We start from the raw sequence: 65,365 nt of genomic DNA on the forward strand, positions 1-65,365 counted from the left end.
ATTTTCTGTCTTTTCCAACCAGAGTTCAATAGGCCCTTTTCTTTCTAGAATGCTCCATGCACTTGAAGGGTTCAAAAGGCATACTGAGAATCAGTGTCGATGTTGACAGTCTTACCTTCAGGGAGTTCTAAGGCCCAAATGAAAGCAATGAGTTCAGCTTTCTGGGCTGAAGTGCCCTGGGGCAATGACCTGGTCCAAAAACGGTGTCCAGGCTTCCCACTGCATACCCTGCACCTCTCTCTCCTTGTGGGATGATGAAGCCGCTCCTGTCCACGTCTACTTCCCAGTCTACTGATGCCCAAGGCTGGTCCCGGAGGTCAGGCCTGCTAGAGTCAACTGAGTCCCACACTTATACACGATCATGCTCGACAGGGCTCTCTCTGATACCGGGAGGAAGGTGGCGGGGTTTAGGGTGTTCCAAACTTCAGTGGTTATACGGGGATTTTCACAGAGCAAACTTTGGTCCTCGGGGAGTCTAGCATTCTTTAGCCAACGATGTCCTTTAGTATTCATTAAAGTCACCACAGCATGGGGGGCCTTTCTGTGCAGGTTTTGCCCAGGAGTCAGCTTATTTGCTTCTTGTACTAGGAGGGCACTTGCTGCCAAGGCCCTCAAACACGGGGGCCATCCTTTAGGAACCCCGTCTAGTTGTTGGGAGAGGTAGGCCACCAGCCTCGGCCAGGGCCCTACAGTTTGGGTGAAAACTCCAGCTGCCATCTTTTCTCTCTCTGACGCATACAATGGAAAAGGCTTTGTCAGATCGGGTAGCCCCAGGGCTGGGGCTGACATCAGTTTTTTTCCTTTAACTCATGAAAGGCTTGCTGTTGTTGGGATCCCCATTCAAAAGGTTCCCAGTCTCCCCCTTTGTGACCTCATATAAAGGCTTGGCTAATACTGCAAAGTTCGGGATCCACAGTCTACAAAACCCCACAGCTCCTAAGAATTCTCTCACCTGCCTTCTGCTCTTAGGCTCCGGTCGATTGCAAATGACCTGCTTTCTTTCTGCTCCCAGGCTGCGTTCCCCATGTCGGATAGTCAATCCCAAGGAACGTACCTGCTGTCGGCAGATGTGAGCTTTTTTCTCGGACACCTTATACCCACAGTCCTCCAGGTGCCGGAGTAGGGCATCCGTTCCCGTGGCGCACCCAACTGCCGTGGGCTGTCCCAGCAAAAGGTCATCAACGTACTGGAGCAACACGCAGCCTAGGTCTCCGGTGGGAAACTTCTGGAGGTCTGGGGCCAACGCCTCCCCGAAGCTGGTGGCGGAGTTCTTGAACCCTTGGGGAAGCCGGGTCCAAGTGTACTGAGTAGTGACACCTGACTCCAGATCTTCCCACTGAAAGGCAAACAGCTTCTGGCTCTCAGGGGCTAATCTGATAACGAAAGAATGCATCTTTCATGTCCAAGCAGGTGAACCAGCTGTCCTCAGCTGGCAGCAACCCCAACAATGTGTACGGGTTAGGTAGTGTTGGATGGAAAGTCACTGTAGCTTGATGAAGCAAGCGCAAATCCTGTACTGGCCTGTGGTCCTTGGTCTGTGGCTTGGGAACAGGCAGGAGGGGAGTGTTCCATGGAGACTGACAAGGAACTCTAATTCCAGAAGTTCTTAGGTGCCTTGAGATGGACCTGGATACCTTGAAGAGCATCTCTGGGGACTGGGTCCTGTTTTTGCCTAACCGGCTGGGCCCCAGGCTTCATTTCTATGAGTACGGGGGCTTGGTTGACTGCCAACCCTGGAGGGTTGTCTTCCGCCCCTACTCTTGGCCACCGCTTGGCCAGAGCTGGTCTTCTTTCTTGGCCCGGCTCAGTGAAGAAAAGTCTCCATTCCTCCTCTCGTGGGACTGTAAGGGTCATAATGACTCCCGTTCCGGGTAACTTTAGCAGCAAATAGCTGTGCTCCGTCAAAGAGATAGTGGCTCTCAGCTTGTTAAGCAAGTCCCTCCCCAACAAGGGCAAGGGACAGTCAGGCATGGACAAAAACGGATGAATCACCGTATGTCCTCCTACGGTGCAAGTCCCAGGCAAGCAGAGAGCTTGCTTTGCTGAAACCCCCGTGGCTCCCATGATGTCAATAGTCTTTTTGGAGAAGGGGGCGACTGGGGCGGTCACTAGTGAATGTTCAGCACCGGTATCTATGAGAAAATCAACGTCTCTACCCCCGACTGTCATTCTGACCATAGGCTCTTTGGGGACACTTGAGCCTGCTCTCCCTCAGTCCAAGAACCCTTCTGCCAGGTTGAGCAGGGCCCCTTCCTCCTTGTCCGGGGCCTCCTGCTCTGAGTCACCTTGTTTTCTTTTTAGCTGAGGGCATCTGTTCTTCCAATGGCCTATTTCTTTACAATAAGCACACTGGTCACGCTGCCAACTCTGACAGCCAAGCTGTTTCTTTCCCAAGGCCCCCCTTCCCTTGCCTTTTTGGGGGGACCCCTCTGATTGCTGCAGCTAACAAACAGGTCGGCATTTTGCCGGGCCTGACGTTCACTCTCTTTGCGGTTTCCCTTACAGCTTACTGCATCCCTGTTTACAAACACCTGCTTAGCTATTTCTAAGAATGGTGATGTATTCCTCCCTGTAAGCCCAGCCTGTTTCTGCAGTTTTCTTCTCATGTCTTCTGCGCTTTGAGTGACTCAAGCCATGTGAAGCATGCGCTGATTTTCAGGGCTATCGGGATGAAAGGGAGTATACACACTATAGGCTTCATACAGTCTCTGGTAGAATTGTGCTGGACTTTCTTCTTTTCCCCGAATGACCTCAGAGACCTTGTTAACGTTTGTGGCCTCCTGAGCTCCCCTCTTGAATGCCTCCAAGAGAGCTTCCCTGTCTCGGTTTAGCCTTTGCATATCCTCTCTTTCATTTGGGTCCCACTGGGGGCCAGTTCCTGGTAACTGGGTCCTTCCATACTCTTGGGGGTTTTGCTAATCAGCTGGTGCATGTTCCTCTAGCCACTTAGTTGCTGCTTGGAGCACTCTCTGCCTTTCATCTCTGTGAAAGAGGAACATGAGCAACTGGTGGCCATCAGCCCAGGTGGGGTTGTGGGTCTGGATAATAGTTTGGAGCAAATCAATTCGAACTTGTGGCTTTTCGGGATGGGACGGGTTATTATTTTTCCAGTCGAGAAGGTCGGCCGAGGTGAAGGGCTGGTAAAAGAAAACACGCCTCTCCACCACGTGACCATCCTCCTCTATCCCAGTATACCGCTGCTCTCTCGGGGGCATTTGGATCCCCGCTTTGGGTCGTCAACGAGCTGCCAAGGGAGGGGTTTCTCCCGTGTCATCACCTCCTCTCGTCTACTCTGGGTGGCCTAGGGATAGGCTCGTCTTGCGGAGGTGCAAGCCCTGTGGGCTCAAGAGTGGGGAGCCTCTTTCCCTGGTAAGGGGAGGGCACCACTGGGATCACTGGTGCCATCTCCTGCAGTGGATCTTCTGATGTTGGGTCGAACGGAACTTGAGGAGTTGATTTCCCTGGGCGGGTGGAGCGGGATCCTTCCTTAGCTATCTGTCCCTTTGCTACTAGTGTTGCTGCTGCCTGCCCTCTTAGCCACTGTGGGGGGTCTCACACCAGCTGTCACCAAGTGTCTATGTAGGGGAACTGGTCTAGGTATCCTTTCCCAGTTACCTTGTGCCACAGCTGAGAAACAAGGGACGTGTCCATCCAGGCTTCCTTCTGACGGCGAACCCACTTATAACGTTGGGCAATCTATTTCCTACAAAGTTCTAAGTTCCCCGGTGGTCTGGTGGTTAGGCGTTGGCGCGCTCACAGCCACGGCCCAGGTTCGATTCCCGGTCATGTGAACCAAGAAGTGGAGCAGGACGAGCCGCGGACATAAACCCCTCAGACACCGGATTCAAGAAGGACGACGTTCCTTTCAATCGGCCGGGAGAGTCGGCAGACTCGCGTCTTAAGAGCCAAGCTCCCCTGGAAGGAAGACAGACTTCCTGGGCCTTCTCTCAGGGCTTACAACTCTAAGAGGTTCCACGTGAAAGGGTCGTGATGGAATCAGAACACATGTGCTTAGAGCTGGGGGAGGTTCCTCTTTCCACCTCAGGCCGGCTCAGCAGTGGCACTGGCTGGTCTCGCCACTGACTTCATTCCACTTCAGAGACAGGAGACACAAAGAGAAATGCCTTCTCAGGGCCACAGGATGATAGGACTCCCAATATCGCAGGGGGTGTACACACCCCTGTGAAACTCTCCCTACTATCCAGAGAGAGGTGAGACACCCTGTGAAACTCTCCCTACTATCCAGAGGGAGAGAGGATGATATGACTCCCAATACCGCAGGGGGTGTACACAACCGCCTGAGATTGTTCCTCATATCCAGAGCGAAAGAGGACGTTATGACTCTCGATATCGCAGAGGGTGTACACTCCTCCTGTCATATTGTGAGGAATATTACTTATCACAATTAATAATCTCAATTAATAGATATTCATAATTATCAATATTAATAACTGATCATATAATTTTTAAAATCAATACCAGTAATAATGACAATTAATATTCAAGAGTTATACTGATGATAATTATGAAAATTAACTATTAATAACGCCTAATATTAATAACTGGGACTGACCTTATTCATTAGAAAACAGTAATATTAGCTCCTAATTAATATTACTATTAATTAATATTACTACTAATTAATATTACTATTGATAATCTGAAAACTTTTTATTAGCCATTATTTATTAATATTAATATTGGTAATTCCTATTAATGTGACTCCCAAATGAGTAACAAGTAATACTGACAGGACTCCTAATACTGCAGTGGGTGTACCCCCACCTGTGATATTGTTCCTAATGTCCAGGGAGGGAGAGAGCGTGGTATGACTTTCGATATCGCAGTAGGTGTACACCCACCCGCCCATATTGATCCGAATAGAATCTCCAGGGGGTGGAGTATGACGTTACTCCCAATAGAGCAGTGGGTGCACATCCACCCGGGGATATTGCTCCTCGTATTCACGGAACAAGAGAATGCTATGACTCCCAGTATCTCAGGAAGTGTACACCCCTTCGCTGATATTGTTCCTAATATCCGGAGGGGGAGAGGGTGATATCACTGCCAATATCGCAGGCTGTGTACACCCACCCTGTGATATTGTTCCTAATAGCCAGGAAGGGAGAGGACGCTATGACTCCCCAGACAGCAGGAGGTGTACACCCACCCTGGGATATGATTCCCAATATCCACGGAGAGGCTGATATGACTCCCAATATCACAGGGGGCGTACATCCATTCTGGGATATTGTTCTTAATATTCCAAGGCGGAGACGTTCATATAACTCCCAATATCACAGAAAGTGTACAAACCCATGTGATATTGTTCCTACTATCCAGGAGAAGAGAAGATGATATCACCCCCCCATATCGCAGGAGGTGTAATATCCAGGGGGGGAGAGGGGGGTGATATTACTCCCCACATCGCGCCCATCGAAGGGGAGTAAGAGCCTAGGGGAGTAAGATGATGCCAGGCGGGGAGTAAAAGAGCCAGCCCCCGTCGCCCCCTGGTTCTTAGGACCCCCGTTGGACTCACAGCCTGTTTACCATATTGTCAGTAATACTATCTCCCCCTCTGGAAATTATGAACTATTGCACAGACGGGTGTACACCCACGGTGTACAGAGGATGTTCACCCGTCTGTATTGGGAGTAATATCATCCTCTTCCTCCCTCAATATTAAGAACAGTATCACAGGAGTGTTTCTACTCCCTGCGATATTGTGTGTCATGTCCTCCTAATTAGAAACAATATCAGTGGGGGCGTGTCCACCTTCTGTGACATTTAAAGTAATATCCCCTTCCGTCCAGGATCATGGGAACAATATTCTTGGGGGTGTACACTTTCTGCGATATATGTAGTCATATCACCCCCTCCACCTTGGAATATTATTAAGGACCATCTCACACGGGGGTGTACCCTTCCTGCGATATTGGGAGTAATATCAACCTGTCGGCCTCTGAATATTAGGAAGAATATCATAGGGTGGGTGTACACCTCCTGCTCTATTATGGGGAGTAATATCTATTATGGGGAGTAATATCGTCTCCCTTTCAGGATATTAATAACAATATCACAGGTTGGGTGAACACAGCCTGCAATGCTGGAATTATTATCATCCTCTCCTCCTCGGGATACTAGGAACAATATCACAGAAGGGCTGTACACTCCCTGTGATATTGGGAGTAACATCATACGCTTCTTCCGTGAATATTAGGAGCAGTATCACTGGGTAGCTGTGTTAGCAGTCATGTCATACTCTACCCGCTGGATATTCGGATCAGTGTCACAGGGTGAGTGTACACCTACTGTGATATTAAAACTAATATGCTCTCCATCCCTGGAGATTAGGAACAATATCACAGGTAGGTGTACACCCCCTGCAGTATTAGGAGTCATAATATTGTGAATTATTAAACAGCAGTCTCATTAATAATTATCAATGGTAATATTAATAGCATAACATTATTAATCATTAATGATTATTTTAAAGATAGGATTATGCATTAAAATTACTATTGTCATTTTTAATATTATTTATTAATCTTAATATTAATCATTGTTTTATTACCAACATCACTTACGATTGATTTCAGTAACATTAATTACTGATATCATTATTTTATTAATAGTGATGTTGCTATTAATAGTAATCGTTAATATTTTTAATGCGTATTGTTTTACTGTCTGTAGTGTAATTATCAATATCGATGGTTACTATTATTATATTATTAATAAAACTGTTCCCGATATCCGTGGGGGAGAGGATATGACTCCCAATATCGCAGAAAGTACACCCCTCTATGATGTTACTCCTAATAGCCGGGGATTAGAGGATGACATTATTGAAAATATCGCAGTGGGTGTCCATCCCTACGGTCATCTTGTTCCTAATATCCTGGTTGGGAGCGGATGATATGACTCCCAATATTGCAGGGGGCGGAGACCTCCCCCGTGATACTGCCCCTAACATCCAAAGGTGGAGAGGACGATATTTCATCCAATTTCGCCGGGGGTGCACACCACCCCTGTGATAGTGATCCTAATATCCAGGGTGCGAGAAGATGGTATTAGTCTGAATATTGCAGGAGGTATACACTCCCTAGGGATATTGTTCCTAATATCCAGGGACGTAGAGGATGCTATCACTCCCAATATAGCAGGGGTGTACACCCCTTCTGTGACATTGTTCCTAATAGGCAGCGGGGGAGAGGAAGATAATACCCCGAATATGGCAGGGGGTGTACACCCCCTTGTGACATTGTTCCTTCTATCCTGGGAGGGAGAGGAAGATAGTGGCGGCAATGTCGCAGGGGCAGTACACACCCACTGTGATATTGTTCTGAATATCCCTAAGGGGAGAAAATGAGGTTACTTCCAATATCGCAGGGGGTGTACATCCTCCTGTGATTTTTTTTTTTTGAGACGGAGTCTCGCTCTGTCCCCCAGGCTGGAGCGCAGTGGCGCGATCTCTGCTCACTGCAAGCTCCGCCTCCCGGGTTCACGCCATTCTCCTGCCTCAGCCTCCCGAGTAGCTGGGACTACAGGCGCCTGCCAACACGCCCGGCTAATTTTTTGTATTTTTAGTAGAGACGGGGTTTCACCGTGTTAGCCAGGATGGTCTCGATCTCCTGACCTCGTGATCCGCCCGCCTCGGCCTCCCAAGGTGCTGGGATTACAGGCTTGAGCCACCACGCCTGGCCGGCGATATTCTTATATTCAGGGGGAGAGGATATTACCCCCAAGATCGCAGGGGCTGTAGACACCTCCCGCGATACGGGGAGTAAGCGCCAGAACCTCTCCTCCCCTGGCTCTCGGGACCCCCATCGCAGGGGGGCGAGGCGCCCCCCGTGACACGGGGATTAAGAGCCAGCCCCTCCCCCCCCCCCCCCCGGCTCTTAGGACCCGGAGGCGCCCTCGCCCCCCTGCGATGTGGCTTGTAGTATCCATGGGGGGAGACGGGGGTGATATTACTCCCCGCATCGCCAGGGGCGCCCTGTTAATCCTTTAGTCCTAGGATGTTTTCTCTACTGCCACACTTGGTTGACACCCTGGGACATTATTTTCCGTATTCTAGGAAGATGCCACTACTAAAGTCACAGGGGTGTATACACCCTGCTATATCCGTAACGTTGTAGGGGAATGTTAATCCTGTCACAGGACTCTGCACAGTGATATTCACAATATCCTAGCGGGACAATAATATGTGTACACCGTGGGGTGTTATTCTCAGTCTCCTAAGGGGAAGTTACTTTGATTGCCACACGGGGTATGTTCCCTTTGATATTATTCATCATATGCTAGAGGGATGTCACTCCTTATGTCACAGGGTTTCTACACCTTGTCAAATTCCTCGTATTATCCTTAGATGTCACTCCTCGTATCACAGAGGGTGTACACTCTGTGATATTGTCATATTCTAGGGAAATATTACTTTTAATGTCACACAGGGTGTACACCTTGTGAAATATTTCGTTATAGTTTTGTGGGATGTTACTCCTGATGTCACACGGGGTGTACACACAGTGATATGTGTAATATTCTCTAGAAATGTTACTCGTAAGTCACAGTTCCTGTACACCCTTTAATATTCTTCGTAATACTCTGGGAAAACGTAACTACTAATGTCACAGGGAGTATAGACCCTGTCATAAAATTCGAAATATCCTTACAGGAGTTCACTACTAATTTCACAATGTGTGTACACCGCCTGTGTCATTCTTCGTAATATCCTAGCAGGATGTTTCTTTCAATGTCACAAAGGGTGTACAAAATGTCGAAGGTGTTCACCTTGTGACATCTGTAATACCCTAGAAGGATGTTACTCCTAATATGTCACAGGGGTGTACACCCTTTGATATTTGTAATGTCATAGATATGACTTCAAGTATCACAGTGGATGTACACAGTGTATACCCTGTGATATGATTCATAATATCCTAGGGCGATACAACTCCTGATATCACAGTGCGCGTACCCCGTGTGTGTACACCCTTGATATGAGTCATCATATCCAGGGTAAAGATTACTGCTAAGATCACACAGCATGCACACCCTGTGATATTTTTCTTCATATTATAGGGAGATATTGCTTCTCATATCACAGTGGGTGTACCCCTTGTGTGTATACTGACAGTATTTTTTCTATCCTAGGGAGGTATTACTCCTAATGTCACAGTGGGTGTTCACCCTGTGTTATCATTCTTATTTGACCTTGCTGCCCTTTTTAACCCACACTACAAAAGGAATGGAACAGATAAAAAGACATTGAGATTAGACTGTGCTGCCGTGTGGCCACTGCAGGACACCTTTAATATCCCTGTTTCTCAGGCTGTAGATGAAGGGGTTCAGCATGGGGGTGACCACCGTGTACATCACTGAGGCCACTGCACCCTTTCTGCGGGAAGATGACGCATCTGAACCGAGGTACCCTACAACGCCTCTTCCATAAACTCAGCAAACAACTGACAGGTGAGACCCACAGGTGGGGAAGGCTTTATACTTCCCACCTGACGATGAAACCCTCAGAATGGAGGAAACAATTTTACAGTAAGAGAAAAGGGTCCCCGAGATGGGAAGGAAACCAAATATGGTGGCAGGGAAATACATGATTATGTTATTGGTGAACGTGTCACAAATGGCAAGATGGGGGAGTTGAGAAGGGTCACAGAAGAAATTAGGAATTTCCACATCCTTGAAGCAGGTCATTAGCAAGGCAATCAAGTTGTGCAGCTGGGAGTCTAAAAGACTGAGAGAAGAAAAAAAGACAACAAAACTAGGAAGCCACAGAAACACGGGTTCATGATGGCTGAATGATATAGAGGGTGACAGATGGCTACAAACCGGTCATAGGCCATCACACTCAGGAGCGTGTCTCTCTTCTGTGCCTCCAAAAATGTCAAAGAGAGACATCTGAGTCAGGCAGCCTGCATAGGAGATGACTCTGCTATGAGATTGGACGTCCACAATCATCTTGGGGACCATGGTGGAGGTGAAACCGATGTCAGGCAAGGACAGGTTGGAGAGGAAGAAGTACATGGGGGTGTGGAGGTGGGAGTCAGGGCTGACGGCCAGGATGAGGAGGAGGTTCCCCAGGACAGTGACCAGGCACATGGACAGGAACAGCCCAGCGAGGACCGGCTGCAGTTCTGGATCCCCTGAGAGTTCTAGGAGGAGGAATATAGAGACATCTGTTAGATTCTGTGGGTCTGCATAGTTTGGACACCTTTTGCCTAGAAAAGGGGGTTGAAAAATGGGAAACAAGTAAACCAACACCCAGCATTGTGTCTGCATTTTGGATAGAAGCAATTCACAAGTAATGTTTTCAGATTTCAGAGCAATCCACACACTCAGCAATATTTTGCAGTTCTGACAAACTCAATTGTCTTCTAATGCTTTCATCATTGATTTCTGTGTTATTCACTTCTTGCTGTACACACCTGCCTTAGAGACACTAGATTCAAGAATGTTCCAAGAACCAGATCATCTTATATAACAAATTCCTAACTAGAAAATACAGCCTATCTTTTCCGAAGAAAAATATATAATAAAACCATTCTCTTCACTTTAAGAAAAAGGTTATCCTAATTAAAGGAAATTCAGAACTCAAATATTTTATTTTATTCTACTAGATAGATACAAATTCCCTTGATTTAGAACATTCTTAAACACTGTATAACAGCTGAGACCATGTCACCTGGAAATGAAATGAAAGTTGATAGTTTATAAGCAGAAAATAGTTCCACATGCCGGTTAGGTCCTAGTGATTTCATCATTACGTTTTCTGACTTTTCTCCAAGAGAGTAATTGCTTCCTCAAATCTGTGGGTCTGGTTTTAAAATTCATGTAAGGTATAACTCCTGTCCTTAGCTTAGGTGGACTTAGAGTTTTCATCAGAAAGTTTGGCCGGACACGGTGACTCACTCCTGTAATCCCAGCACTTTGGGAGGCCGAGGAGGGTGGATCACGGGGTCAGGAGAGCAAGACCATCCTGGCCAACATGGTGAAACCCTGCCTCTACTAAAAATACAAAAACTTCGCCCGGTATGGTGGTGCGTGCCTGTAGTCCCAGCTACTCTGGAGGCTGAGGCAGGAGAATGACTTGAACCTGGGAGGCAGAGGCTACGATGAGCCGAGATCACACCACTGCACTCCAGCCTGGGCAACAGAAGCAAAACTCCGTCTCCAAAAACAAAAAACAAAAAGAATCAAGTAAGTCGAAGTCACACTGATGACAGCCAATATTTGTGAACCAAGGAAGTGTCAATTCAAGAATTAACAGATTTTTACTTTTGCTATCTCCTCTGTGCCAAGCAAGATATAGGCTCTGGGGAATTATTAATTCAGTTTATTAAATCTCCCAGTTCTTTTCAATACAGAGAATATTTATATGACAAAAGTTAAAAATATAAGTTACAAAAAATACTGTTGAGTGATGCTGTCTCATTTATGAAACCAACTAATTGCTCTAGGCATCTTTCAAAAATTTCAACTGACCCTGAAGTTTCAATTTACATACAGAATATCACCCATATTTTTGTTATTTTTCAGTTTTCTCTCAATGGAATCACCACAACTTTTATTTTTGTTTATTTATTTTTTTTTTTGAGATGGAATCTCGCTCTGTCGCCCAGGGTAGAGTGCAGTGGCGCAATCACAGTTCACTGCAGCCTTGACCTCTGAGGCTCAAGCGATCCTCCCACCTCAGCCTCCCAGGTAGCAGGGACTACAGGCATGCACCATGATACCTGGCTAACTTTTATAAAAATTTTTTGTAGAGATGGGGTCTTGCTATATTGCCCAGACTGGTCCTGAACTCCTGGGCTCAAGCAATCCTCCCGCCTTAGCCTCTCAGAATGCTGAAATTACAGGTGTGATCCACTGTGCCCTGCCTCACTGAAATTTTTAAATCATAAAATTATCTGCATTCTGTACGTTCCTTGAGGACACAGACACACTTTTTCATCAATGGGGACACATTCCTACTATAAGGCTGAGAAAAGAGAAGGGAGTTCAATGCTTACTGAATAAGTGTAGGCAAAAACATCACTACCTGTTTCAAAAGCCTCATTATTGTCTTCTCTAGGACAAATACAGAGTCACTTTGCAGTCATTTCCAGATTTCTCTCTAAACAACCCTGGAGCCTATAAATAGGGGTAACTGGTTGGACTCTCAGTTCAAAAAGAATGCCGTGCTTACCTTGTACATGCTGTAGCACTGCTGCAGCACCGAACTATAAACCTTGTCCTGCAAACACGAAAACCCAGCACAGATCACAATTCAAGGGAAAAACAATGTCTATTGTGAAGGGGTGGGTTTGCCCCTCGACACCTGTGGGTGTTTCTCGTTAGGTGGAATGAGAGACTTGGAAAAGAAAAAGACACAGAGACAAAGTATAGAGAAAGAAGGGGGCCCAGGGGACCAGCGTTCAGCATATGGAGGATCCCGCCCACCTCTGAGTTCCCTTAGTATTTATTGGTCATTCTTGGGTGTTTCTCAGAGAGGGGGATGTGTCAGGGTCATAGGATAATAGTGGGGAGAAGGTCAGCAGATAAACGTGAACAAAGGTCTCTGCATCATAGACAAGGTGAAGAATCAAGTGCTGTGCTTTAGATATGCATAAACATCTCCATGCCTTACAGAGCAGTATTGCTGCCCACATGTCCCACCTCCAGCCCTAAGGCGGTTTTCCCCTATCTCAGTAGATGGAACATACAATTGGGTTTTACACCCAGACATTCCATCGCCCAGGGTCGGGCGGGAGACAGAGGCCTTCCTTTTGTCTCAACTGCAAAGAGGTGTTCCTTCCTCTTATACTAATCCTCCTCAGCACAGACCCTTTACGGGTGTCGCGGGTGTCGGGCTATGCGATGGTCAGGTCTTTCCCTTCCCACGAGGCCCTATTTCAGACTATCACATGGGGAGAAACCTTGGACAATACCTGGCTTTCCTAGGCAGAGGTCCCTGCGGCCTTCTGCAGTGTTTGTGTCCCTGGGTACTTGAGATTAGGGAGTGGTGATGACTCTTAACGAGCATGCTGCCTTCAAGCACCTGTTTAACAATGCACATCATGCACAGCCCTTAATCCATTTAACCCTGAGTTGACACAGCACATGTTTCAGAGAGCATGGGGTTGGGGGTAAGGTTATAGATTAACAGCATCTCAAGGCAGAAGAATTTCTCTTAGTACAGAACAAAATGGAGTCTCCTATGTCTACTTCTTTCTACACAGACACAGTAACAATCTGATCTCTCTTTCTTCTTCCCACACTATTGGATAGATGGCAAAGGTACACTGACTCTTGGCCAAACAGTATAATGTTTATAAACTTGGTCCCACCATAGTCGTTCGTGTGCTGAAAGAAAGCGTTTACGTTTTTTCTTTTTTTTTTTTTTGAGATGGGAGTCTTGCTCTGTTGTCCAGGCTGGAGTGCAGTGGTGCAATCTTGGCTCACTGCAACCTTTGCTTCCCTGGTTCAAGCGATTCTCCTACCTCAGCCTCCTGAGTAGCCAGGATGACAGGTGTGCGCCCACCATCCCTGCCCAGTTTTTGTAGTTTTAGTAGAGACAGGGTTCCGCCTAATTGGCCAGGCTGGTCTTGAACCCCTGACCTCAAGTGATCTGCCCACGTCGGCCTCCCAAAGTACTAAGACTACAGGTGTGAGCCACTGTTCCCAGCCAGAAGTGTTTAAATTCTAATTTGTGAATCAGTAAGCCTTACTTTAGGAGGGCTTTCAATATAGATGAAGAATAGAAGGTATTAGTGAGATAAGGTGCATATACATTTTTAAAATATTGTGCTAATGTAAATGATAAACATAAACCTTTGCTATATACCCCAAGAAACTTCCGCAAAAGCCACCTAGTTTAAATCCGACCAAGTAAGGCATTCAACATACTCAGCAATACATTTAAAAAAATAAACAAACAATGACACATTACCAACAACTCCTCCTCTTGATATTCAATAACTGGTTTTCCATCTTTACTGTTTTTCAATTATAGGATTCCAAACAACCTACAAAGTTCGATAAACTGAAATTATACAATGAATTCATTAGACCATGTTTTTTATTTTGCCTTAGTTTAAAAACTTTGAACACGCTACAGCACCAGAAACAGTTTCTTAAAGCAGCCCCAAGAACGAATAAAGCATATAGGAAGAACTTGATTTTAAAATTGCAACCGATTTTGTTTTAATTTTACTTGGATGCCAACAGCCAGAGAACTTTGCTAAATTCTGAATAGTAAAGATCACCCATAACTTCACCATACAATTTCAGAAAGATACACTGTGTAGGTAAATACCATGACCATCCAGAAATTTTCTTCTGGTTCATTAAAGAACTGTCTGTTCTTTTGTATATGTAAAGATTTTGCAGGTTTTGATGGGCTTAAAGTCCTACGAAGGTTAAAAAAATATCTTTGGGACAATTCTCCAGCAGAAGTTTTAAGAATCCACTGAACTTTAAAAGGCACTTAGAGGTATTACCTTGTAAACTGTACAACAGCTTCACACAATCCGACATTTCTAATCTTCTCATTCTTTTCTTTTTGTTTTCTTTTTGGAGACGGAGTCTCACTCTGTCGCCCAGGCTGGAGTGCAGTGGTGCGATCTCGGCTCACTGCAAGCTCCGCCTCCCGGGTTCATGCCATTCTCCTGCCTCAGCCTCTGGAGTAGCTGGGACTACAGGCGCCCGCCACCACGCCCGGCTGATTTTTTTTGTATTTTTAGTAAAGACCGGGTTTCATTGTGTTAGCCAGGATGGCCTCGATCTCCTGACCTCGTGATCCGCCCGCCTCAGCCTCCCAAAGTGCTGGGATTACAGGCTTGAGCGACCGCGCCCAGCCTCTTCTTTTCTACCTCATTTGGATGATAAAATCTTATTTTCCTCCTGACACATGAAGAAACAGAAGCACAACATGAATAGAAACATTACATCTTATCTATTGAAAACGCTAAGTTCAGTGTCGACCTCTTGTGTCGCACAAGCTAATGACAAAAGAAAAGAAAAACCGGTTTCAGAAAAACAGGACTTGTAATCCTAGCACTTTGAGAGGCCGAGGCGGGAGGATCACCTGAGCTCAGGAGTTCAAGACCAGCCTGGGCAACACCGTGAGACCTCGTCTCTATTTAAAATAAGGATAACAGGAATTATCTCATCATTGTGCAAATACCGCCCACCAGTCAGAAAGGCAATTTCGATAGTCAGTAAGTCACATCTGAAGCAGCACCAGGTAATTTTTATGAAAACTCAAGTCTCCAGATTTCCTCCCCTAGTGCTAATTTGTAATACACCAATGCTTGTAAGAAATAAAGGTGTGGACCTCTGCAGACACATAGCTCCCTGAAAATTAAATCCAGCCAGTTCCCAAGCATTTGAACTGAGTGTTTTTTTTTTTTCTTTTTCTGGAGATGGGGTCTCTGTCGCCCAGACTGTAGTGCAGTAGCCCAATTACAGCTCACCTGCAGCCTCAATCACTTGGGCTCAAGCGATCCTCAGGCCTCAGCCTCCTGAGTAGCTGGAAATACAGGTGCGTGCCACCACGCCTGGCTCATTTTTCAATTTTAGTTTTTTTTTTTTTGGTAGAGTTAGGGGTCTTGCTGTGTTGCCGAGGCTGGTCTGGAACTCCTGGCCTCAAGTAATCTTCCCATCTCGGCCTCCTAAAGTGCTGGTATTACAGGCGTGAGTCAGGGCGCCCAGCCTGGACACACACACACACACACACACACACACACACACGCTCTTCCTCTTTTGGGTCAAAACTTTTACAGGGCCCTCCAGGCTTGCATCATTTGAAGTCTGCCACTCTGGTTCCACGCTTCTAGTTGGGGACTACCCACTTAACAAAGCCAAGTTCAATTTCAATTTCCCAGAACTGACGCAAAGCAAAGCGCAAAGAGCCTCAACCTAGGGTGGGGAGTGATACAGACCCAACGGGGCTTTATTGCACAGACAAGCATCGACCCGGGACCTGAAGCGGTCCCTGCCTGCTGTCAGGTCCCCGCAGCAGCCCCCGGCCCGGGTTCGCACCTGGCACAACGCAGGCTAGGTCAGTGCCGCTCGAGGCGGGCAGAACCACAGGGCCGCCGCCCCTGGGGGCACGGACCCCGCCCGCTCGCGCACCGCCCCCTCCGCATACCTCTCCTAAGCGCGGCTCGAAGCGCGGGTTGTAGATGAAGAAACTCAGCAGCGCCGGCGGGAACTGCTTTTCCTGGGCCGCCCAGGGCCGGCTCCCGGCCCCGGCCGCCGCTGCAGCCATCCCGGCCCGGTCTCCACCTCAGGAGCCTCCCACAGCCAGCCCCAGAGACAGCAGCCACCGGCTAGAACACCGCACTTCCGCCTCCGTCGCCACCACCCCGGAAGCGCTCGCCGCCGACCAGGAAGAAGAACCCGCCTGGCAGCGTCCTCTTCTAGCACTCCCGGGTGGCCTTGTTGTCTGTTTCCTGGCCGAGTTTGTGTTTTGCTGGCTCGCGGAGTTTTCTCCTGGCTGCAGGCGAAGGTTGCGTGTTTCAGGAAAACTGAGCGGGGCACTTTTTTTTTTTCATAGGGTCTCAGTTTGTCATCCAGGCTGGAGTGTAGTGGCGGGATCTCAGCTCACTGCAGCCTCAACCTCTGGGACTCAAGCGATCCCCCTGCCTCAGCCTCCCAAGTAGCTAGGATTACAGGCTCGCGCCACCAAGGCCAGTTTTATTTTTTGTAGAGGTGGCGTCTGTGTTGCCCAGGCTGCTCTTGAACTCCTGGTTTCACATGGTCTCCCATTTCGGCCTCCCAAAGTGCTCCAATTACAGGCGTGAGACACCACTGCCCAACCTGTTGTTGTTTTGGTGGTATTGTTTTAAATTTAATTTAGAGACAGGATCTCGCTTTGTCACCCTGGTTGGGAGTGCAGTGGTGCCATCATAGCTCACTGCAGCCTCAACTCCCAGGCTCAAGCGATCTTCCCACCTCAGCCTGAGGAGTAGCTGAGACCACAGGCATGCACCACCATGCCCAGATAATAGTTAGATAGGAGACAGGGTCTCACTTTGTTGCCCCAGCTGGTCTCGAACTCTTGGCATCAAGGGATCCTCCTGCCTCTGTTACTGGATGGAAGGTCTTGACCATGGATTGCCCAGGTTCTTGGCGTGTTGAACAAAGAATTGAACAAAATGCACAAAGCAACAAAAGAACAAAGCAACGAAAAGAAACAAAAGAAAAAACCCAGAGTAAGGAGACAGATTCATTGAAGCGAAAGTACAATTCACAGCAGGAGTGGGATAGAGCAAAGGGCTCAATAGCACCCATTAGGATTTTTATTAAGCTGGAAGAATTAGGTAACGCCCCTAGGTGCCCGTTAGAGGCCTCCGATTGGTTACACCCTCTGAAGGATTGGCCTGTGACCAATCAGAGGCTGAAGTGCAGACTTGCGCACCACCGCCAGCACCCCACGCCGTCAATCAGAGGCTGTCACCCTCCCCCACCCCCACTCCCCGCCACCTGATTGCGGAATGAACACGTGGCCTCTATGCTGCCTAATCTTGCCTAGAACTGGCTGCACCTGCTGTTCTTTTGTTTATGCCTTAACCCTTGGTTACCCTCATTCCCTATTCTGCCTCACCTGGCCTCCCAAAGTGCTGGGATTACAGATGTGAGCCACCCACACCTGGCCCGTTGTTTTGTTTTTAGTTTATTTTAAAAGTATTTTATTCTAAGACAGCACTTTGCTCTGTTGCCCAGGCTGGAGTGCAGTGGCCAGATCATACCTCACTGCAGCCTGGAACTCCTGGGCTCAAGTGATCCTCCCACCTCAGCCTCCCGAATAGCTGGGACCACAGGTGCATGCCACCATGGCTGGCTAATTTTTAAATTTTTCGTAGAGCTGGGGGTCTCACTGTGTTAACCCAGGCTGCTCTCGAACTCCTGGGCTCAAGTGATCCACTGGTGTTGGGCTCTCCAAGTGCTGGGATTATAGGCATAAGCCGCTGGGCCCAGCATGGCAGTTTTTTTGTAGAAGGAAATGTAAAGACACAAAGGAAGCCTCATTTAGAAAGAAACAACGCTGGGCACGGTGGCTCATGCCTGTAATCCCAGCACTTTGGGAGGCCAAGGTGGGTGAATCACTTGAGGCCCGGAGTTCGAGACTAGCCCCGTCTCTACTGAAATACAAAAAACTAGCCAGGCGTGGTGGCACATGCCTGTGGTTCCAGCTACTTGGGAGGCTTGAGGCAGGAGAATTACTTGAACCTAACAGGTGGAGGTTGCAGTGAGCCAAGACTGCACCACTGCACTCCAGCCTGGGCAACAGAGCAAGACCCTGTCTCAAAAAAAAAAAAATAAAGAAAGAAAAAAAAGAAACACATTTAGGGGCAGATGTGCATTCTGTTTGGCCCATTAACATCATCTACAGGGTCCCTGTTTGACATACGTCAAGTGACCATTGGATCACCTACACCTACACCTACAAAGTTTGCCCCTTCCCCCCATTCCTTCAGCGCAGGTCTGGAGGCAGATGGGGCACTGTGTGTGCCACAGGAGCAATATCAGGGGTGGCAGACTCCCCAGAGTGGCTGTTCCTGGACCTTGTCGCCTGGGATTCCCTTGCCTTTGAGTTGTGTGGGTGTGGCATAGTTGGGAAGGCTTGTTACGGTTATTCGGATTCAAGCCTTGGCAGCATATGGTTTGACCAAACTCAAGAAGACTTTGGTTTAGATTGCCTTATCTGTCACATATTAAGTTGGGAAGCAGAACAACTTCCCTTATCCAGCCTGGCAGAATAGACCACATTTAGGGAAGTGATGAGTTGGAATTTGGACTTGAGACAGATCTGGGTATATATCCGCTTTTGCCATTCACCGACTGCACCAATCTCCTTGCACTAAAGAAGAGATAGAGACTCTCTTGTCTCTATCTCTTATTTGGAAAATGGCTAATAGTAAATTCCTGCCAAGTGAGAATTTCACTTGAAGAATTAAATGGGACTATGAATGTGCATTGAGTGCCGGCACCTAATCATTATTTCATAAACAATTGGTACTGTTCCTTGCTATTGACTTTCCCAATTAGCTTGCTCTAGTGCATGAAATTATTCCATTAGAAATATATGTTTTGGCTGGGTGTGGTGGCTCATGCCTGTAATCCCAACACTTTGGGAGGCCAAGGCTGGCAGATCACTTGAGGTCAGGAGTTTGAGGCCCAACATGGTGAAACACTGTCTCCACTAAAAAATAAAAATAAAAAAATAGCCATGCATGGTGGCAGGTGCCTGTAGTCCCAGCTACTCAGGAGGCTGAGGCAGGATAATTGCTTGAACCTGGGAGGTGGAGGTTGCAGTGAGCTGAGATTGCGCCACTGCACTCCAGCAGGGTGGCAGAGTGAGACTCTGCCTCAAAAAATAAAAATAAAAATAAATAAAAATAAAGTACAAGGTGCTATATAAGTGAGTGAGATTAATATTTTATAGTATGAGTCACAGTTTCTCCCAGGATACCTCTGTGTCCTTGTACATGTTTGCCTCTCCCTTCCTCCCACATACAATTCATTGCAGGAGGCATCGAAAGAGGGAGATGACAAAAAACAAAATGAAACATCCAGAGATCAAAGAAAAGAACATGCTTTTATGGTTTCAAAGTTAAGGATGCAAGAACGCTTAGACATCAATGCATCCGCCTCTCCAAACACAGTCCTTGAGTGTGCACGGGTACGAGGCAGGAATGGTAGTGATGACAGACACCCACATAGGTTTGGAGGTCTCAGCGGAGAGGGTGTGGGTGTCTTTCTCCCTGGGGAAGCTGGGGGAGGTGGTGAGCTTTGCAGAGTTCCCCTCTGGGTCAAGCATGGTTCAGTAACAGTAGAGTAACCACGGAACAGGAGTATCTGGACGAGAAATCCTTATTGGTTCAGGAAGAAGCTGAATGATTTACTTGTGCACAGAAGGAATTCAGAGAAAGCCAGTGCTGAAAAGCCTCAAGGTCAGGACCAGGAGGAGGTAGTAGTGGCCCCTCAGGACCATGAGAGTAGAGAGAATTGAGGATGACTCTGTGTTCACTATTCAGACTGAGAATACTCCAGTCCCATCTGGGGCCTCGACTCTCTCCCCCAGCCTATGGTAAGAAGGGAGAAGAGGCTGCTTAATTACCTGACATAATTAATATTCGGATTCCCAGCACAATGGGAATTCAAATCAAGTTCAGTTATGGAAATAGAAGTTAGATGTTTTGCACAAAGAATTTGCGAACTCAAAATTGCAAGGGAATGAGCTGTGGGAAAGACACATTTTGGTGTTGGAAAGGGAGCTCAGTTCCAAGTAGAAAGTCACAGTTCTGGCCAGGCACAGTGGCTCAGGTCTGTAATCCCAGCACTTTAGGAGGCCAAGGCGGGCAGATCACTTGAGGTCAGGAGATTGAGACCAGCCTGGCCAACATGGTGAAACCCCGTCTCTACTAAAAATATAAGAGTTAGCTGGGCATGGTGGCACGCACCTGTAGTCCAAGCTACTCAGGAGGCTGAGGTGGGAGGATCACCTGAGCCTGGGGAGGTCGAGGCTGCAGTGAGCCGTGATCACTTCCCTGTAGGCCAGCCTGGGCAACAGAGCAAGACCCTGTCTCAAAAACATAATAATTTAAGGTGAATAGATTTACATTCATTGTAGAGCCCTTAGGAAAACAATGTCAAAATCTATCCCCGCCCCCCGCCAAAAAAAGTTGACTTTTTGAAACCCGTGAAAATGTATGCAAATGAAGAGTCTTTCCAGTGAATAAATTAACAGGCCAGGTGGAAACCATCCTGGTGATTCCAATTTCATCTGTCTTCTTAAGTGTTTGCAAAGTAACCTCATACCTTAACATGAGCAGAAGAGATAGAAGATAGGTTTTTGCTTGCAATTGGATTCCAGAGTGCTCATTTACATAAACTTAAACTGTAGTCATGACACAGAATTAACTATGTAGCTTGTAAACCTGTACAAATAGACAAGTATTTCCTATCTTCACTGTTTTGCTATCCTTTGCTTATGAGCCAGAAAGAACTACTTTGTAAATACTGCTACTAAGTCTTTACTAAGTACTACTACTTAGTAAATAACTACTTACAAAATACTAAAGCATTTACTGAGTATCAGTACTTAGCAAATGACTACCTACAGAATACTAAAACATTTACTGAATAGCCGTACTTAGCAAATGACTACTTACAAAATATGAAAGTATTTACTGTGTAGCAGTACTTAGCAAATGACTACTTACAAAATACTGATGTATTTACTGAGTTGCAGTACTTAGCAAATAACTATTACAAAATACTAATTAATTAGATTTTGTGCAATTGTGTAGTAGTGCTAAATATTAAAATACTTAGTATTTACAAATTACTAAAGTATTTACTAATTAGTAGTACTTACAAAATAGTATTTACAAAATCTTATAAATACTTCATAATGTACAGATGCTGAAGCAAAATACTAATGTTTGAAGTATTTTAATAATTCTTATTAGTCTCAACAACTAAACATTCACAAAGCTGGTTTTTAAATTTTTATTTTTTTATGCTTATCTCTGTATTGTTCCAATTTTAGTATACGTGCTGCCAAAGCAAACACACAAAGGTGGTTTTAAGATCATGCTCTGGCCGGGCGTGGTGGCGCACGCCTGTAAACCCAGTACTTTGGGAGGTGGAGATGGGTGGATCGCCTGAGGTCAGGGGTTCAAGACCAGTCTGGCCAACATGGTGAAACCCCGTCTCTACTAAAAATACAAAAACTACCCAGGTGTGGTGGCAGGCGCCTGTAATCCCCAATATTTGGAAGGCTGAGGCAGGAGAATTGCCAACCCCGGAGGCAGAGGTTGCAGTGAGCCGAGATCGTGCCACCACGCTCCAGCCTGGTGACAGAGTGAGATTCCATCTCAATAAATAAATAAATAAATAAATAAATCATGTTCTACCAAAATAAGAACTACTCTCCCAAACTATAAGCCAAAATTACAATTAAGTAAAAATAGTCAAAATGAAAGCCCACACTTCCAGTCCTGTTTTATAAGCAATCAGGCAAAATAATACGATGCCTGGTTTTTCAACTCTGTGACCTACGTTGCAATCTAGACCTTCATTTCTTTCTTTCTTTCTTTCTTTTTTTTTTTGAAATAGGGTCTTCGTCTGTCATCCAGACTGGAGTGCAGTGGTGCAATCACAGCTCACTGCAGCCTCCAACTCCGTGGGTCAAGGCATCCTCCTGAATAGCTGGGACAATAGCCACACCACCATACCCAGCTAACTTTAAAATTTTGAGACAGCATCTTGTTATGTTGCTCCAGCTAGTCTCAAACTCCTGGGCTCAAGTGATTCTTGAACCTTGGCCTTCCAAAGTGTTGGGATTACAGGTATGAGGCACCGCACCTAGCTGTAGACTTTCATTTCAAAGTCAATATATGGCCGGGCGCGGTGGCTCATACCTGTAATCCCAGCACTTTGGGAGGCCAAGGTGGGCAGATCACCTGAGGTTGGGAGTTCGAGACCAGCCTGGCCAACATGATGAAACCCTGTCTCTACTAAAAATACAAAATTAGCCAGGCGTGGTGGCACATGCCTGTAATCCCAGCTACTCGGGAGGCTGAGGCAGGGGAATCACGTGAACTGGGGAGGCGGTGGTTGCGGTGAGCCGAGATTGTACCATTGCACTCTGGCCTGGGCAACAAAAGCGAAACTCTGTCTCAACAACAACAAAGTCAACATACATCATTTTGGTGCTGAGAATAAGCTCTCTTGAGGTAGACCTCTGGTCATCTACAAATTAGGTAAAAATTGAGAAGGGAAGCACGAAGATAAAGTTGGTTATATGTTTGTCAATCCCTTTTCTGGATTGTTACAATTTTCTCTAGAGTTTTGATTTCATTTTGGGTATGTTATATTTAACATTCTCCTTCAGTACATGAAAATACATAGAAATGAGTCAAACAATGAACAGAAATTTTGGGAACAGAATAGCATGCCAAGCTTTCATTAATTTGAGTGTGGGACACACTCTTGGCATGAAAGACTTTTTTGAAATCAGAATTTATTATTACTTTGGGCCTGCAGTGGCTCATGCCTGTAATCCCAGCACTTTGGGAGGCTGAGGTGGGTTGATCACCTGAGGTTGGGAGTTTGAGACCAGCCTGGCCAACATGGTGAAACCCCATCTCATGTAACAATACAAAAATTAGCTGGGCATGGTGGCGGGCACTTATAATCCCAGCTACTTGGGAAACTGAGGTGGGAAGATCACTTGAACCCGGGAGGTAGAGGTTGCAGTGAGCCAAGATCATGCCACTGCACTCCAGCCTGGGGGCAACAGAGCGAGACTCTGTCTCAAAAAAAAAAAAAAAAGAATTTATTACTACTTTGGTTTAGTGATAATAATTGGGCAAACTCTGCATCTCTTTTTATTTATTTTATTAATTTATTTTTGAGACAGGGTCTCGCTCTGTCACCCAGATTGGAGTGTAGTGGCATGATCATGGCTCACTGTGGCCTCAACTTCTAGGCTCAAGGGATCCTCCCACCTCAGCCTCCCAAATAGCTGGGACCACAGGTGCATGCTACCACACCCAGCTAATTTTTAAGTTTTTTTGTAGAGACATGGTCTCCCTATGTTGTCCAGACTGGTCTTTTTAAATTTTAAATTTTAATTTTTTTCCTTCATTTTCTCCAGTTACCATGCTGCATTTTATTTTATTTCTATTTATTTATTTATTTATTTATTTTTGAGATGGAATCTCTGTCACCCAGGCTGGAGCACAGTGGTGTGATCTCAGCTCGCTGCAACCACCACCTCCTGGGTTCAAGCGATTCTCCTGCCTCAGCCTCCCAAGTAGCTGGAATTACAGGCGTCTGCCACCACGCCTGGCTAATTTTTGTACTTTCAGTAGAGATGGGGTTTCACCATGTTGGCCAGGGTGGTCTTGAACTCCTGACCTCAGGTGATCCGCCTACCTCGGGCTCCCAAAGTGCTGGGACTCCAGGCATGAGCCCCCGCACCTGGCCCATGCTGCACGTTTATAAAGGCTCCAGTCTTATCTCACTGTTCTGTAATCCTCCCAGCTGGTGATAACTAGTATTAAAATTTTACTGCATCTCCTTTCATTCTTTTTATTGTGAGATACATGTGGAATAGGAAATTTGTATGAAATTTATGTAATGATAAATTCAGGTAACTTAAAAAATTATTTTCAAATTATACTTCCCATCAAAGTCTTGGAAATGCTATTTTTTTTTTAACAAAATGCAAACTTGGAAAAATAACAACTAAATCAGAAAGTGCTAATTAAGGAATATGCTCAAATGTGCAAAGAGGCCAGCCATGGTGGTTCATGCCTGTGATCCCTGCACTTTGGGAGGCTCAGGTGGGAGGATCACTTGAGGCTAGGAGTTCCAGACCACCCCTGGCAACATAGCAAGACCCTGTCTCTACAAAAAATACAAAAATTAGCTGGGTGCAGTGGTGACCACCTGTAGTCCCAGCTACTTGAGAGGCTAAGGCAGGAGAATCACTTGAGCTAAGGAATTGGAGGCTGCAGTGAGCTGTGATTGCATCACCACACTCCAGCCTGGGCAACATGGCAAGACTTCATCTCTAAAAAAAGTTTTGTCTAATCCCCAGAGAGTTTTACTTGTATGCACAGGTGGAATAAATCCCCCCTCAACCCCACCAGAGCATACCCAGAATCCAAATAACATAATTAAACTTCGGTATGAGTAAAGACGAGATTATTAGGTTTCATGTAAGTGTACCACCTCGCACTTCTTGGGTGTTAAATAGAGATAGTGCTTCATTATTGCCGCTTATTGTCCATTGACAGAGACTCTGAAATGAAGTCCCTAAGATTGGGTTGGAAGAATGAAAAAGTAGTGTACTGTTATTTGAAATGGACAAAAATAATTGTCCATTTGAATTGTACTTTTGAAACAGTAGAATGAATAAAATTTATGAATAACCAACTAAAATTCTACCTATAGAAAATCCAGCCAGGTGCAGTGGTTCGTGCCTGTAATCCCAGCACTTTGGGAGGTCAAGGCGGGTGGATCACTTGAGGCCAGGAGTTTGAGACCAGCCTGGCCAAGATGGCAAAACCCTGTGTCTACAAAAAATACAAAAATTAGCTGGGCATGGTGGTGCACACCTGTAATCTCAGCTCTCAGGAAGCTGAGGTAAGAGATTGCTTGAACCTGGGAGGTGGAGGTTGCATGAGCTGAGATTGCGCCACTGCACTCCAGTCTGGGCAACAGAGCGAGACTCTGACTCAAAAAAAGAAAAAAAAAAAAAAGAAGAAGAAAATTCCTGGCTATTTATCCCTTTGTATACATCTAAGCATTTTCCCTAAGACAGTCAGGCCTAATAGTCTTGACCTAATCCAATCCTAACAGGCTTGTCTTTACTCACACCAGTTTTTAATTGTGGTGTTTGGATTTGGGGAATGCTCTTGGGGTGTTTAATTCCACCTATGAATATGAGTAAACTTCTTTGGGCACGAATTTATTTTTGTAGAGATGGGTCTTGCTATGTAAGACTTAATGACGTAGTGTTCCCTGGTGGCTTCATATAACCCCTTTAGTCGTTTTTCCTATTCAGGTGCCCTCCTGATTGACAGAAAAGAAATAAGAGAAATTAGACCAGGCATATAGCTCATGCCTGTAATCCCAGCACTTTCAGAGGCCGAGGTGGGAGGATTGCTTCAGGCCAGGAGTTCAAGACCACGCTGGTCAACATAGTGAGACCCCCGCCCCCATCTCTAATAAAAAAAAAAAGAGAGAGAGAGAGAGAAATCCATGCTCTTAACCTAGATTAGGGTCAGGTTGTCTTGGCAGCTCCAGTGGGTAATGGAGTTCTTGGTCCATGAAAAACTCACAACTGTGATTTAAAAAGCGTTATCACCCACGTTGTTTCTTTGAGGTGTCTATGGTGGTAAGAAGCCCCATGGAACGACAGAATCACCCATTTAGAACTGTTGATGAGATAAAGAATCCTTAGCTGGGGACGGTCGGTGGAGTGAAAAGAAAATAGCAGAGCAGAATACCGTTGTATGGTGTAGTGGTGAAGGAAAATGTGGATTGTTTTAAGAATCAAGGCTCAGCCAGGTGTGGTGGCTCAAACCTGTAATCCCAGCACTTTGGGAGGCTGAGGTGGGCAGATCACCTGAGGTCAGGAGTTCGAGACCAGCCTGGCCAACATGGTGAAACCCCTTCTCTACTAAAAATACAAAGCTTAGCTGGGCGTGGTGGTGCATGCCTGTAATCCCAGCTACTCAGGAGGCTGAGGCAGCAGAATCACTTGAACCCAGGAGGTGGAGGTTGCAGCAAGCTACTGCACTCCAGCCTGGGCAATACAGTGAGACTCTGTCTCAAGAAACAAAACAAAAGTCACTATGCTGAGAGTGATACTGTGAAAAAAGAAAAAAATTTGTCCCTGTCCCCCTAAAGTCATCTTGAGGCCCCCTACTACTATGTTCCCCATACTTTGAGGAACTGCATTTAACATGACCCTCAGAAAACAGAGTTTCAAAAGCCACTAAGTTAGTTAGTGTGCCAGAAGCAATCTGGAAGAGCCCCAAGGCCTCTTGTGAGCTGGAGGGTTTAGTAAAAAGTGTGAGCTTTTACACAGCTCTCCAGAAAATGCCTCAGTTGTTCCCAGGAGTCCTCAACTTGCAGGGTTAGCCTGAGAGAAGAGCTTTAATGTGCCACCTGGAAACCAGCCTGGTGAGAATTTCCTGGCCTAAGACTGCCCAGCCCTAATGACAGCCCTGTAACAGAACCCCGGAGGCTCACCTCAAACCAAAGGCAAGGCCAGGTGTATTGGGCTCAGGTGAATCGCCTTAGAGCCAGGAAACCAGTGGCTGAGAAAGAGAAAGGGGAGGTGTCAGAGGATTGGGTGAGAGCAGGTGAGCCTCTCTGAGAGCTTCTCTCTCTCTCTCTCTTTTTTTTTTTTTGACAGCTTGTTTCTCGAAGAAGATGGCTGGGTATGGTGGCTAAGATTGGGTTGGAATCCTTTGGGAGGCCTAGGTGGGCGGATCACCTGAGATCAGGAGTTCAAGAGCAGCCTGGCCAACATGGTGAAATCCAGTCTTTAAAAATACAAAATTAGCTACACGCGGTGGCGGGCACCTGTAATCCCAGCTACTCAGGAGGCTGAGGCAGGAGCATCGCTTGAACCCAGAAGGTGGAGGTTGCAGTGAGCTGAGATCATGCCACTGCACTCCAGCCTGGGTGACAGAGTGAGACTGTCTCAAGAAAAAGAAGAAGAAAAGGACTTGAAAATGGGTCTGTGGTGGCTCACACCTGCAATCCCAGCACTTTGGAAGGCTGAAGTGGGAGCATGGCTTGAGACCAGCTGCTCCAAACCAACCTGGGCAATAGAGCGAGACCCTCCCCTACCATCTCTAATGAATACACAATAAAAAATAAGGCCGGGTGCGGTGGCTCACGTCTGTTATCCCAACACTTTGGGAGGCTGAGGTGGGAGGATCGCTTGAGCCCAGGAGTTCAGATCAGCCTAAAAAACATAGCGAAACCTCACCTCTACCAAAAATACAAAAGTTAGCCGGGTGTGGTGGTGCATGCCTATAGTCCCAGCTACTCAGGAAGCTGAGGTGGGAGGATGGTTTGAGTCCAGGAGGCAGAGGTTGCAGTGAGCTGAGATCGTGCCACTGCACTCCAGCCTGGGTGACAGAGCTGGACCTTTGCTCAAAATAAATAAATAAGACGAAATGGGTCCGTTTGTACTAACCTGGAATCACAAGTCTCTCCTGAGCTTTCCAGACCGCTACAGACATGTATTCTGTTTTGTCTTGTACCTTTTGCTTTTAATTAAAAGCAAAGTGGCTTTCTAACACATGGCAGAAAGCACACCGGTAAGAGTGACTGGCTGGGCGCAGTGGCTCACGCCTGTAATCCCAGCACTTTGGAAGGCCAAGGTGGGCGGGTCATTTGAGGTCAGGAGTTTGAGACCGGCCTGGCCAACATGGTGAAACCCCATCTCTACTAAAAATACAAAAATTAGCTGGGCGTGGTGGTGTGTGCCTGTAATCCCAGCTACTTGGGAGGCTGAGGCGGGACAACAGCTTGAACTCGGAAGGCAGAGGTTGCAGTGAACCAAGATTGAGCCACTGCACTCCAGCCTGGGTGACAGAGTGAGACTCTATCTCAAAAAAAAAAAAAAGAGTGACTTTATGCTGGCTAAAATCCCTTCCTTTTAACTTCAGTGTCAGAAGATTTGCTGAGAAAAATCCTAGCATGACAATGGCATTTATTTGTGACCTTAAAGAAACAACCAAAAAACCCCTCCAAAACCTGATTTCCTTGTTGGCTCAAGCATAACACCAGTATGGCCCGCTCCAAGCTTGATGGGACCAGAAACCCTACAAAAAGCCCTTGGTCCCAGCTTGTTTGAGTGTCGTGCTGAGAAAAAAAACACGCCCACACATCAGCAGATGATGAGAAGCCTGTCTTTATTGGGTGATTTTTAGAGGCATTGCCTGCTGGGGGAAGGGGGCTTACAGAAGTTGTCAAGGCACATACCCACCACCAAGACAGTCATCAGTGACTCTCTCGTGACCTCGCTAAAACAATGAGCAAACTGCAGAAGGTTTTCAGGGAAAATTTACAAATTAGGTAGGGGTAGGATGTGGGGTTCCCCATTCCCAGGGCTTTGGAATCCTTCCAGGTGATCATCCCTTTCTCTCTTTTCTCCAGAGACTGGGGCTTTTAAGAATGCACCATTTCCTGGAATTCTAGAACAGAAGAGGTGAGAACAGAGTCAGTGGAAGTGGCTTGGTTCTTTACAGACATGCCGTGGCCAATGAGAATTCCAAAGAGGGAAGGAAGCGAAGAAAATTGTCAGATGATGGGCATGGCCCCCTTGGAGGGCACAAAAGAAAGAAAACCTGGCCGGGCGCAGTGGCTCACGCCTGTAATCCCAGCATTTTGGGAGGCCGAGGCAGGTGGATCATGAGGTCATGAGATCGAAACCATCCTGGCCAAAATGGTGAAACACTGTCTCTACCAAAAATACAAAACTTAGCTGGGCGTGGTGGTGCACGCCTGTAGTCCCAGCTACTTGGGAGGCTGAGGCAGGAGAATCACTTGAACCTGGGAGGCGGAGGTTGCAGTGAGCCGAAATCACGCCATTGCACTCCAGCCTGGGCGAGACAGCCAGACTCCATCTCAAAAAAAAAGAAAGAAAGAAAGAAAGAAAAAGAAAGACAGACAGACCTGGGTATCAATGACTATATCTCGAGGGAGTCCACAGGGTTCCGTTTCTCTGAATAATCTTATTTAACAAACATCTTCAGCTTTGCAACAGAGGCCTTTGAATTAGAACTTGTCAAGCCCATCATTTCTCCCTGACAATGAATGAATTCAGTGTAATTACCTGTGACCATCTGTGAACATTTAACTTTTTGTCTGGTCAATTTCAGACAGGAAGGGGAGGTTTTCTTTCTCTATTCTGTAGCTGGGTATTGCATTTTTAGGATATATTTGATAGGGTGGGACTTTGAACTGACTTTCCTCCATTGAACCAAACTCCAAAAGTTTCTGTTACTAAAAGAAGGATGATAGTAATAATAGCAAGGTATGGATGTTACAGATTGATATAAAAAACTGGGGTCTTGCTTTATATTTATTGGTAAGCTTTGTTTATTTGGAAATCTTTCATGGTTATGTTTATCTTTTTTTTTTTCTTTTGAGATAGAGTTTCACTCTTGTTGCCCAGGCTGGAGTGCAATGGTGCCATCTTGGCTCACTGCAACCTCTGCCTCCCAGGTTTAAGCGATTCTCCTGCCTCAGCTTCCTGAGTAGCTGGGATTACAGGTGCCCACCACCATGCCTAGCTAATTTTTTATATTTTCAATAGAGATAGGGTTTCACCATGTTGGTCAGTCTAGTCTTGAACTCCTGACTTCAGGGGATTTGCCCACCTTGGCCTCCAAAAGTGCTGGGATTATAGGCCTGAGCCACCATGCCCAGCCAGTGGTTATGTTTAAATAAGGCAATCCCCCCTTACCTAATCTGTTTTTATGAGCTATCTATCTGCATTAACTCCCATGTAGTAAGCGATCGTGGTATAATTTTGAACAGGTTTTTTTTTAAATAAGCATCTAATGTAGCAGTTTTAAATTTCAAATTAGCACCACCAGAAGGACCACCATACGTTCTGCTGAGTTGGCAGGCACAAAGTAGTTAAAAAGCATGCTAGCAACATGACACAATCAAGTGAAAATAGTCCTACAGCTGCGCTAGTGTAGTCTAAAGCTCAAAGCTAGGATTCTGCCTCAGAAGACACAATAAATGAGGTTGGCTTATTTGTTCTCTGTTTAATATTATCCGCTTGGCGGGCTAATGTCCAATAAAATATATTTGTCTAAACCCTTGAAGACGAAGAGGTCTTCCTACGCATGCCAGTGGACCCTGGTCTGAGGATGTAAATCTTTCCCTTATTCTGAGGGGTTCAGACCCCACTGGTAGAAATACCTCGCGCTGTATGCAGGTGCATTACGGTTGGCAGGTGCAAATAATTGGCCAGGTGGCTAGCTAGTCCCCTAGTCAGGTGAAGGATATTTTGCAGCTCATAGACAATGACCAGTGCGACCAGCTTCTATAGTACCTACTGCGCATTATGCCAGGGTTTTTACACACATCATTTCCATCCTTACTTTAGTCCCATTTTACAGATGAGAAGACTGAGGCTCGGTAAGGTTAAGAAAGGGAGATTTTAAGACACATTGGTCTGATCTCACAGCCCAAGCCCTCACGGATGCTCCCTGAGCTAGAGTGTTTCATGCTATGTACACGTGTGGACATACCCTCTGCTCCAATTTTTCCATCTCCATCATTATCCGCCGCAGCCATCAAGGACTTGGTTTCTGACTCGGTCAGTTCTCTGGCACCACTCGCAAACTTCTGGAGGAAAAACCTACAGGATAGTAAAGATCCATGGGGATTTTCCAAAAGATCATGCATCTGTGTTTACACTTTTGTTTTTCCTTTAAGCAAATCATCTGTTTCCAGCACCTGCAATAATTAGCCAAGGTCTAAGTTTTCCTAAGCAAAGTTTTCCTTAAGCTGTAGAAACCAATGGTGGGCACTTCATTTTTAAGGTTTTGTTTGTTTGTTTCTTTATTTATTTTTGAGACAGGATCTTGCTCTGTCACCCAGGCTGGAATGCAGTGATACCATCATGGCTCACTGCAGCCTCAACTTCCTGGGCTCAATCAATCCTCCTGCCTCAACCTCCCGAGTAGCTGGGACTACAGGTGCCCCCCACCATGCCCCACTAACAATTGTATTTTTTTTTTTTTTTTGTAGATACAAGGTTTTGTCATATTGCCCAAACTGGTCTTGAACTCTTGTGCTCCCTCAAGCAATCCGCCCACCTCAGCCTCCCAAAGGGCTGGGATTGTAGGTGTGAGCCACAGTGCCTGGCCCATTTTTAAGTTTTTAGTATTTTTAATTTTTATTTATTTATTTATTTATTTGAGACAGAGTCTCTCTCTGTCACCCAGGCTGGAGTGCAGCTGCATGATCTGGGCTCACTGCAACCTCTGCCTCCTGATTTCAAGTGATTCTTGTGCTTCAGTCTTCTGAGTAGCTGGAATTACAGGTGTGAGCCACCACGCTTAGCCAAGTTTTTAGTTTTTTAAAGTCCATTTGCCAAAGGAAATCCTTTACATGAAAGAATCTTTGGGCTGGGTGCGGTGGCTCACACCTGTAATCCCAGCACTTTGGGAGGCCAAGGCAGGAGGATCACTTGAAGCCAGGAGTTTGAGACCAGCCTGGGCAGCATGGTGAAACTCCATCTGTACTCAAAACATGAAAATTAGCTGGGTGTGGTGGCATGCACCTGTAATCCCAGCAACTTGGGAGACTGAGGCATGAGAATCACTTGAACTTGGAAGGTGGTGGCTGCAGGGAGCTGAGATCACCCCACTGCACTCCAGCCTGGGTGACAGAGCGAGACCCTGTCTCAAAAAAAAAAAAAAAAAAAGAATCTTTGCACCTGCAGTCTGCACTGCCCACGTTGAGGCCTTTGCTTGGGTACATGTGCAGTCTGCTGACTCATGGCCTTTGCTTTAACGATGCTTGGCCGAATGACCAACACCAAGCCTGGCTATTGAAGAAATACTGAGAAACCTGGCCCCCACTGCACCCCAGGCCCACCCAGCAGTGCCAGGTACCAGATCGACTCAGGACAAAGCTTACTTAAGCTCTTCTTCATCCAGGTACCCGCTCTGGTCGTTGTCTATGAACCGGAAAACATCCTTCACCTGACTGGCTGACATCTTGGAGAGGCCTGATGTCTGGAAGAATTTTTGGGGTTCAAAAGTGTCTGGGTCTAAAGAACAGAGAATTGGTTATTCTGACACTCATTGGATCACATTCTATATTGGGGCCAAGGTACTGAAAACACAGATGATTAAAAATACTTCAACAATATCCCTGAGCTATGGGGATGCTCAACTGGTCCAAGATTTGGGGACAGCCAAGACTTGATGGCTCTGTGATGGCATCCCATGTCCCCTCTGCCCCAGTCTTCCCTCCTCCACTTGGTTTTGTGCATTTCCCTTTTCCCTCCTCCTCTCCTCTGTGTCTCCCCCTCCCCCTGGCCCACTTTACAGGCTGTGTGGCCGAGCTCCCAACATCCCTGGTTTAATTGGTAGGGGGAAATGCAATCACTGGATTTCAATAGGCTAAATGGCCTTTGGTGATTTCTTTCTTTTTTTTTTTTTGAGACAGAGTCTCACTCTGTCGCCAGGCTGGAGTGCAGTGGCGTGATCTCGGCTCACTGCAACCTCTGCCTCCCAGGTTCAACTGATTCTCCTGCCTCAGCCTCCTGAGTAGCTGGGATTACAGGCGTGCACCCCTGTGCCCAGCTCATTTTTGTATTTTTAATAGAGACAGGGTTTTGCCATGCTGGCCAGGTTGGTCTTGAACTCCTGACCTCAAGTGATGCACCAGCCTCGGCCTCCCAAAGTGCCGGGATTACAGGCGTGAGCACCACACCTGGCCCTTCAGTGATTTCTTGCTTTCATGTTTAGTAGGTTTGTTTTGTCTTACGGAAGTGTAATCGTGTGCTTAGATCCCAGATCTCTATAATTTTAGTTATCTAATAAATGGCAGTTTTCTTCTCCGATTCCATGAATTTTCCAGCCAAGCTCTTATTTATTTATTTAGAGACAGAGTCTCACTCTGTCGTCCAGGCTGGAGTGCAGTGTAGTGATCATAGCTCACCACAGCCTCAACCTCCTGGGCTTGAGTGATCCTCCTACCTCAGTCTCCCAAGTAGCTAGGACCACAGGCACATGCCATCATGCCCTGCTAGTTTTTATTTTTATCGTTATGTTGTAGAGATGGAGTCTTGCTATGTTGCCCAGGCTGGTCTCAAACTCCTGGGCTCAAACAGTCCTCTCGCCTTGGCCTCCAAAAAGTGTTGGGATTACAGATGTGAGCCACCATGCCTGGCATATATATATTTGGAGACAGAGTCTTGCTCTGTCATCTAGGCTGGAGTGCAGTGGCATGATCTCAGCTCACTGCAACCTCCTCCTCCTGGGTTCAAGCAATTCTCTGCCTCAGCCTCCCGAGTAGCTGGGATTACAGGTGCCCACCACCACGCCTGGCTAATTTTTTTGTATTTTTAGTAGAGGTGGGGTTTCACCATCTTGGCCAGGCTGGTCTCAAACTCCTGACCTCGTGATCCACCCGCCTTGGCCTCCCAAAGTGCTGGGATTACAGGTGTGAGCCACTGCGTCTGGCCGCCAGGCCTACGTTTTGATTTTGTGTTGCCTCGCTGGAGGTGCAAAGCTGCGAGGAAATCCCATCCCTGCCCCCGTCCCCTCTACCTCGGCATTCCTGGAGCGCTGCTGCAATGTCGTCAGCACTGAGCACGTCCGTGATGCTCATTTTCTACCTACACACACAGAATAAACGAGAGGCGATAAGCCACAAACAGGAACGTGCACATCCAGGGGAAACACATCTTCCCAGGCCCACTGAAACTGTATGTGTGTCTAGATTTTTTTTTTAATTGAGATGGAGTCTCACTCTGTCACCCAGGCTGGAGTGCAGTGGCATGATCTTGGCTCACTGCAACCTCCGCCTCCTGGGCTCAAGTGATTCTCCTGCCTCAGCCTTCTGAGTAGCTGGGATTACAGGTGCGCACTACCACGCCTGGCTAATTTTTGTGTTTTCAGTAGAGACGGGGTTTCGCCATATTGGCCAGGCTGGTCTCGAGCTCCGACCTCAGGTGATCTGCCTGCCTTGGCCTCACAAAGTGCTGGGATTACAGGCATAAGCCACTGAGCCAGGCCCGTCTGGAATTTTTAAAATGTGATAAGCATGGTTTTGTATTAAGTGATGGGACAGAATATTCAAATTAAAACCAGATACTGAAAAGACCCCAGCCCTTTTGTCTCAGAGCCTTCTTTTGAATATATGCCAAACATGAAAAAAAAAAAATGACCCAAAGAAGGATTCAATTGTTTTCTTATAAAAATTATACTGACATAATCAGTCATTTACACAGGCAGCTCTAAACCGTGTTACAAATGCACTGGCATTTTCCTACAGCAGCCCGAGAGATGCAATGTTGCAAATTCCACCTGGGAAAGGATACAGTTTGGGCTGCTTGCAGATGTTCTGTGGAAGAAGGCATGCCACCTGTCCTGAAAGGTGGGAAGCAGATGGATGAAAAGCCCATCTCCCAGAGATTAAAATCCTTCCAGGTGTCAGAGCCATGGGAAAACAGGAGTCTAAGCACCTGAGCCTAATATGAATGCATGCAGTGAAGAAGAGTCTGGGGTCTGATGGGTCCACCAGTTACTCACCGTTTTAGGTTTCCCCCCAGGAAGAATCAGGAAAAAGAGTTGAAGGAGCAAAACAACAGATGTGCTTTTGCTACCTTACTCACCTACCTTATATAGGCTAGAAAAAGTGATAGTTACAACCTCTTAGATTTCCTTTTCAAGGATCAAGTGGATGCAGCTCAAATGTCTTGTCTTACTCATGAAACCTCTTTTTTTTTCTATTTATGTCTCAAGGGAATGTGGGTGGGAATAGCCAATTGTAAAAACAAAACAAAACAATACAAAAACAAACCTCAACAAACCTTAACTAAGGTTTCAATTCTGCAAAGGAACCCTGTTGGCAAAGTGTGGAGAAGGTTCTAGATGCCTGGTAAGGCGGAGATGGTGGCCTGAACTAAGACAAACACATACAGGGTGCTCTGTAAGCCGAAAAGGCTCCCCAGATGTTAGCAGGTACCATTGGAGGCAGGCTTGTTTTCAGCTTTGGGAACTACGGGTGTGTAAGGCTGACCTCAATCTGGAGTTGACAGACTCAAAGCCATTGTCACCAAGTGCACACACAGGACTTGTCCGGCACAGGAGACAGGCCTAAGTGACGTGATTTTCCTACAAAACTCTTGACTTTGACATTTCCCAGCTATACCATAAATTGCACACACTCAAGAGGCAAAAAGGAGGAAATCAAAGCAGCATCCCCAACCCCCAAAACTAACATGTTCAGAAACAAATATTCTGAGGCTGAGGCCAGGACTAGATACCTCAAGATTTTGTTTCTGTTGTGACAGGGTCTTGCTCTGTTGCCCAGGCTGGAGTGCAGTGGCACGATCTCAGCTCACTGCAGCCTTGACCTCCCAGGCTCAAGTGATCCTCCCACCTCAGTCTCCCGAGTAGCTGGTACTACAGGCACACACCACCATGCCTGGCTAATTTTTTTAATATACATATTTTTTGGAGAGACAGGGTTTTGCCATGTTGCCCAGGCTGGTCTCGAACTCCTGGGCTCGAGTAATTCTCCCACCTCAGCCTCCCAAAGTACTGGGATTACAAGTGTGAACCACTGCGCTCGGCCTTTTTTTTTTTTAATTTTCAGCAAACATTTATTGAGCCTTTATATGGCCAGCACTACGCTAGACTCTTCTTTTTAATTATTGGGTAAAAACCACATTCCATAAAATACATAATCTTAACCATTTTTAAGTGTATGTATAGTACAATATTGTTAACTCTTGGTGCATTACTGAACGAGAGATCTCTATAATTTATTCAGCTAGAAAAATGGAAACTGTATCCATTGAGCTGCCACAACTCCCCTGTTCCCCCACCTCCCAGCTCCTGGTAAGCATCATTATACTTTCTGCTTCTAAGATTTGACTACTGGCCAGGCACAGTGGTTCATGCCTGTAGTCCCAGCACTTTGGGAGGCCGAGGCGGGCAAATCACGAGGTCAGGAGTTCGAGACCAGCCTGACCAACATGGTGAAACCCCATCTCTACTAAGAATGCAAAAATTAGCTGGGCATGGTAGCCTGTAATCCCAGCCACTCAGGGGGCTGTGGCGGGAGAATCACTTGAATCTGGGAGGCGGAGGTTGCAGTGAGCCAAGATTGCACCACTACACTGCAGCCTGGGTGACAGATCAAGACTCCGCCACAAAAAAAAAAAAAAAAAAGAGTTCGGCTGCTTTATCTAGGGACATCATATAAGTGGAATCATATAGTATTTGTCTTTTTCAGACTGGCTTATTTCACTGAGTATAATGTCCTCAAGGTTCATCCATGTTGTGGCATCTGTCACGATCTCCTTTTTTCTTTTCTTTTTTTTTTTTTGAGATGGAGTCTTGCTCTGTCACCCAGGCTGGAGTGCAGAGGCGTGGTCTCAGCTCACTACAACCTCCACCTCAGCCTCCCGAGTAGCTCGGATTACAGGCACATGCTACCACACCTGGCAAATTTTTGTATTTTTAGTAGAGATGGGGGGTTTCACCATGTTGGCCAGGCTGGTCTCGAATTCCTGACCTCAAGTGATCCACCTGCTTCGGCCTCCCAAAGTGCTGGGATTACAGGTGCGAGCCGCCGCGCCTGGCCTAGGATCTCCTTTTTAAAAGCTGGATTCATGTTTTTTGTTTGTTTTTCATTTTTATTTTTATTTGTTTTTGAGACAGAGTTTCGCTCTTCGGGCTGGAGTGCAGTAGTGTGATCTCGGCTCACTGCAGCCTTGACCTCCTGGGCTCAGGCAATCCTCCCAGCTCAGCCTCCCAGGAGGCTGGGACTACAGGAACACACCACCACACCTGGCTAAGTTTTTGTATTTTTTGGTAGAAACGGGGGCCTCACGATGTTGCCCATGCTGGTCTCAAACTCCTGGACTCAAGTGATCCGCCCTGCTTGGCTTCCCAAAGTGCTGGGATTGCAGGCATGAGCCACTGTGCCCAGCCTCAAGTTTTTAAAAAGTGCAAAAATAGATCCCATGTTGCAATCAGAAACATACAGTGGCTTAGAAGTAGACAATTCAGGCCGGGTGCGGTGGCTCATGCCTGTAATCCCAGCACTTTGGGAGGCCAAGGCAGGTGGATCACCTGAGGTCGGGAGTTCGAGACCAACCTGACCAACATGGATAAACTCCGTCTCTACTAAAAATATAAAATTAGCTGGGCGTGGTGGCACATGCCTGTAATCTTGGCTACTCGAGAGGCTGAGGCAGGAGAATTGCTTGAACCAGGGAGGTGGAGGTTGTGGTGAGCTGAGATCACGCCATTGCATTCCAGCCTGGGCAACAAGAGCGAAACTCCATCTCAAAAAAAAAAAAAAAAAAAAAGAAGTACACAATTCAGGATACCTAGAGCAAGACCTCAGACTCTTTCCTGGGTAAAACAGTGGGCCTCTTCACTTTGCCCCAAATATATTCTCCTACCAAGATGGTATGCACCCTAGTGTCATCAGTGAACAGTTTCTGTCAGGGATACCTGCAGCCTCTCCTAAATGACCAAACCTCCAGCTGGCACCCTGTCTCTCATCCACATTTTATTCCCCAGTGCCTAGCCCAGGACTCACCTAGATTTAGGTGCTCAGCAGTTATTTGATGAATGAATAAATAAAAATAGCAAAAAGAAGTTGAAAGTACGATTCCCAACCAGCATCACCTTGCCCAGCCCCTTAAAGAAGTTTCTGAAGATTGGGTGTGGTGGCTTATGCCTGTAATCTCAGCACTTTGGGAGGCCAAGGTGGGAGGATTGCTTGAGCCCAGGAGTTCAAAACTAGCCTGGGCAACATGACAAAGCCTTGTCTCTACAAAAAAAAAAAAATCATAAATCAGCTCCGGCCAGGTGCAGTGGCTCACGCCTGTAATCCCAGCACTTTGGGAGGCCGAGGCAGGTGGATTACCTGAGGTCAGGAGTTCGAGACCAGCCTGGCCAACATAGTGAAATCCCATCTCTACTAAAAATACAAAATTAGCCCGGCGTGGTGGTGCATGCCTGTAATCCCAGCTACTCCAGAGGCTGAGGCAGGAGAATCGCTTAGAACCCAGGAGGCAGAGGTTGCAGTGAGCTGTGATCATGCCACTGCACTCCAGCCTGGATGACAGAGCGAGACTCTGTCTCGGAAAAAAAAAAAAAAAAAAAATCAGCTAGGCACGGTGGCGCACCCATGTGGTGCCGGCTGCTCAGGAGGCTGAGGTGGGAAGATTGATTGAGGCTGGGAAGTAACCGCTGCCGCAAGTTACAATTGCACCACTGCACTCCAGCCTGGGTGACACAGTGAGACCTTGTCTCAAAAAAAAAAAAAAAAAAAACCGTTTCTGAAAATAAGTCTGAAGAGTTTTGAATTAGGTTTCTGACATTAAGTTGCCATAGAAACTAGCTGAGCCCTTTTTCTTTGGGAGTGTTTACAATTGTCCATAGAGATAAAACATTTTTTAGCCGGGCGCGGTGGCTCACGCTTGTAATCCCAGCACTTTGGGAGGCCGAGGCGGGCGGATCACGAGGTCAGGAGATCGAGACCACGGTGAAACCCCGTCTCTACTAAAAATACAAAAAATTTGCCGGGCGTGGTGGCAGGCGCCTGTAGTCCCAGCTACTTGGAGAGGCTGAGGCAGGAGAATGGCGTGAACCCAGGAGGCGGAGTTTGCAGCGAGCCGAGATCACTCCACTGCACTCCAGCCTGGGTGAGAGAGCGAGACTCCGTTTCAAAAAAAAAAAAAAAAAAATTTTTTTTAAATCTGCTCATTTAAATCAAAGTAGCATATGGGTTAAACCAAGATACTTTTTATGTTCATGCTATTTTTCTGATAGAAAATAAAGATACCAGAGACCAGGCCAGGAGTGGTGGCTCATGCCCGTAATCCCAACACTTTGGGAGGCCGAGATGGGAAGATTGCTTGGGCCCAGGAATTCGAGACCAGCCAGGGAGATGTAGTGAGACTCCCATCTCTATAGAAAAATATTGAATTTATTTAAATTTTAAAAAGATAACATATTCAGTGAACATGTTTTCTAAATCAAGGAGGCACTTAAGATGATAACTTGAATTCCATTATGTGCAATCTAAGCATCAAATATCGATCCAGGCTGGGCGCCGTGGCTTATGCCTGTAATCCCAGCACTTTGGGAGGCTGAGGTGGGCGGATCACCTTAGGTCAGGAGTTCGAGACCAGTCTGGCCAACATGGCGAAACGCGTCTCTACTAAAAATACAAAAAAAATTATCTGGGCATGGTAGTGGGTGTCTGTAATCCCAGCTACTTGGAAGGCTGGGGCAGGAGAATTGCTTGAACCTGGGAGGTGGAGGTTGCAGTGAGCCGAGATTGTGCCACCATATTCCAGCCTGGGTGACAGGGTGAGACTCCGTCTCAAAAAAAAAAAAAAAAAAAAAAAAAAAAAAAAAAAAATATATATATATATATATAGATAGATAGATAGATAGATTCACACAGAGAGACAATATTGTATAATACCACTAATACGAGGTACCTAGAATATTCAAATTGACAGAGACAGACAGAATGGTGGTTAGCAGGGCTGGGGGGAGGGGTAACGGTAGTGAGTGTTTAATGGGGACAGAGTTTCAGATTGGGAAGATGAGAAAGTTCTGGAGATGGATGGTGGTGACGGTTGCACAATGTGAATATATTTAATGCCACTGAACTTCAAAAGGTCGGGTGCGGTGGTGCACGTCTGCAATCCCAGTGCTTTGGAAGGCCGAGGCGGGAGAATTGCTTGAAGCCAGGAGTTTGAGACCAGCCTGGGTTACAAAGCACTACCCCGTCTCTACAAAAAATAAAAAAAATTAGCCAGACATGGTTGCTTCCAACTATGGTCCCAGCTACTCAGGAGGCTGAGGTCGGAGGATCACTTAAGCCCAGGAGTTTGAGGCTGCAGTGAGCTGTGATCACACCACTGCACTCCAGCCTGGTTAACAGAGTGAGACCCTGTCTCTCCAAAGAAAAAAAAAGAAAGTGACTAAGATGGTAAATTTCATATTATGTATTTTATGTTGCATATCATGTTATGCATCTGATATGTTACATATGCATAATGATATGTTGTTTATCATATTTGCATATTTATGTAATGTAACGCTTATGTATATCATGTATATGTATATATTAACAATTTTTAAACGTTGAATCAGTAGTCTTCATTATTTTGGCCACCAATTCCTAATTGCTCCCAGGAAAGAATAGGAGGAAGATGTGGAAGTAGATCTTTTTTTTTTTTTTTTGAGACAGAGTCTTGCTCTGTCACCCAGGCTGGAATGTAGTGGCGCGATCTTGGCTCACTGCAACCTCCACCTTCCAGGTTCAAGAGATTCTCCTGCCTCAGCCTCCTGAGTAGCTGGGATTACAATTGCCCACCACCATGCCCGGCTAATTTTTTTTTTAATTTTTAGTAGAGACGGGGTTTCGCTGTGTTGGCCAGGCTGGCCTCCAACTCCTGACCTCAAGTAATCCACCCCCCTCAGCCTCCCAAAGTGCTGTAATTACAGGCATGAGCCACCGCGCCCAGCCTGGCTGCCATTGTGGGGACAAAACTCTTGAATGCATGGGAGACCCTGCTTCCATCATGTATGATGGGCTAGTTGAGAGCACAGTGGACCCACTTCCATGTTCTCTCAACAGACATCACTTCCTAACCATCTCTCAACTTCATCTTCTCTTCACGGACCACTGTCACTACCCCAGCCCAAGCCACCAGCATCTCTTTTGGGAATGGAAACAACTGTGGTGGCCTCCTAACCTTTATCCACTCAGGGTCACCTCCAGCCTAGCCAGGTGGGTTTTGAAAAAACCCAAGCATGGCTGGACTCGGTGGCTCATGCCTGTAATCCCAACATTCTGGGAGGCTGAGGCAGGAGCATTGCTTGAGCCCGGAAGTTTGAGACCAGCCTGGGTCACATAGCAAGAACCCATCTTTACAAAAAATGAAAATAACTAAATAATTATCCAGGCTCCTGGGCTTGAGCGGTCCTCCTGCCTCAATCTCCTGAGTAGCTGGGACTACAGGCATGTACCACCACCCCAGGCTAATTTTTAAATTAAATTAAATTAAATTAAATTAAAAAAATTTTTTTTTTGAGATAGAGTTTTGCTCTTGTTGCCCAGTCTGGAGTGCAATGGCAAGATCTAGGCTCACTGCGACCTCTACCTTCCAGATTCAAGTGATTCTCTTGTCTCATCCTCCCAAGTAGCTGGGATTACAGGTGTGCACCACCACACCCTGCAAATTTTTTGTAGTTTTAGCAGAGACAGGGTTTTACCATGTTGGCCAAGCTGGTCTTGAACTCCTGATCTCAAGTGGTCCACCTGCCTTGGCCTCCCAAAATGCTGGGATTACAGGTATGAGCCACTGCGCCTGGCCTTAATTTTTAATTTAATTTTTGTAGATTCAGGGTCTGGCTCTGTCATGCAGGCTGGAGTGCAATTATGTGATTGTGGTTCACGGCAGTCTTGACCTCCTGGGCTCAAGCCATCCTCCCTTCTTGGCCTCCCAAAGTGCTGGTATTACAGGTGTGAGCCACCGTGCCCAGCCCCATTGTCCATTTTTATCTTCAGTCTTTCATTGGCACATCCCTTGTCACAGTGTAACTATTCAATGAACACATTTGAGCAATGAATGAACTAGCTCTCTGAATCTGAGTTTCTGCATGCAGCTGTCTCCGTGTGGTGACGTGGGGGATGGGGTGGGATCCAGAGCTACGGGAGTGTTTATTTATAAGTGAGATACTTCTCTAGGAGTGGATTTCCTTTCCCACTCACAGACTGAGCAATAATTGGTTAAATAAGTTTACACACGGGAGTTTGGGACAAGCTCCTTCGTGAGATGAAGTGACTGCTGTTTACAAACGAAGATCGTAAAGTGTCTTAGGGCTGTGTGAAAAGGACAGCTTTTGTGTTTCCCGATGGAATGAATGAATAACAAGGATGGGGGATCCCCAGGAGCACACAGCCCCCATCTATAAGAGCTGACCTCTCCTGGGTTTACAGTTTTCATTATCCAGGGGGCAGGGCAAAATGCATCCCTCGTGACCTACGATGGGTGTGGAAATGGCACAAGTCCCCTAATTACCGCTGGCCCCGTAATCTGTGGGCTCTGGTGCACGGTGAAAATGCAAGTCCTGCTGGGCGCGGTGGCTGGTGTCTGTAGTTCCAGCTACTCGGGAGGCCGAGGCAGGAGGATTGCTTGAGCCTGGGAGCTCTGGGCTGCAGTGTGCTCTGCTGATTGGGTGTCTCCACTAAGTTTGACATCAATATGGTGACCTCCTGGGTGCAGGGGACCATCAGGTTGCCTAAGGAGGGGTGAACCAGCCCAGGTTGTAAACGGAGCAAGTCAAAACTCCTGTGCTGATCATAGTGGGATTGTGCCTGTGAATAGCCACTGCACTCCAGCCTGGGCAACATAGTAACACTCCATCCCTAAAAAAAAAAAAGAAAAAGAAAGAAAGAGAAAAGGAAATGCAAATGCAAGTCCTCTTGTTCAAAGAATTTCAACATGAGGGCCTCAGCGGATTAAATCAAGTGCGCAGGCTTTCTAAGTCCAGACCCTGAAGACTATAGGTCTCACACCCGTGAAGCCTGCCCTGCTCACGACAGGTTTGTACAGCATTGCCCAGTTCACCAATATGATGTCGTGTCATTTAGCCATGGCAACAACTCTGTGAAATATCATTATCCCCATGACGAAAAAGGGACAGATATCCCAGGTCAGGCAGGGTGCGGTGGCTCAAGACTATAATCTCAGCACTTTGGGAGGTTTGCTTGAAGCTAGGAGTTTAAGACCAGCCTAGGCAACAGAGTGAGACCCCTTTCTCTTTAATTTTTTTTTTTTTTTTTTTTTTAGACAAGCACTCACTCTGTCACCCAGGCTTGAGTGCAGTGGTTTGATCATGGCTCACTGCAGCCTCTGCCCCCTGGGCTCAAGTGATCCTCCCACCTCAGCCTCCCGAGTAGCTGTGACTATAGGCACATGCCGCCACGCCCAGCTATTTTATTTTTTGTAGAGACGGGGGGCGGGGGGGCGCGTCTCACTATGTTGCCCAGGCTGGTCTCGAACACCTGGGCTCAAGCCATCCTCCCGCTTTGGCCTCCCAAACTGCTGGGATTACAGGTGTGAGCCACTGCGCCCGGCTTTCTGGGCATTTTAATTTGTGGATCACCATGCCTGTTATCCCAGCTACTGGGGAGGAGGCTGAGGCAGGAGAATTGCTTGAGCCCGGAAGGTGGAGGTTGCGGTGAGCTGAGATCGTGCCATTGCACTCCAGCCTGGAAAACAAGAGCGAAACTCGGTCTTAAAAAAAAAAAATACTCACCAATTAGCATGATATTTACAAGAATCTCATGTGGTAGTTGTGATGGTTAATTTTATATGTCAATTTGAGTGGGCCATGGGGTCCCCAGATTAAACATTGGCTAAGACTGCATACTTATGTTAACATGTGTTAAGCCTCTGTGCTGACATGTCAAGCACTTCTGTACTCAGCAAGGCAGCAAACATTTTCCACAGGATACCTCACTGTCCGGAACATTAAGGCAGGTATTGATGCTCCCATTTTACAGATGAAGATAAACTAAATTTCAGAGATTAGATGGCCAGAATGGACCAGCCTTCAGATGCATGCTGAAATCTCTGGTTCCCTGCTTTTCCTACACAGCCTGGACTAATGGCTTATTTTGTAAGACACAGAGCGCAGAACCCCATTGAGAAGAAATTATTGTTAATAAGGGCTTGTTCTGGCCCCAGCCAATGGACAGGCTGCTATGAGAATGCATAAAGAATTCTGCAAAGGCCGAGCGCAATGGCTCATGCCTGTAATCCTGGCACTTTTGGAGGCTGAGGCAGGGAGGATCGCTTGAGTCCAGGGGTTCAAGACCAGCTTGGGCAACATAGTGGGACTCTGTCTCTACAAAAAATTTAAAAATTAGCCAGGCGGGTGGTATGAGCCTGTGGTTCCAGCTATTCAGGAGCCTGAGGATGCATGGCTTGAGCCTGGGAGATCAAGGCTGCAGTGAGCCGTGATCATGCCACTGCACTCCAGCCTGGGTGACAGAGCGAGACCCTGTCTCCAAAAATAAAATAATAAAATAAAATAAATAAAATAAAATAAAGCATTCTGCAAATGTCAGCCTACTCCTCTGCCCAAAATATGTAATAACAAAGAAAACAAAGCAAAGATGTCATAGCTATGGTTTTGTTGCTATGAGAATACTCTTGTCAAGGCTGGAGGATGGCGCAAACATACGTATTTAACCGCTTGTCAGTTTCACTTGCAATTCACACACGTGGCGCATGGGCCTCTGTGCTCTCGTTCTGGGTCAGCCAATGTCAGGGGTGGGAGTGAGGGCACGAATGCTTCAAGAATGGACCCGGCAAGGTGAGTGCTTCCGAGAGGTTAGGATGAGGCCGCCAGGGCGAGCACATGCGGATGATGGGTGGGGTGGTGAGTGGTTGCTGAGTAGTGCAGAAGAAGCTGTTTTGGGGTAGTGCAGGTGGGAGCAGGTGGGAGGGGACTGGAGAAGGGTGCAGGTGGGAATGAGATCATAGGGGAGGATACAGTGCTGCAGGAAATATATTTTTAAAATTTTTAAATTTTATTTTTTTTTAGATGGAGTCTCTGTTGCCCAGGCTGGAGTGCAGTGGCACCATCTCGGCTCACTGCAACCTCCGCCTCCCGGGTTCAAGTGATTCTTCTGTCTCACCCTCCTGAGTAGCTGGGACTACAGGTGCACACCACCATGCCTGGATAATTTTTGTATTTTCAGTAGAGACAGGGTTTCACCATGTTGGTCAGGCTGGTCTCGAACTCCTGACCTCGTGATCTGCCTGCCTCGGTCTCCCAAAGTGCTGGGATTACAGCCATGAGCCACCATGCACAGCCAGAATTGCAGGAAGTATTTTAAGACTCCAGCTGCCAATGGCCTTGGGGAAGGGGTAGGTTCACAGGTGGGTCTAGGAGGGCCTGGCACCCCCTTGTGGGGAACATTCATGCTTCCTGAGTTCCTCTCTTCTCTCTTTTCTTCCTGCAGCTTTCTGTCAATACTGTATTCCGAATGCCGATGGTATTAAGTCAGCCCAGCTATTTAGAACTTTGGACTCAGTCTTTTTTTGTTTTTTGTTTCTTTGGTTTTTTGTTTGTTTGTTTCTTTGTTTTGAGACAGAGTCTCACTCTGTTGCCCAGGCTGGAGTACAATGGCGCAATGTCGGCTCACTGCAAACTCTTCCTCCCAGGCACAAGCAATTCTCCCGTCTCAGCCTCCCAAGTAGTTGGGATTACAGGTGCACACCATTATGCCTGGCTAATTTTTGTATTTTTAGTAGAGACAGGGTTTCATCATGCTAGCCAGGCTGGTTTCGAACTCCTGACCTCAGGTGATCCACCTGACTTGGCCTCCCAAAGCACTGGGATTATAGGAGTCAGCCACCGTGTCCGGCCTGGACTCAGTAGCTCTTGGCATGAGTATTGGTCTAACTGACTTTCTGGGTAGCCCAGAGCCCTTATGGGACTTCACACTCCCAGTGCCTTCTAACTGACCCTCAAAGGAAGACGGAAGCTACATCATTTCTTACCCAAATGCTGCAGGAGAGGACAATTCCTTAAAAGTATCTGAGAGACTATTGGCTATGTCTTTCCTCACTCTTAGACACTTGCTCTAAATTACTCAGTGAAATTGATGGCAAAAGCCCTTGAGTTCATTAACGAATAGACCTTTGGCTGGGTGTGTCTTCATGAGCTTACTAGAGCATTGTTGGGGGAAGAAAAGGCTGAAATAAAGATGAGAGTGGCTGGGCATGGTGGCTCACACCTGTAATCCCAGCACTTTGGGAGGCCGAGGTGGGAGACCATTTGAGGCCAGGAGTTCAAGACCAGCCTGAGCAACATAGCAAGACCCCCATCTCTATAAAATTTAAAAAGTTCACCTGGGTGTGGTGGTGCATGCCTGTGACTCCAGCTACTCAGGAGGTTGAGGCAGGAGGATCACTTGAGCCCAGGTGGTTGAGGCTGTAGTGAGCTGTGATCATGCCACTGCATTCCAGCCTGGGTGACAGAGCAAGGCCCTGTCTCCAAACAAAACAAAACAAAACAACAATAACAACAACAACAAAACACAGTGAAGCTAGAGATGAAAAATACACTGGATGGGATTAGCAAATTAGACACTGAAGAAAAAAAGAGTGATGAATTTGAAAACATAGCAATGGAATAAAGGCCGGGTGCAGTGGCTCACTCCTGTAATCCCAGCACTTGGGGAGGCTGAGGTGGGTGGATCACTTGAGCTCAGGAGTTTGAGACCAGCCTGGACAACATGGTGGAACTCCATCTCTACAAAAAAAATTTTTTAAAGTAGCCAGGTGTGGTGGTCCCAGCTACCAAGGAGGATCACCTGAGCCCAGGAGGTCAAGGCTGCAGTGAGCCAAGATTGTGCCACTGCACTCCAGCCTGGGCAACATAGCAAGACCCTGTCTTAAAAAAAACAACCCCCTAAAATAGAACCAAGCCCCTCCCAAACACCACCGCATCGTAATAGAAAAGATACAAGCTGAAACGCAGAGAGAAACAATTCTGGAAGAAATAAAACCAGACATCAGTGAGCTACTGGACAACTTCAAGTGGCCTAATATACATGCAATTGGAGTCTCAGAGGAAAGGAGAAAGAGGAGGGAACAGAAAAAATATTTGAAGAAATAATGGCAGAAAATTTTCCACATTGGATAAAAGTAGGCTCAAGAAGCTCAATGAACTTCCAGAAAAAATAAGAGGAGGAAAAGGGAGGAGGAGGAGGAAGAGCCAACATGTATAAAGGGTGCATTATTATAAAACTGTTTGAAACCAGTGATAAAGAGAAGATAAAGGCAGCCAGAAAAAAGAGACACAATATGTTCAGAGGAACAAAGATAAGATTGACATCAGACTTCTCTCTCTTGTTTTTTTTTTGAGATGGGGTCTTGCTATGTTGCCCAGGCTTGTCTTGAACTCCTGAGCCCTGAGTAGCTGGGATTACAGGTACATGCCACTGTGCCCAGAGACATCAGACTTCTGATCAGAAACAATACAGGCCAGAAGGCACAGGAGGAATTTTTTTAAAGAACTGCAAGAAAAATGAACAAACAAACTATTGTGGATGGACACAAAGATTTTGTTTCTCTTAGCAATTGCAAATCACCTCAACGTCCAATGTGCAGGGATTTGTTAATTGATGGGCCATAAAAAATAAAAAGATAGTCTACAAGTCTATTTAATGATATGGAAAAATATCCACCACATATTGTAAAGTGAAACAGGCAATATGCTAAATGTATTTTGTAAATTGGAAAATATATATTTATAGACACAGGATGGCGGTTATAGGGACTGGACCTTACACAATTGTGGGAGCGGGTTACATGGTAACCAGTGCCAACCTCCACCCTCCATAGATATGTCTTCTTGCCCACAATAAACTGGAACTAGGCAGGGAGGGGAATTTTAGGAAATGCAGTCCCAGTTTTGCTAAATTGACACAATACAAATCCACCACATATCAGTAAAAGGCTACAGAGAAATTCACCCAAATGGTTTTAACAGTTATTACTGGGAGTTGAGTGAGTTTAAATTCTCAGTACACAGGTCAGATGTGAGAAAATCAAACAACACATTTGGCTTTTTAATATAATAAGTCAACCTAATTTTCACTCCAATCCCTCCCATCCTATCAAGGAGGTAGGAAATTCAACATCCTTCCTTCCCTCCCTCCTTCCTCCCTCCCTCCCTTCCATTCTAACTTCCTTCTTTCCTTCCTTCCTTCCTTCCTTCCTTCCTTCCTTCCTTCCTTCCTTCCTTCCTTTCTTCTTCCTTCCTTCCTTCCTTCCTTCCTTCCTTCCTTCTTCCCTCCTTCTCTTCCCCCCTCCCTTCCTTCTTTCCTCCTTCTCTTCTCCCCCCTTCCTTCCTCCTTTCCTCCCTCCCTCCCCCCCCTCCTTCCTTCTGTCCTTCATCTCACTCTGTTGCCCAGGCTGGAGTGCAGTGGCACAATCATAGCTCAGTGTCACCTTGAACTCCTGGGCTCAATGGCTCCTTCTAAAGTATCTGGGACTACAGGCACACACCACCACACCCAGCTAATTAAATTTTTTTTTGTTTTGCAGAGATGTGGGTCTTGCTATGTTGCCCAGGCTGGTGTTCAGCTCCTAGCCTCAAGCAATCCTCCTTCTTCAGCCTCCCCAAACACAAGGATTGCAGGCACGAGCCACTGCACCCGGCAGAAAAATACTGGACTTTTGTACAAATACCTATACTATTCATGAATAGCCTTTAAACTGCCCTGAAATTATGGGACTGAAGCGATTAAAATCTTTATCCAAATGAAGACGACTCTATTATTATCAAGAGTGTGGCATATTTGACCTACATCTAGATGTGTATATGCATTTTCTTTCCTGAAAATGAATAAAAGAACAAAAGATTTCAGTATTGTTGTTACCTATGTATTAAACGCACAGTTAAACTCACTGTCTCTAAATGCACAGCGTATGTGTTGCCCAAGCCCAGAACAGTTCTCTGGGACTTCCAGGTCGCAGCTGAGCATGTTTTGTTTCCTGAATTTAGTGCTCTCCCATCGCTAGAGGTGATTCATGTTTATTGATTAGGTTGGTGCAAAAGTAATTGTGGTTTTTGCATTATTGCAACTATAATATAATTTTGCAATTATAACTTTTGCAACTGCCTAATAATAAAACACCTTGGCTGACAAGCTATGGGTGTGGTATGGCCACCATAAATGACCTTCACGGTGTTCTAAAAAGCAGTGGCTTCCAGTTCAGAAGGGGTTTGCTGCTCTCTAATGAGTTGGAGTTCTCTTTTCTCCTCCACGTTCTAGGGTTTTGATGCCTCTTAGCAGCACCATCTCTCCTTTGGGGAGCAATTATGAATCATTAGTAAATAAAAAAAACATTTTTAAGAAGCAAAACCAACAAGAAAATTCAGCATGTCCCGGTTTTCTAGACGGCATCATCAAAGACCACACCCAGGCGCTTAATAATTTAGCCTTTTGGGCAAAGTTCTCATTAGAATAGATCAAAAACATGAATAATGCAGGCATTCGCGAATCACACTACTCATCGGCCCCGACACTGGCCAGGAAACCCCTGAAGCAGTTGCAGAGGGGCTCAGGGTGACTAGATCGGGTGACTGGGTCATGATGACACCAAATTTGGTTAATGGGAATCCCAGGTCATATCCCATGGTATCAAACTACAGCCCCTGCCCGCTGTCTTCTGCAGGTCTTTTAAGTCAAATGTCTCATGCCAGTCAAAATTCCTGCCAGGAAATCATACTCTATTTCCCTAGTTCTTTTTTTTTTTTTTTTTTTTTTTTTTTGAGGGAGTTTCACTCTTGTTGCCCAGGCTGGAGTGCAATGGTGCGATGTCGGCTCACTGCAACCTCTGCCTCCCGGGTTCAAGCAATTCTCCTGCCTCAGCCTCTCGAGTAGCTGGGATTACAGGCATGCACCACCACACCCGGGTAATTTTGTATTTTTAGTAAAGATGGGGTTTCTCCATGTTGGTCAGGCTGGTCTCAAACTCCCAACCTCAGGTGATCCGCCTGCCTCAGCCTCCCAAAGTGCTGGGATTACAGGCGTGAGCCACCGTGCCCAGCCTATTTGATCTATTCTAATGAGAACTTTGCCGAAAAGGCTAAATTATTAAGCGCCTGGGTGTGGTCTTTGAGGATGCCGTCTGGAAAACCAGGACATGCTGAATTTTCTTGCTGGTTTTGCTTCTTAAAAAAGTTGAGCTTTTACTAACGATTCATAATTGCTCCCCAAATGAGAGATGGTGATGCTAAGAGGCATCAAAACCCTAGAAAGTGGAGGAGAAAAGAGAACTCCAACTCATTAGACAGACAGCAGCAAACCCCTTCTGAACTGGAAGCCACTGCTTTTTAGAACACCGTGAAGGTCATTTTTCCTCTCTCTCTCTTTTTTTTTTTTTTTTTTTTTTTGAGACAAGGTCTCTTCCTGTCACCCAGGCTGGAATGCAGTGGTGTGATCACAGCTCACTGCAGCCTCAACCTCCTGGGCTCAAGTGATTTCCCCTACCATAGCATCCCCCACCCCACCAGTAGCTGGGACCACAGGCACGCACCACCATTCCTGGCTAATGCTTTATTTTTTGTAGAGACGGGATCTCATCATGTTGCCCAGGCTGGTCTCGAACTCATGGGCTCAAGCGACCCTCCTGCCTCGGCCTCCTAAAGTGCTGGGATTTCAGGTATGAGCCACAGCATCTGGCCCCCTCTTTGCCCCCCTTGTTCTCCAGGTCATTCTTGCATTCCTGATCTCCTTCTCAAACCCCAGCATGTCTTCAGCCTCAGCAGATGACCTTGCCTTCTCCTTAACTGAGAAAATAGTAACGACAGGAGGAGAGTGTCCCCAAGTTCCCTAGACAATGTCGACCTTCTCCCAGCCTCTGCATCCACTCACTCTGCCTTCCTGCCTTAGCTATAAAATGAACCATCAGGCCGGGTACGGTGGCTCACGCCTGTAATTCCAGCACTTTGGGAGGCCGAGGCAGGCGGATCATGAGTTCAGGAGTTTGAGACCAGCATGGCCAACATAGTGAAACCCCGTCTCTACTAGAAATACAAAAAATTAGCTGGGCGTAGTGGCGCACACCTGTAATCCCAGCTACTTGGAAGGCTGATGCAGGAGAATCACTTGAACCCAGGAGGTGGAGGTTGCAGTGAGCTGAGATCACGCCATTGCACTCCAGCCTGGGTGACAGAGCGAGACTCCGTCTCGAGAAAAAAAAAAAAAAAAAATGAACCATCCACATCCTATCTAAAGCCAGCCCCTCCACCATCTAAACTGGATTCCATTCCTGCCACTCTCAAGCACATCACTCCATGTACTCCCCCTTCCCTCTCCTGTGCCATCAATTTCTCTCTCCCTAATAGATCTTTCCCATTAACATAGTATTAACCGAAAAATGGACTGAGGCATGAGTCCCCACTGACTGAGGTTGATGCAGCAGTTTGAGGACATGCCTGGGAGGAACATCAGCCACAGGAGCATCTGTTTCCAAAGAGGGTTTGGGAACTTCACTATTTAAAGGGGAAAGAGCATGCAGGAGGGATAAAGGAAGGGAGGGTAGGCAGAGAGGCAAATGGTCACATTTTCTCGAGGCTCTGATTAGTGATCAATAAATCTACATTTTACACGTTAATGAGGCATTCGTCTCCAGCTCAGGAAATCTACATTTTACATAAGGTAAAGTAAATATGTGAAAAAAGGAGTAAAAAGTCAATGATGCATTCATCTTGAGCTCAGTAAATCTATATTTTACATAAGATAAACATATGAAAAGAGGGAGTAGAGGAGTCCATGTTGTCATCTGAATCCCAGTAAATCTACATTTTACATAAGATAAACATGAAAAGAGGGAGTAAAGAGTCCATGATGCATTCATCTTGAGCTCAGTAGATCTACATTTTGTGCAAGATAAAGTAAACTTGAAAAGGAGTAGAGTCTGTGATGCATTCATCTTAAGCCCAGTGAATCTACATTTTACATAAGATAAACATGTGAAAAGAGGGAGTAAAGAGTCCATGATACATTCATCTTGAGCTCAGTAAATCTGCATTTTACATAAGATAAAGTAAACATGAAAAGAGGTAGCAGGGGAAAGGGGCCATGCTGCATTTATCTCAGGGTAGGTGGAAGGATGATTTATGGTCTTATCCTTGTCCTATCCATGTGAAAATAAGCTGGTAATCGACATTGTCAGTGTGAGATTTAACAGAACTTGCTTTTAGGGCTAGTTTATAGGGGGAGATACATCCTGAAAGAATGAGGGGCTCACTTTGTGAGCAACTTGTGAGGGAGCCAACTGGGAAGATATGTAACCTTCTATCACGGTGGGCACCTGGCTTATGCATGAGGCTAGAACATGGGGTTATGAAAATACAGCTCTCTGTTTGGGAACAAAAGGGAAGGCAGTAGTGCATTACTCAGTTTCCAAGCTTGAGTTTCTCTTTGGCATAGTGAGTTTGGGGTCCTGAGAATTTATCTTCTTTCACAATGCAAACATGCTGGTGTATGGATCCTGTCTTTAAAACAAATTTTCAATATGGATGGCAAATGAGCATATGAAAAGATGCTTAACGTTATTCATCATTAGAGAATGCAGATTAAAGCCACCGTGAAGGCCCAGTGGCACATGCCTGTAGTTCCACCCACTCAGGAGGCTGAGGTAGGAGGATCACTTGAGCTCAGGAGTTTGAGGCTGTAGTGTGCAATGTTCATGCCTGTGAAGAGCCACTGTACTCTAGCCTGGGCAACATAGCAAGACCCTGTCTCTAAAATTTTTTTTTTAATTAAAAAAATAGGCCAAGTGTGGTGGCTGATGCTTGCAATTTTAATGCTTTGGGAGGCCGAGGTGGGAGGATCACTTGAGCCCAGGGGTTTGAGACCAGCCTGGGCAACATAGCGAGAACCTGTCTCTAACAACAACAACAAATTATAAATAAATAAAACCACAATGAGATGCCAATACACACTAATGAAAATGTCCAAAATGAGGAGGGCTGGCCCATGCCAAGTGTTGGTGAGGGAGGAACTGGAGCCCTCCTTCCCTGCTAAACTCACTTTCCTCTGAATAAGAAATGCATTACCCAAGCACTGAGCAACTCTCTTGGCTCTCCTTTCGCTCTTCAACATGTTTTCCTTCCTGAATGTGAATTTCCTTTGGAAAACACAGTGGAAGTGTCTATCACATGACCCAGCTGGTTCTATTCCAACTTCCTCCCCAAGAACTGGGATCCTTTTTTTTTTTTTTTTTTTGAGACAGAGTTTCGTTCTTGTTGCCCAGGCTGGAGTGCAATGGTGCGATCTCGGCTCACCGCAACCTCCGCCTCCTGGGTTCAAGACATTCTTCTGCCTCAGCCTCCCAAGTAGCTGGGATTACAGGCATGTGCCATCAAGCCTGGCTAATTTTGTATTTTTTAGTAGAGATGGGGTTTTACCATGTTGGTCAAGCTGGTCTTGAACTCCTGACCTCAGGTGATCTGCCCACCTCGTCCTCCCAAAGTGCTGGGATTACAGGTGTGAGCCACCGCGGTCGGCCAGAACTGGGATTCTTAAAGCACACCTCCCTCCCATCCTGCTAAAAACCAGCAACAACTATAACCACCACTGCCTGTGGCGCGCATTTGGTATAAGCATTAGTGAGCCACCTCCAGGCTACACATTTGAGGACTTCTTGCCAAGAAGTTCTCCAGCAGTTTTCACCCAAAACCTGTTCTCACTGTTTCTGCTATCTGGCCAACTGTGTGGTCACTAAATCGATGTTTCAGGTTTTGAGCAGGAACAACAACAACAACAAATATATATATATATATATATATATATATATATATATATATATATATATAGAGAGAGAGAGAGAGAGAGAGAGAGAGAGAGAGAGAGAGAGAGGAAGAGAGGAGAGAGAGAGAGAGAGAGAGAGACCCAAACTGCTTAGGCACGTGTGAAATGCTATAGCAGAAAAGAAACAAAATGCTATAGGACGCTGATTTTTTCATGAACAGGAAATGTGAGCGGCTTTGTCTCAACTTACGGATGAGCTGGAGGCAAAATTTAATGAAGACTTAAGTGAGTTAATTAAGGAGAAATTGCAACTAAACCCCACATAATGAGAGAGTCGGCATATCTCGCTCCAGGGTCCTGTATTTTTATCTGTCTGCACTTGTCCATGATGTGGGTTCTCTTTGTGGGGGGTCTCCTTGTATTGGGCCGACATCCCCATGAGACTCAGACCCCAGGAAAAACCATCCAATAAAAAAACACTGGCCAGGTGCGGCGGCTCATGCCTGTAATCCCAGTATTTTGAGAGGCCAAGGCGGATGGATTACCTAAGGTCAGGAGTTCAAGACCAGCCTGGCCAACATAGTAAAACCCCGTCTCTAGTAAAAATACAAAAATTATAGACGGGCGCCTGTGATCCCAGCTACTCGTGAGGCTGAGGCAAGAGAATCGCTTGAACCCAGGAGGCAGAGGTTGCAGTGAGCCAAGATCATGCCATTGCACACCAGCCTGGGCAACAAGAATGAAACTGTCTCAAAAAAAGAAAACAAAACAAAAAACTAAAACAAACAAACAAACAAAAAACAACAAAACGCATACCATCAAGGAAGAGATGTTGTCGCCCAAAAGCTTCAACGACCCAGGACAGATGTCAGAGTTGAATTCAGAGGATTGTTCCAAAGCCTCAAGAACTCTCATGTTGGCCAGGTGCAGTGGCTCACGATTGGAATCCCAGCACTTTGGGAGGCCGAGGCAGGAGGATTGCTGCAGGCCAGGAGTTTGAGACCAGCCTGAGCAGCAGAGTGAGACCCCATGTCTATGAAAATGTAAAAAGTTAGCCAGGCATGGTAGCGCATGCCTGCAGTTCCAGCTACTTGGGAGGCTGAGGTGGGAGGATTCCTTGAGCCCAGGAATTCACAACTACAGTGAGCTGCAATTGTGCCACTGCACTCCAGCCTGGGTGACAGAGCGATAACCTGTCTCTAAAAAATAATAATAATAAAACCCCCCATATTCTTCCCATGTTCTTATCTAGATATGACCTTGGATGGATAGAAAGAAGCTCAGGAAACAGGAGATCCCATCCAATCTTGGGCTTTTCTAGCTGTCTGCCCTTGAGAAATTCACTTCGTCTCTCAGAACATCAGTTTTCTTATTTTTATTTTATTTATTTATTTTTTGAGAGACAGAGAGTCTCACTCTGTGTCCCAAGCTGGAGTGCAGTGGTGCGATCTTGGCTCACTGCAACTTCCACCTCCTGGGTTCAAGCAATTCTCATGCCTCAGCCACCTGAGTAGGTGGGATTACAGGCCCATACCACCATGTCCAGCTAATTTTTGTATTTTTAGTAGCAATGGGGTTACACTATCGCTACATTTCACCTGGCCATCGTTGGCCAGGCTGGTCTTGAACTGCTGACCTCAAGTGATCCACTCACCTTGGCCTCTCCAAGTGCTGGGATTACAGATGTAAGCCACCATGCCCAGCCTGATGTCAGTAAATTCTTTTTACCAACTCTCCAATCAACCACTTCCTGGTGCTGGGGCTCTGACACCTTGCTCACCTCAAGTGAGCCACCTGCCTCGGCCTCAGGAAGTGCTGAGATTACACGTGTGAGCCACCATGCCCAGCGAGTTTTCTTTTTTCTTTTTTTCTTTTGAGACAGTTTCGCTCTTGTTGCCCAGGCTGGAGTGCAATGCTGCAATATTGGCTCACCGCAACCTCCACCCTCCGGGTTCAAGCGGTTCTCCTGCCTCAGCCTCCTGAGTAGCTAGGATTACAGGTGTGCACCGCCACGCCCAGCTAATTTTTGTATTTTTAGTAGAGATGGGGTTTCACCTTGTTGGTCAGGATGGTCTCGAACTCCTGACCTCGTGATTCGCCCGCCTCAGCCTACCAAAGTGCTGGGATTACAGGTGTGAGGCAACGTGCTCATGTTTTCATTTACCTTCTTGAACATATCAAATAGTTGTAGTAGCTGTTTTAATCTCTTTATTAATTCTATCTCTGTCATTTCATTTCATTGGTTTTTCTCCTCTTCCTGGGGTATAACCCTTGCTTCTTGGCATACCTGGTTATTATTATTTTTTAGAGACAGGATCTTGCTGTGTTGCCCAGGCTGGAGCGCAGTGGCACCACCATAGCTCACTGCAGCCTCAAACTCCTGGACTTCAGCGATCCTCCCACCTCAGCCTCTCAACTGGCTGGGCCTATAGGTGTGCACCACCGCACCTGGCTAATTTTTTAGTTTTACTTTTGCAGAGATGATGTTGCCCAGTCTGGTCTTGAACTCCTGGCCTCACTATGTTGCCCAGTCTGGTCTTGAACTACTGGCCTCAAGCAATCCTCCTGCCTCAGCCTCCCAAGGTGCTGGGATTACAAGTGTGAGTCAACACTTCCTGCCATGCGCGGTAATTTTTTACTGGACACCAGATACTTTGAATTTTACCTGGTTGGGTGCTGAATATTCTTCTGTTTAAAAAATATATCCTTGAGCTTTGTTCTGGGACATGGTTAAGTGACTTGGAAATAGCATAATCCTTTTTATTTTATTTTATTTTATTTTTTTTTTGAGAGGGAGTCTCGGTCTGTCACCCAGACTGGAGTGCAGTGGCACAATCTCGACTCACTGCAACCTCTGCCTCCCGGGTTCAAGTGATGCACCCACCTCAGCCTCCTGAGTAGCTGGGACTACAGGTGCGCACAACCACGCCCAGCTAATTTTTGTATTCTTAGTAGAGACGGGGGTTTCACCATGTTGACCAGGCTGGTCTCAAACTCCTGACCTCAGGTGATCCACCCGCCTCGGACTCCCAAAGTGCTGGGATTCCAGGCGTGAGCCTCCGTGCCCAGATGCGTGGTCCTTTTGAGACTTGCGGAACTGGAGCAACCCTTAGTCTAGGGCCAATTCTGCCGCACCACGAAGGCAATACCCCTCTGAACACTTCACTCAATGCCCCATGTATTATGAGGTTTTTCACTTTGCCTGCTGGGAACATGAACGGTTCCCAGCTTTTTGTGGACTTTGGAATTATTCTCCTGTTTCTATTGTGTGATTCCTTCCCCTGGTCTTGCTCGGGTAATTTCCTCCACGTGTGAGCTGATCCCACTCAGCTTCAGAGTCAAGAGGTTTCCTTTGCAAAGCTGCAGAGTTTGTTTTTTGTTGTTGTTGTTGTTTTTTGCATATCTCCTCTGTGGGATTCCATCCTGCAAATTCCAGCTGCTGTGGCCTGCTCAAACTTTTTTTTTTTTTAAAGATGGAGTCTCACTTTATGGCCCAGGCTGGAGTGCAGTGGCACAATCTCGGCTCACTGCAACCTCCACCTCCCAGGTTCAAGTGATTCTCATGCTTCAGCCGCCCGAGTAGCTGGGATTACAAGCATGCACCACCACGCCCAGCTAAATTTTTTGTATTTTTAGTAGAGACAGGGTTTCACCATGTTGGCCAGGCTGGTCTCGAACTCCTGACCTCAAACGATCCACCCACCTCGGCCTCCCAAAGTGCCGGGATTACAGGTGTGAACCACCGCACCTGGCCAGGCCTGCTCACACTTTCAGCTCTGTCTCCTGCACTCAGGGAGACCACTGGGCTCTGCCGGGCTGCCCTCCTCCTGCGGCACCTGGAAACACTTTGCTTCATTGGTTTCTCCCCTAACAGAGATCACGGTCTTTAGTGCCGCCTATTGACCGGTGTCTAAAAACTGCCTTTGCGTATGTGTTGTACGGTTTTGTAGGTATTTAAGGCAAGAGGGTTAATCCATCTTGGCCATAAGTTGGGGAAATTTTTACAACATTTTGGGAGGCTGAGGGGGAAGACTGCTTGAGGCCAGGAGTTTGAGACCAGCTTGGGCAACACAGCAAGACCCCCATCTCTACAAGAAAATAAAAATACTAAAAGTAGCCGAGCATGACAATTTGCGCCTATAGTCTCAGCTACTCGGGAGGCTGAGGTGGGAGGATTGCTTGAGCCCAGGAGATCAAGGCTGCAGTGAGCGATGTTCGCACCACTGCACTCCAGCCTGGGTGACACAGTGAGACCTTGTCTCAAGAAAAAAATAAAACATTTTAAGTTCCTGGAAGGGTGAGTTAAAGGCTATATAAAGAATTAAAGCTTTTTAAAAATCACAGTCCCAAACTATTGGTCAAAAGGGAGCAGTTGGCCAGGGGTGGTGGCTCATACCTGTTATCCCAGCACTTTGGGAGGCCAAGGCGGGTGGATCACCTGAGGTCAGGAGTTTGAGACCAGCCTGGCCAACATGGCAAAAACCCCATCTCTACTAAAAATACAAAAATTAGCTGGGCGTGGTGGTGAGCACCTGTAATCTCAGCTACTCGAGAGGCTGAAGCAGGAGAATCACTTGAACTGGGGATGCAGAGGTTGCAGTGAGCCGAGACGGTGCCTCTGCACTCCAGCCTGGGTGACAGAGCAAGACTCCATCTCAAAAAAAAAAAAAAAAAAAAAAGAATTAAAGTTTTGGTGGCTCAGACCTGTAACCCCAGTACTTTGGGAGGCTGAGGTGGGCAGATGGCTTGAGCTCAGGAGTTCAAGACCAGCCTGGGCAATGTGGTGGAACCCCATCTTTACAAAAATTATAAAAATTAGCCAGCCATGCTGGCCCACACCTGTAGTCCCAGCTACTCAGGAGGCCGAAGTGGGAGGATCGCTTGAGGCTAGAAGGTTGAGGCTGCAATGAGCCCTGATTTTGCCACTGTACTCCAGCCTATACAATAGAGCAAGACCCTTCTCAAAAACAAAAACAAACTGCTGTTTCATGTGTTTTGTACAGTTGTAGGTATTTAAGGCAAGAAGGGTTATCCATCTTGGCCATAAGTAGGGGAGATCTCCACAATTTCTGTAAACATTTTAAGTTCCTGGAAGGGAAATTGTGGGTTAGAGGCTATATAAAGTATTAGGGTTTTTGCTAATAGGAAAATATGGGCTAAGCATAGTGGCTGTAATCCCAGCACTTTGGGAGGCCGAGGTGGGTGCCCCACTTGATGTCAGCAGTTCGGGACCAGCCTGGCTAATGTGGTGAAACCCCATCTCTACTAAAAATACAAAAAAAATCAGCCAGGCATGGTGGTGGCGGGCACCTGTAATCCCAGCTACTGAGGAGACTGAGGCAGGAGAATCGCTTGAACCCAGGAGGAGGAGGTTGCAGTGAGCCGAGATGATGCCATTGCACTCCAGCCTGGACAACAAGAGCAAAACTCCATCTCAAAAAAAAAAAAGTGCATATATGTGTGCATGCAACAGAATACAGAATATTTATTTCCAGAGGAATCCTGACTTCTCCAGCTTCCTTGGTTTGTCCTTCTTTGTGGGCATGAATTACACAGCTGCCTATAGATGTCACCACAGGAAGGCACGTCAGAGAGACTAAAAATCCCAGGGTGAGAACCGCGGCACCGCGGCAGAGAGCCCGAGCATCAGTGGAAAGGCCCCGTGTCAAACACAGAAGAGGGTTTTGTTTTAAATCACGACATCTAATGGCTCACACCTGCAATCCCAGCATTTTGGGAGTCTGAGTTAGGCTTGAACCCAGGAGTTAGAGACCAGCCTAGGCAACATAGCGAGACCCTGTCTCTACCAAAAAAAAAAAAACAAAAAACAAACCAAAAAAACCAAACATAGTTGGGTGTGCTGGCATGCATCTGTGGCCAGCTACTCGGGAGGCTGAGGAAGGAGGATCACTTGATCCCAGGAGTTTGAGGCTGCAGTGAGCTGTGATCACACCACTGCACTCCAGCCTGGGTAACAGAGTGAGACCTTGTCTCAAGTAAAAAATAAAATAACATAAATAAAATAAAAACAATTAAAATGAAATAATAAAATAAAATAAAATAACATCAATCCACAGAACCCAAATCTTCACCCAAGGCAGAGTGACACCCTTACTAAAACAAGTATGATCATCAGCAACCAAATTAAACATGGTCCAAGGGAAGCGTGAATGAGGAAAGATTTGGTTATGCTCAGGCATTTGGACCAGTTTAACTGAGGTCAAATTTTTTCAGATTTTTCTTTTCAAAAGCTGGTTCTGGAGCGGAGTTCAGGAGCACGTTCTTCATAAAGAGGCTCTTTGTGGGTCAGCCCTGGTGGGCGGGATTTCATTAATCTCACCAACCTCGTTATCCAAGATGTTGAAAATGCAGCATTGATCAATGAACGAGATCCTCGGTCTCATGAAGTCAGCTTTCTGGGGAAGGAGAAAAGAAACACAAATAAACAAGGAAATAAACGCCCGAGCTGGAAACAAGATGGCGTGAGGGTCAGGTTCCTTGAACTCACGTTTTTTTTTTTTTTTTTCTTTCTGAGATGGAGTTTCACTCTGTTGCCCAGGCTGGAGTGCAATGGCGCGATCTCGGCTCACTGCAACCTCTGCCCCCCAGGTTCAAGCGATTCTCCTGCCTCAGCCTCTTGAGTAGCTGGGATTACAGGCACCTGCCACCACGCCTGGCTAATTTTTGTATTTTTTGTAGAGACGGGGTTTTACCATGTTGGCCAGGCTGGTCTTGAACTCCTGACCTCAAGTGACCCACCTGCCTTGGCCTCCCAAAGTGCTGAGATTAGAGGCGTGAGCCACTGCAACCAGCGAAGCTCACTTTCTTGAGTCACCATCTGTCCTTTATAGAGAAGCAGTTTGGAGATTTCGTCCTATGTGTCTGAGGCCAGGTGCTATGGCTCACGCCTGTAATCCCAGTAATCCCAGCATTTTGGGAGGCTGAGATGGGAGCATTGCTTGAGACCAAGAGTTCAAGATCAGCCTGGACAACATAGTGAGGCTCTATCTCCTCAAAAAATAAAAAAAAATTAGCCGGGTGTGGTGGTGCATGCCTGTGGTCCCAGCTACTCAGGAGGCTGAGGCACGAGGATCACTTGAGCCCAGGAGGCCGAGGCTGCAGTGAGCCATGATTGCATCACTGCACCCAGCCTGGGCAACAGAGCAAGACATTGTCTCAAAAAAAAAAAGTATCTGAATCTCTTTTTGGCAAAGCAATCTGACATGTTTCTTGTTTCAGAGAATCAGCTTATTTTCAACCTAAAAGCCAGCTAACTCTCACAGGGGAATACTGTACGTGGTGATTACTGCAGTGTGTGTTTGTGTGTTAAAGACTGCTTTGTCATGCAGATTACAGCTCCAGCCTCACCTCGCTGTAATTTACTGTGGACATTTTGCATTATGTAGGCAGCATCTTGTAACTCACAGAAGAGCTGGCGGGCGGTGGGGAGGGGAGGGGGTGTCCAAGTCCCAACTCAGGTGTGCCATAAACTGGCTGACCTCAGACGAACCTTGTTAAACTGCTGAGCCCAGGTTTTCTCAACTACAACCATAATAATAAGACTTTGCCTCTAAGTTTAACATGGGGAATAATGACCGTATGAAAATATAGACAGCCTGGGCAACATCATGTGACACCTGTCTCTGCCATAAATTTAAAAATTAGCCAGGCACAGTGGCTCACGCCTGCAATCCCACTGCTTTGGGAGGTAGAGGCAGGAGGAATGCTTGAGGCAAGAAGTTTGAGACTAGCCTGGGTAACACAGAGAGACCCCATCTCTATGAAAAAGTTAAAAAGTTAGTGAGGCGTGAAGTGTGCGCCCGTAGTCGCAGCTACTTGGGAGGCTAAGGCAGGAGGATCCCTGGAGCCCCAGAAGTTCGAGGCTGCAGTGAGCTATAATCGCACCACTGCACTGCAGCCTGGGTGACACAGCAAGACTATGTTGCCTCTGATGGTCTCGAGACATCCTTGTAGTCTGCTGTCTACTCCACGAAGGATGTAGTTACGTTGATAATCTTCATTGTTTTACAGATGAGGAAACTGAGGCTTGAACGATTTACCCAAAGTTAGCAAATGGTAGAGCTGAGACTTGAAGCAAACTGACTCTAGCATGTTCATCTTAACTCCCTGGAGACAAGGAGCTCAGCACCCAGTGGCCTGGCTGTCTCCAGGAGTGAGGAATGGGGAAAAAAATTGCAACCTGGCTCACTCTTTTGTCTCCAGCGGCAAGAAAGAGACAGAAATGGATATTTCAAGATGTTGTTGTTATTATTATTATTATTATTATTGAGGCAGCATCTCACTCTGTCTCCCAGGCTGGAGTGCCGTGGCACAATCTTGGCTCACTGCAACCTCCATTTCCCAGGCTCAAGCGATCCTCCCACCTCAGCCTGCCGAGTAGCTGGGACTGCAGGCACGTGCCACCACGTCCAGCTAATTTTTTTTGTAGAGACAGGGTTTCACCATGTTGCCCAGGCTGGTCTCGAACTCCTGAGCTCAAGTGATCTGCCTGTCTCGGCCTCCCAAAGTGCTGGGATTACAGGCATGAACCACCGCGCCCAGCCAAGATATTATTCTTTTGTAAAGTAAACATAGTTGCTCTTAGCATATGGTTCCAAACGATGGGCGTGTGTGTGTGTGTGTGTGTGTGTGTGTGTGTGTGTGTGTGTGTGAAGTTCTCTCTGGAAAAGTTTTCTCTGGGAGAAAATTCTAGATTTCGCTGTTTTACATTTCAAAGTTGCCAGTTTGTTAAAAAATCAGGCTGAGAAGGAACACGTTAGGACAAAAATGTGAAAGACTGTCATTAAAGCAAGAAGACCAAGGATGGAATTTTACAGACTTTGCAGAGAATTCTTGGATCAACCCATGGACGCGGTGGCTGATTTTAACAGGAGCTGCAAAAAGTCTAATCCCTTTCGTCACAAATGCATCTGGGGCCAGAGCCTGATTTCCTGCTGCCCTTGGGGGACTTTTTAACCATTTTTTTTCTCCAAGCTTAGAGTATACATCAAATCTCAGGTCCACACTGACCCCCACTCTGGGCTGGAAGGGCCTGACCTCTCCCGAGAGTGGGGGTGGAAGAGAAGCTGGGAAATACAAAGTCATTCGATGGATGTGACACTGAGCACAGGTTGACCATCAAGCCAGGGAGGAGGCCTTTATGCCCGAAAGCCCCTGAGCCTGTTCCAGGGATGGGGTGAACCACTCCTGTACCCACCCAGGCTTGCCTAGGTGTGTTGTGTGCCAAGGAAGCTTCAGGGAAGAGAGGACAGAGAGAGGTTGGATGTCTAGGAGTTGTTCAGTAAAGTGAACAGAAAGCGAATGTTCCAGTCTGGGAAAGTAAAATCACATGAAAGAGGAAAGCAGATTGTCACAGAAGGTCGAGGGCCGGGCTAAGGAAAGGAAAAACCACACGCTCAAAATCCTGGTCAAAGCACGTCCACCTTAATGGGAGAGAAGCACCTTCCACCACTGTGGGGCGGGGCCAGGCCAGGGCCAGGGCTCCAGCTGGGAGTGGATCCTACACTTGCTTTTTTTTTTTTTTTTTTAATCATGGTAAAATATGCATAACATAAAATTTGCCATTTTAGCTATTTTTGAGGGTACAATTCAGTGGCATTTATTACATCAAAAATATTGTGCAGCCGGGCTGGGCACGGTGGCTCACGCCTGTAACACCAGCACTTTGGGAGGCCAAGGCGGGCAGGAGGTCAGGAGTTCACGACCAGCCTGGCCAATGTGGCAAAACCCCGTCTCTACTAAAAATACAAAAATTAGCTGGACTTGGTGATGTGCACCTATAATCCCAGCTACTCAGGAGGCTGAGGCAGGAGAATTGCTTGAACCTGGGAGGCAGAGGTTGCGGTGAGCCGAGATCGCGCCACTGTACTCCAGTTTGGGCGACAGAGCGAGACTCTGTTTTAAAAAAAAAAAAAAAAAAAGAAAAAAACAAAATATTGTGCGACCATCACCACCATCCATCTCCAGAACTTTTCCATCTTCCCAAACTGAAACTGTCCCCATTAACCCTCACTCTCCATCCCCCTTACCCCCAGGCTCTGATAACCAACATTTTACTTTTTTTCTGTCTCTATCAGTTTGACTATTCTAGGTACCTTATGTAAGTGGAATCATGCTGTATTTGCCTTTTTTTTTTTTTTTGGAGTTTTGCTCTTGTTGCCCAAGCTAGAGTGCAATGCGCCACCACGCCGAGCTAATTTTTTGTATTTTGTTAGAGACAGGATTTCACCATGTTGGCCAGGCTGGTCTCAAACTCCTGACCTCAAGTGATCCACTTGCCTCAGCCTCCCAAAGTGCTGGGATTACAGGTGTGAGCCACTGTACCCGGCCATATTTGCCTCTTTGTGACTGACTTATTTCCTCCCCTCGGCTCCCTCCCTTCCTTCCCTTCTTTCTTCTTCTTCTTTTTTTTGAGACAGGGTTTGGCTTTGTCCCCCAGGCTGCTGCAGTGCAGTGGCATGATCTCCGCTCACTGCTCACTGCAAGCTCTGCCTCCCTGGCTCAAGCAGTCCTCCCACCTCTGCCTCTCTAGTAGCTGGGACTACAGGAATACACCACCACACTTGGCTTTTAAAATTTTTTTGTAGAGATGAAGTCTCACTTTATTGCTCAGGCTGGTCTTGAATTCTTGGGCTCAAGTGATCCTCCTACCTCAGCCTCCCGAAGTGCTGGGATTACAGGCATGAGCCACTGCGCCTGGCCTACTTTTGTTTTTGAAGTGAGTTGGGGTGGGCCTGGGTTGCTCAGATCCCAGTATAGCACTGCATAGGATATATCACTGTCCTCAGTTCTCAGAACCTGGGTCTCCTCAGCTGTGAAAAGAGATAGTGAGAATAGTGGCAATCACAGGGTTGCTGTGAGAGATACTTAAGATTTTGTAGAAACACCCACGCAGGCTGGGTGTGGCGGCTCACATCTGTAATCCCAGCACTTTGGGAGGCCGAGGCGGGAGGATCACTTGAGCACAGGAGTTCAAGACCAGCCAGGGCAACACAGTGAGATGTCATCACTATAAAAAAATATATAAATTGGGTGGGCGTGGTGGTGTGCACCTGTAGTCCAAGCTACTCGGGAGGCTGAGGTGGGAGGACTGCTTGAGCCTGGGAGGCGGGAGGTCGAGGCTGCAGTGAGCTGTGATTTTGCCCCTGCCTTCTATCCTGGGTGACAGAATGAGACTCTGTCTCAGAAAAAAAAAAAAAGAAAAAAAGAAAAAGAAATTATGACTTCAAGACCCAAGGAAAATTGCCTGTTAAAATTTTTTAAAATAATCTTTTAAATAAAAATTTTAAAAGAGAAACACCCATGTATTGTGGACATTGAATGGTGCCTGGCACCTGCTCAGCTTTGAATCATTTCTGCCATGATGTTGCCATCAAATCTCCAGGGAAGGGGAAGCAGGCGCCCTCACGGCCACCAGGGGGCGCCGCTGCCACAGCTCTGAGTCCCGGCGGGGCCAGGCTGGCATCTCCACTGCCCATCACCTCCCACCATTGTCCCCTTCTGTCTTCAGGCTGGGCCCCCACTTTCTCCTCTCACCCACTCTGCTATTACTCCACGCTCCCATCCTTCCTATGTCCTTACTTTCACCCAGGATCAGAAAGTGCCCCACAGTGCCACAGTGTCCAGGCCACATCACCTTGTCCCATGACCTATGTCCCATCCCTCCCAAGGGAAGCTTCAGCCCATACCTTGTGCCATTTACCCGGCC

The 65,365-nt window shown here is 46.6% G+C and overlaps 1 protein-coding gene, 1 long non-coding RNA gene and 1 pseudogene across 3 annotated transcripts in view; all 3 read right to left on the reverse strand.

The window, feature by feature from the left end:
- Positions 1-14,613, reverse strand: part of LOC115830916 — a 20,460-nt gene extending 5,847 nt beyond the window's left edge. Inside the window, exons 1-2 of the long non-coding RNA XR_004026464.1 lie at positions 14,352-14,613; positions 7,253-7,255 (exon numbers count right to left, since the gene is read on the reverse strand). This is a non-coding gene — a long non-coding RNA (uncharacterized LOC115830916). The remainder of the gene's footprint in view (positions 1-7,252; positions 7,256-14,351) is intronic.
- LOC100580352 lies at positions 9,271-10,343 on the reverse strand (annotated as a pseudogene).
- Positions 14,614-28,440: 13,827 nt separating the features above from the next.
- Positions 28,441-60,157, reverse strand: OCM2 (oncomodulin 2). Of its 2 annotated transcripts, none has more exons than XM_030797030.1 (5): positions 59,982-60,157; positions 33,849-33,916; positions 32,209-32,341; positions 30,813-30,922; positions 28,441-28,739 (listed from the first exon to the last, which is right to left on the reverse strand). In XM_030797030.1, the coding sequence occupies exons 2-5, from the start codon at positions 33,907-33,909 to the stop codon at positions 28,714-28,716; spliced, it is 330 nt and encodes a 109-aa protein (XP_030652890.1). In that variant the 5' UTR covers positions 33,910-33,916; positions 59,982-60,157; the 3' UTR covers positions 28,441-28,713. The 2 variants fall into 2 exon arrangements, with proteins under 2 accessions (XP_030652890.1, XP_030652891.1); XM_030797031.1 differs by lacking the exon at positions 59,982-60,157 and adding an exon at positions 35,570-35,597.
- Positions 60,158-65,365: the final 5,208 nt, after the last annotated feature.

This window comes from Nomascus leucogenys, chromosome 17 (assembly GCF_006542625.1).
Source record: "Nomascus leucogenys isolate Asia chromosome 17, Asia_NLE_v1, whole genome shotgun sequence".
In the NCBI taxonomy this organism is placed as follows: domain Eukaryota; kingdom Metazoa; phylum Chordata; class Mammalia; order Primates; family Hylobatidae; genus Nomascus; species Nomascus leucogenys.

Bases quoted from the DNA above. Each gene is read 5' to 3' on its own strand.
- OCM2 (XM_030797030.1), bottom strand. From the start codon at position 33,909: ATGAGCATCACGGACGTGCTCAGTGCTGACGACATTGCAGCAGCGCTC. The intron at 32,342-33,848 runs GTAGAGGGGACG...TCTGTTCTTTAG, and splicing joins AGCGCTCCAGGAATGCCGAG to ACCCAGACACTTTTGAACCC. The intron at 28,740-30,812 runs GTATGTCCACAC...CTTCTGTTCTAG, and splicing joins TGGAAAAATTGGAGCAGAGG to AATTCCAGGAAATGGTGCAT.